The sequence below is a fragment of the Heptranchias perlo genome, chromosome 16, assembly GCF_035084215.1.
Source record: "Heptranchias perlo isolate sHepPer1 chromosome 16, sHepPer1.hap1, whole genome shotgun sequence".
Taxonomy (NCBI): Eukaryota; Metazoa; Chordata; class Chondrichthyes; order Hexanchiformes; family Hexanchidae; genus Heptranchias; species Heptranchias perlo.
In genome coordinates, this window is record NC_090340.1 from 12,695,942 (window position 1) to 12,768,030 (window position 72,089).

The following is a 72,089-nucleotide window of genomic DNA, read 5'->3' on the forward strand; positions in this document are numbered from 1 at the left end:
CATACAAAGGTGGTATTATGATTAACTGTTTGTTGACCAAAATCGTGCGGTAATAAAAACATTGCTAAAGTTTACCAAGAGAATTGGCTTGTGTCTATGACCGATAGTCACTCCATGTCTGACCCTAAAAAGATCAAAGAGAAAAATTGTACAGAAGCTGGATAAAGACACAGAGTCAGGGCTAAGGTGGGCGTAGGGGAGAGGTCAGGCTTGGTAGCCAGGAGAAGGGGGTTGGGAGGGTGGTGGGGAGGGAGTAGCAGAGGCAGTTAAACAGGTGGTCTCAAACTTAATGACAAGGAAGTCCTTGAGCTCCTTGCACTTGTTGAAGGTGAGAGTGGAAAGGATAGGGGAGGGGTTTTAAGGTGACAATTGGTAATGGAGAAAAGAAGCCGGGGTAATATTTGCTCTCCAGGATGATACTGGACTAGTGTGTGGTTTTGGCAGAGGAGAGTGCTTGATGTGGTCAAGCCAGTCTGGTGATGGATGGCTAAACCAGTTATGAGAAAGAAGAGAAACTGAGTGTCATCAAAAACCTGCAGTTGTTCCATGCCCAATCACTTCCTTGCCTCTGACACCCTCCTCCCCAGGATTTGGAACACAGCCTCATAGGACAAGAGATGTTGGATATTTGGGGCCGACACATTTTCCAGATGTCATGGGCTGCTTTGTTCTTGAATAAAAGAGCAAAATCATCCGAATGAGCTTTTTTTACAATGATATGCAGTTATCCCTGATTGTCAGCATGCAGTCCATAATACAACAGTTACATACTATGTGAGGCTTTTTGTAGGGTGGAAACATGTAAAAATGTGAATCTCACGTGCACTGATGGTAAGCAGTTCAAGCACTGTAGGAGAGGGAGTCATGGTAAGCAGCAGATGTGCATTCTTGGAGTGTACATCAAGCTCCTCTACCTACACCAAAACCAATTCTGAAGATGCCTGCCCTTATAAGCTGCTACAGGCCTTTAAATCCTGCAATAGAATGCTTTTTCCTTTTCCCCTCCAATAGGTGAGCTCTCAATCAGAGACATTTTTATGCCTGGAACTCACCCAAAATATTAAAATGAAGCTGACCCCAGAAATCACCGTGGGATCAGCGCTCATGATGTTGGGTGAGCATGATTCATGTTCCATCCTCCTTCTGCTTAGAATCACACGAGTGGAAAATCTAGGTTGCTTAGTCTGTGGATTCATTTTGTAAAAGAGGAATTTCCTTTTGAAATAAATGCATGATAGTTTAGGTGTAGTCCTGGGACGGTTCTCCCTCGCTCTCTTCCTTGCTTCACGGGCCTGCTCTGTTGGCAGTTTTGAGCAATTAAGAGTTTGTGAAGATGAACAATCTTCATGAATTATTGCTCATGATTTCTCAGGCTGCTCTGTTGCTGTTGGCAGTCCCATCCTGCCCTCTCATTGAAATATTGGCAGCAGATCAATCTTATTCCATAAGAGTGTGATTTGTGAGACATATATCAGAAATGCAGACCCCAAAGTTCCTCGAGAGGTCTACCGTACTCGCGCTATAACTCAAGCTTTATCCAGCGGATCTAATGGGAAACTGACAGGAATCTAGAAGTTCCTGGTTGGTTTTGTAAGGGCGATACCTCTATCTGCATCTTACAAGGCCAATGATGTTACAGAGCGGTCTGGGATGGGGACCTCCTATATTCAAATTTCCCACTTCCCCAGCTCAGCCAATACCTGGTGTAGGACCTGAATGCTAAGTGAAATGAGGAACACCAGCCTCCAGAGATAACAATTGGCACCATCTACGGCAGGGGGGGTGGGAGGGATGCCCAGGCCGGGGGAGTGGCATGGACTCCGAAAATAAGGGTGCACAGTCTTTTCATATGAGGCAGGCGGATAGCGGATATGCACCTTTAGTGGCATAGTGCCATCCTGCTGACCCCACAATATCCAGTGGCATCAGCACTGCAGGGCATCAGGAAGCACAATCCCAGTGGTTACACCTGCGGACCTTGGGGGCCATGATATATGAATATATCACGGCCCCCAAGTCTTGTGTTTTTTTTCTGATCATTCATCAACAACAGTCACTGCACTATATTAAAAAAACCCTATTGCTTGACAATACTTTAAGATGTTTTGACATGATAACGTGCCACGTAATATAATTAACATTATCTTTACTGCCATTCTGGCGGAGACCAGGAAATTCCACACAGACCAAGGATCAAACCGGTGCCACACTCCAGGTGATGCACTCACAAAATAGATTGTTGGGGAAGCTCAAGAATTTGTTTCTGTAATCTAGCACTCTCTCTTCTTTTGGTATATGGCATCATAATGTTAACTCTGGTTGTCCATATGTTTGATGTTGCTTATTTAAAATGTGTTTATATCGCAGTGCATTTATTGTCACCTGATATTTACTTGATTGTGAGTATTTGGAACAGTGCCCAGCAATAATGAATTCTGTATCAGTCAATATTTGGTTTACAGTTTAACCAGCATTGCAAGCATCTATCATCACATTTGTAGCTCCATGATAAGCTTCCTTTAACAAGCAGTGCGCTTCCTTATTTCACCTTCTACCGACATATTAAACATTATGGACCTGCTTCAGAAACCCAGAACTAAACAGTTCACAAACCTGGAACTATACTGCTTATAAACACCCCCATTATAAAAGTATATCTTCTGACTTATTGTGAGCAAGGCCACAGGAGATCTAGTAGTATTATAATAAAAACGGTACCTGTAACACATTTGTTGCACTTAATTATAGGCAACTTTATTTCTGCTGTGCAATATCTTGATTGTCCTCCCTCCTCCCAGAGCCATCTACACAAACTCTGAGCGATTTGACATTAGTGAACCAGTTGGAGTTTTACGACAATCCGAGGGGTTCATGGTCACTTTTACAGATGCCAGCTTTTTTTATTTCCAGATGTTTTTAAACTGAATTCAAATTCTCAAACTGTCATGGTGGGATTTAAGCACACATTTGCTGGATTGCCAGCCTATAACATGACCACTAAACTACTGTACCTGAGGTGGTGATTCATAGAATCATAGAAATTTACAGCACAGAAGGAGGCCATTCGGCCCATCGTGTCTGTGCCGGCCGTTAAAGAGCTATCCAGCTTAATCCCACTTTCCAGCTCTTGGTCCGTAGCCTTGTAGGTTACAGCACTTCGAGCGCATATCCAAGCACCTTTTAAATGCAATGAGGGTTTCTGCCTCTACTACCCTTTTAGGCAGTGAGTTCCAGACCCCCACCACCCTCTGGGTGAAAAAATGTTTTCTCAGCTCCCCTCTAATACTTCTACCAATTACTTTAAATCTATGCCCCTGGTTATTGACCTCTCTGCCAAGGAAAATAGGTCCTTCCTATCCACTCTATCTAGGCCCCTCATAATTTTATACACCTCAATTAAATCTCCCCTCAGCTTCCTCTGTTCCAAAGAAAACAACCCCAGCCTATCCAATCTTTCCTCATTGATAAAATTCACCAGTCCTGGCAACATCCTCGTAAATCTCCTCTGTACCCCCTCTGGTGCAATCACATCTTTCCTGTAATGTGGTGACCAGAACTGTTCACAGTAATCTAGCTGTGGCCTAACTAATGTTTTATACAGATCAAGCATAACTTCCCCGCTTTTATATTCTATACCTCATCTAATAAAGGCAAGTATCCCATATGCCTTCTTAACCACCTTATCTACCTGCCCTGCTACCTTCAGGGATCTGTGGACATGTACTCCAAGGCCCCTCTGTTCCTCTGCACCTCTCAGTATCCTCCCATTTATTGTGTATTCCCTTGCCTTGTTTGCCCTCCCCAAATGCATTACCTCACACTTCTCCGGATTGAATTCCATTTGTCACTTTTCTGCCCGACTGACCAGTCCATTGATATCTTCCTGCAGTCTACAGCTTTCCTCCTCACTATCAACCACGTGGCCAATTTTAGTATCATCTGCAAACTTCTTAATCATGCCCCCTACATTTAAGTCCAAATCATTGATATATACCACAAAAAGCAAAGGACCTCGTACTGAGCCCTGCGGGACCCAACCGGAAACAGCCTTCCAGTCACAAAAACACCTGTCGACCATTACCCTTTGCTTCCTGCCACTGAGCCAATTTGGATCCAACTTGCCACTTTCCTTTGGATCCCATGGGCTTTTACTTATCTGACCAGTCTGCCATGTGGGACCTTGTCAAAAGCCTTGTTAAAATCCATGTACATTACATATCAAACACAACCCTCCTCGTTACCTCCGCAAAGAATTTAACCAAATTAGTCAGGCATGACCTTCCCTTAACAAATCCAAGCTGACTGTTCTTGATTAATCCGTGCCTTTCTAAATGATGATTAATACTGTCCCTCAGAATTGTTCCCAATAATTTCCCACCACCGAGGTTAGACTGACTGGCCTGTAATTACTCGGTCTATCCCTTTCTCCCTTTTTAAACAACAGTACTACGTTAGCAGTCCTCCAGTTCTCCGGCACCACACCTGTAGCCAGAGAGGATTGGAAAATGATGGTCAGAGCCTCTGCTATTTCCTCCCTTGCTTCTCTTGAGGGATAAAAATTGGCTAGGACACCAGGAGAGCTCCTGTGCTGCTCTTCAAATAGTGTCATGGGATCTTTTTCATCCACCCGAGAGCAGAAACAGCACCTCGGTTTAACGTCTCATCCGAAAGACGGCATCGCTGACAGTGCAGCACTCCCTCAATACTGCACAGAAGTGTCAGCCTAGATTATGTGGTCACGTCTATAGACTGGTGTTTGAACCCAAGACTTTCTGGCTCGGAGGCAAGAATGCTACCCGTGAATCAAGGCATATCCTATTTATGTATATCCAAAAGACGCACATTATCTCTTCACTTTTTATTCCTTCTATCCTCAGGCATTTTAACACCCTTTCAATTGTACTCTGCATGGACCAGAGACTAAATCTATATTCAGCACTGCAAGGATAGAAGAGAAGGGTCTTCAAGCCGAAATCACTATCTACTCTGTATCCACCATCTGGCCTCAAAAGATAGCTAACCCTAAAAAGAAAGTGTAGATTTCCTTGCAAGAAAAATCAACTTACAAATGGTTTGTTATATAGTATAATACTATGTCCTTAAACAGTGCATCCTTTGAATTGTCATGAGTAGCACTGAGAGATGTCCAATTCTTGTAAACTGTCAATTTGGCTGATTTGGCAGTGCCCTTGTAAAATGTGAATGTACACCTAACAGTACAGCAGCTTGAAAATGTGTCAGTATACATTTGTAGAATGGCTTCATAAAACAATGAATCTTTTTGAGAATTCAATAGAAAAGTTGGAAAAAACCATTCAAAGAAGAGCAGGAAATTCTCCAAATACTTTGTTCAACCATCATCATCAAAATAGATTAACTGGACATGGACATGTCAGTGTTACTTTGCTGTTGGTGGATCTTGTGTATAAAATGGCTGCCACATTTGCTTGCATAATATTGACTTGAAAGTAATTCAAAGCATGTGAAGTGCATTTCTGAGCGACACAATAAGATGCTTCATAATTATAAGTTTGTTTTTAATTAATCCAATTTTCCTCAATTAGATGCAATTACTCTCTTGTATCTTTTGTGTATTTTTGTTCTTCTCTTGCCATCGTTACATTTACATTTCTTTGACTTGCATAATTTAAACTATGAAGCAGCTTTACTGGGGGACACCTCAAACAATAATGGTACCTTGTAAATGGTATCCATTATAGGGCATCATTGTACAAAGTACAAATCGAAACATATGAAAATATTAGTGATTTATGCTTCAGCAACAATGATTAATGTGTACAAGTTATACTTTGCCCCTGTACCATGCAGTGACATGAATACCAATACTATTCAAGTTACGTGATTTTATCTTGGGAGCCTCGGGAACCTGCTGACCATTACTGTCATCCATGATTACCTACTTCTCCACCAAAAAGATAATGTAAATGGGAAATCTGAAAGCAAAGGTGATGAAAAGTTTTGATTATTATACAGCACAACCCTGCGTGGTGTTCCATAGCAAAACAGAGGCCGAGTACACTGCAGGGTGCAAGATAAGGTAAACTATAAAATCAAAACTATTCCTAAGTTTAAAAACCTCTATAAAATTTCCGCTTAGCCTTCACTGCTGCAGTTGAAATAGTCCCAGTATCTCCATTTTCTACTCATAACCATAGTTTTCTATCCCTGGCATCATCCTGGTGATTCTACACTGTACGCTTTCTATGACTTTCATGGCCTTTCTATGATGGGGGCCCCGATATTATAGTGGAGGCTGGATGGCTGCGGGGGGTGAATGGGAGGCGGGTAACCCGCCCAATAAAAAATGTCCGCTCCCCACGCGATTGCAATTCAAATGGTGCCACTTAACGTGGCGTCCGGGTTTGCCGTCCGAAAGCTGTGCAGCGGGCGGACTGCGCACCCGCATCACAGCCTGTCACCTGGAGGAGCTCTATTCGAAGGGGCAGTCCTCCAATGGCTTTTCCTGGAGCAAACACCCACACACCACAATGGAGCAGCACAGGAGAAAGGCTGCTCCTAGATTTAATGATGCCTCACTCCAGGTGCTACTGGATGGGGTGAGGAGGAGGAGGGAAGTGTTCTACCCGGCGGACGGGAGGAAGTGCCTGTCTCTGCCACCAAGAAGGCCTGGCTCGAGGTGGCAGAGGTCACCAGCAGCAGCAACATCGCCCGCACCTGGATCCAGTGCAGAAAGCGCTTCAATGACCTAACTAGGTCAGCCAAAGTGAGTACACTTACTGATTCTCCTACACTCCGTCTTCCACATCACCGGCCCCACCCCCCAACTCATTTTGCACTGCCAACACTACTCTATCACATCACTCCTCACACCCACTTAAGGCTCATCCTCAACTTACCTGCACTTCCTCACCTCCCCATTAGTCGCCCCCACCACTACCACTCAACCCAATCCTCATACAATGTCATGGCTCTGTCTCATACTCACCCACTGATGCATCTCTTTCACGATCAGCCTCACCCAAACCAATCCATCCATCCATGGCTACTTCACCATCACTCACTCACACGTCTGTTCTTTCTCTCCTTCTAGAAGTGAGCGAAAAATGCAAGGGAGAGGGTGAGGACCAGAGGGCAGGCCGCAAAAAATCGTCATCCTTACAGACGCGGAGCAGGAGGCACTGGAGCTCAGCCGAACCCTCGAATACCTGCCCCTCGGGGACACCGAGACTGGCAACCCACAAATGTCTGGTGGCACAACTTTAACATTCATCACACACAATATGAATTGATGTTTACATACCTCGCCGTCTTCAGCACCTCAGTATGCTCATCGCAACATGACACATCTGTGATGATGCTTAATATTGCCTTCTGTTCTCTTACAGGGCCTTCAGCGACTGCTATGACAGCAGAGGGCGATTCCTCAGAGGACCTGCCGGCCTCTGAAGGTGCACCGTCACATCTTAGCGAGCCATCCACCAGCGCAGGTACTCACTCTTGGGTCCTAGTCCTTAGTTAGTTGGGTTGGCACCTGGTGAGTTACCACACACATGTGAGCACTGGTGGCAGGGGCAGCCGCGGAGAGTCCGTGTTGGTGGGAGCACTCCTCTCCAGGCTTTGCTCAGCTGGACGCAGATGTGGAACCCTAGGGGCCATCCTTTAAAAGGAGAATGATCGAGGGACAGCAGCACATTTGCAAGGTACTGGAACAGGTACCACACGCACTCTCCACAATAGCGCAGAGGATGGAGGAGTCCAACTCCTGCATGAGTGGAATACTGTCACAGGTACGGGAGGGAAACTCTGAGATACCGTCACAGGGATCATAAGACCATAAGACCATAAGAGATAGGAGCAGGAGTAGGCCATTCCGCCCCTCGAGCCTGCTCCGCCATTTAATGAGATCATGGTTGATCTGACTTTTACCTCAACTCCACTTTCCTGCCCTTTCCCCATATCCTTTGACTCCCTTGCTGATCAAAAATTTGTCTAACTCAGCCTTGAATGTATTCAATGACTCAGCCTCCACAGCTTTTTGGTGTAAAGACTTCCAAAGATTCACGACCCTCTGGGAGAAGAAATTCCTCCTCATTTCCGTCTTAAACGGGCGACCCGGAAGTGAGGGAATCTCTGAGATACTGTCACAGGTAAGTGCAGGTATGTCTGCGATGGAAAGAAGGCTAACCTCCATTGTGCTTCAAGCACGGCTCACAAATGAGTCCATTCAGTCCCTGACAATGGCCATTCGGACTCAGGTTGAGCAACATTCTGCCGCCATAAACAGGTAGGCAGATACAAGGCAACACACATGTCCCCCAAACTGTTGTCCAGCAGAGTGGTAGGAGTGGTGTGGCCCTGGCCCAGGGGAGGGATGATGGCAAAAGTGGACATGGAAGTGGAGACGACACTCAAAGTGCTCCCACGTCTCACCCATTGTCCCCCTCTCAACCAATACCCGCAATGCTGCCTCCTCTCCAGGTGGCTGAGTCTGCCCCTGCACAGGTGCAGGTGGAGCAGTCTTTGGAGGGGCCCTCACGGGCTCCAAAACCCAGAGGGCGTAGGCCCAAAGCATCTAATCGGTCAGGGCATGAACATGAGCAACCTGCCACTACCTCTGCTGCAGCCACAGGGGATGCACCACGTAGAAGTAGTCGTAAGAGAAAGGCGAAGGTTTTGTGAGCACGAAGGGTATGCACAAGAGCGTTTGACAGACTGTCATGTTTTTCATTTATATTTAGTTTTTATTAAAGTGACATTAAATTTTATGATTGTCACCACTGCTGCCACGTCTTGCCCATTCTTGACTGGCTTTTGTGATAGGGCCCTTTCATGAGGTTCACCATGAACGGCAACACTTGTTGCCACCCATTGGGTCACTTTACAGTGGGTGTATGTGTAGTTTCACAACTGTTTTGTGCAGGGAGGGGTGGGCGGCCTGGTGTGGGCGCTGCTGTATCCGGGTGGTTTGAGGACTGGAATGTTCACCCTTTCTGATGTTAGGAGAACTGTTCACATATCAGTGATTCCCTGGCCTCACGAGCAGCCAGGTGAGCCGCTGTTCTGCCTATGGGTTCCTCCTCCTCCTCCTCCTCCTCCTCCTCCATGTGGGTGGCAGATGAGGATGGGGCCTCCTCAAGCAGCATCCCTCTCTGTTGTTGCCCACTGTGCTCTTGTGCAGGTGCTTATGGCGCGGCACTGTGTTGTGGAGCTCCACGTGGCAGAGGTGGATGTCGTGCCTGGCGAGGCTGGTGATGTTGCTCGTCCTCGGATGTTGTGGTGAATGCAGCCACGGAGCCCCCCCCATTCTGACGGTGTGAGTTTGAGGGGGTCCGCAAAGTAGTTAAATATGCGTGAACAGAAGAATTTTGAGTGGAAAGTAAGAATTTGCAGTGAAAACACAAAGATCTCGCAGCCAAAACTTTGTCTAAAAGAACTGAATGCCCTGCTGCAATAAGTGACCTTTGCTCCCCATCTGTCCAATAAGCATTTGAATGTCCCACTGGCTGCTGGCTGAAACACGTCTGTTGCAACATGGAGTGTTTCCCACAGCACGGGAAACACGCTGAGGATGATTCAAAATCGCACCCCTGCCAAAATGTGGAGAAAATTAAGTAGTTCAACTACTTAAACTATCTAAACAACTGTGTCAAGTACCATCCTGCCGACTTTAATTGCCGGTGGGACTTCCACACTCGGGAGGTGGGCGCGCACCCAGTCGCACCAGTGGGGAACCCGGAAGTCTGCGGGTTGGAGCCGGGTTCCGAACCCGAACGGGATTTCTCCAATTCTCGGAGCCCCCCTGTCCCCAACGCAACAGGAATTTCCTGGCAAAATTGAGCCCGGGGTGTCTAAAACAGTGCACCTTACTCTACCTGTGGCCTAACCAATTTTTTGTATAAACCCCTCATTACTTCTTTACTCTTTTACTGTATGCCCATATTTATAAAGTCCTTTTGTCCTTTTATATGGCTTTTTGATTACATCTCTGTGAAGCGCTTCATTAATGTAGATTGTTGTTCTTTATCTACTGGACTTGCAGGGAAATTTGTATTGAACCCCTCAGCCACTATTATCTTCCATATCCTTCAGTGTTTTCCCATTAAATGTATACTCTCATGCTTTGTTTTTTTTTCTCCCAAAGTGTATTATAGTCCCCATCACTTATAGTAGGCATATTGGTGTTGGTGCGATTTGCCCGCTATACGTGATGGATGGTAAAACCAAAAAGGGAAGTAAACAACATATTTTAAAAATACAAAAAATCTCCATTTAGCAACTGCCTCTCCTAGCAATTAGCAGTTACACCCAGAATCTTATCACTAAGGTAACCGCACTTTAGCGAGCTGCAAACAGCTGATTGAAACTGCTTGGAGACCTGTCTTTTCCTGAAATCAACAGAACCTTTTAAATTAGTAAGTGCAGGGTAAGTACTTATTGAACTGCTGCTTAATATGTTAGAAGCTGCGCCTTTGTAATGGACCCCTATGGTAATGACAAATGGTTAACGCTATTTTCCCGATTCAGGTGGCTGTTCGTGATAAGTGTGGATGGTGTACGTGGTGGGGATTGTATCTCAAACTTATCCACATTAAATTGCATCTGCTACCTGCCTGCCCTTTCCATATCTTTCTGAAGTGTTTTTTCAGTCCTTACTATAAACAAACCTCATGATGTTATGCCATCACCAAATTTTGAGATTGTGTTCCCTACATCCAAGTCCAATATCTATTTTGTTCTCAGTGTATATATATATATATATATATAAATAAAAGTGGACCCAGCACTGACCGCAACCCTTCTCCAATCTGAACAGCAGAATGACAGGACAATCCAGTTTAATAGAGCACTGGCCTCCCTAAGATGCAAGAGGCTACCGATGGTACAAATGTGGCACCATTTATCAATCCCTTGAATTATTTCAACAGAAAATGCTTCCATTTGCTCAGTGTGTGGATGGTATGTGACTAACAGCACCACATCCTGCATGTTAATTACCGTTTGTTCATAGCTGCGATAATATTTTTGGTTTATGGCAGTCTACACTGCTAGTTCTAGTTCACCCAAATAGACAGGTGACTACTGGGTGATGAGGCTTGCTTCCGTCGTTCATGACATTTATGCAGGTGCCCGCCACACCTGCCGAGGAATAATGCCCATGCTATCACTCGTGTACTGACTGAGCACACAGTAGGAATACTGAAGAGTAGCTTCAGGTGCCTTGATCATTCCAGAGGGGCTTTCCAACATAGACCTAACATAGTTACATGTACAGTGGATGCATGCTGCATCGTCTGTAATTTTGCCTGATAGATGTTGTTCTCAAGGAGGAGGATGAGTCAGGTGTAGGCCAACAGCATGCAGAGCAGCAGCAACAAGAAGAGGAGCCAGACGAGTCATCCGCACCAAATCATCATGGAGACATTTTCTGCTGAGTAAGAAATGCTACATTCCTGACCAGTACCAATTAGTGCAAATCCTCTTACTTGGGTGCCCCATTACTCTGGATACTAGAAATAGATATTGCACAAAAACATTACAACTTCACTACCACCAAAATGTTTGTTATCAACACCTTCTGTCATTACAATGCCTACTCTGTCCTAATATTGAGCTTCTCCTTGGTGCCTGTGCATGCTGCTCTCAAGCCTAATCTGGGGCTCTTTCTACGTGGGACATGAGGGCCAGTGTCTCAAGAGGTGGTTGGCTGCAAACCATGACAATGAGTCTTTTGGAACTGAGGTGACTTTCCTCTCAGGGATGGACCTGCTGTAGGCTGCACCTCTGTTGCTGCTGCCCTGGTTGCCTGACCCTTGTTCCTTTCCATCACAAGTGCAGGCAGCTGAGGGGAAGGGCCGAAGCATTTACATATACTTCTTTCTTGAGAGACAGCATCACCTTGTGAGCTTAGCCCTGCCATACCATTGGCACTGAGCCCTGTTTCTGGCTACCCACTGATCAACAGGAGAGCTGATTGAATGGTTGTAATCAGACCCTGGAAGCCCTGAGGGTGCTTACCTGTATGCCTGCTTCATAGCTTGGAAACCAGAAGAGACTGCTCTCTCCAATCTGTCCTCCAAGCCTCAATGCCAGCAGTCTGTGCATCCACGGAGGACACACTGGGGTAGATCTTGACTTTGTGCCATCATGTAAAATGGGTGATTGTGAGTTGGCAGCCCGTTTACATCTCTCCCGATTTTTGTTTTCATTGAAGCCGAAAATAGGAAGACATGTAAAATGGGCTGCCGACTTGCCATCGCTTGTTTTACACTATTGTACAAAGTCAAGATCTGCCACTGACTGATCTTCGGGCTATTGATTTTTGGTCACCACATATAGATGTCCTGGAAGAAAAACAGAAAATGCTGGAGAACCTCAGCAGGTCAGGCAGCATCTATGGAGAAAGAAACAGAGTTAACGTTTCAGGTTGAAGACCTTTCGTCAGAATTGGAAGATGTTAAAAGAGGTTAAAGTTTTTGAGCAAGAACAGAGCCAGGGAAAGAGGGGAGGGAGGGGAGGGGAGTAAAGAGCAAAAAGGAAGGTCTGTGATAGGGTAGAGAGCACGAGTGATTAAATGACAAAAGGGTTGATGGTGCAAGGCAAGGAGGGTGATAATAGGACAGGTTAAGAAATAAAAGATTGATCAGGAGGAGCTGTAAATAGCAACAGCAGAACCATTACCAGCACCTGCTGTCCAAAAAAATGGGAGCAGTGGTCATGATCTGAAGTTATTGAAATCAATGTTGGGTCCAGAAAGTTGTAAAGTGCCTAATCGAAAGATGAGGTGCTGTTCCTTGAGCTTACATTGAGCTTCGCTGGAACAGTGTAAGAGGCCGAGGTCAGAAAGGTCAGAGTAGGAGTGGGAAGGGAATTAAAATGGCAAACGACCGGCAGGTCAGGGTCACGCTTGCGGACAGAGCGGAGGTGTTCAGCTAGAAGATGCTGCATGTTCCAGAAAACATGAAAAAGTCAGCAGGTTAGTGGATGAGGGTGATATTATCTACCTGGACATTCAGAAAGCTTTTGATAAGGTACAGCATAACAGGCTTCTCTACAAGATAGAACCTTGTAGAATTAGTGATAATCTGCTGCGGTGGATTGAGAATTGGCTGAATGCACATAGGCAGAAAGTGTTAGGGGGAATGATCCACAAGTTTGCAGACAATACCAAGATATGTGCAAGAGTTAGGACTGTAGAGAATGCTCGCCTACCACAAGCAGATCTAGATGTGCTGGGGGATTGGGCCGGTGTTTGGCAAATTGTGTTTAACTTAGAAAAGTGTAGAGTGACCCCTGATCCTCCCTGACCTATTCAGTTGAAATAATTGGTGTACATAAACACAACCTAATCCCATCATTATTTTATAAACCTCGATCAAAATCACATGGACAGGTCAAATGCTAAACATAATACACCCTACATGGAAAATAATTAAAGTCAGTGGTGAAAGAAAGAGATCTGGGTGTTTTAGATCATCAATTTCAAAAGGTCCATGCCCAATGCAATGAAGCTATAGAAGCTATAGTTAAAGCAAACAAGGACAATTCACAGGACAATTCACTGTAAAACAAAGCATATTGTCCTTGTACAAGACCTTGGTTAGTCCTCAGAATATTGTGTCCAGTTTTGGCCTCCTCACATGGTGGGGGATATTGAGGCTTTGGAAAGGGTGCAGATGAGGGCCACAGATCAATTCCCAGCTTAAAACACCTTAGTTACCCAGAAAGGCTCAACTTTAGAGAAGCTTAGACTGAGGGGGGATTTGATCGAGGTTTATAAAATAATGAAGGGATTAGATTTTGTTTATATGGACCAATTATTTTAACTGAATAGGTTAGGGAAGACCAGGGGTCATGCTTATAAGTTACATAAGGGCAGAACTAGGTTGGATGTTAAGTGTTTCTTCTTTTCCCAGTGAATAGTGGACTATCCATCTGGCTCCACCAAATGAAGTGCTATCGAGCCACACTCCCCTCTGCCAAAAGCACTCATGACTCCAGAGTCATTTTGGAGAGCAAAAGTAACCCCTGGCTTCTTTTTTCCACTACCAACCATCTCCTTAGACCATTCTCCCCTGCTTCCTCCATCTAACCTTCAACGAGTGCAAAGAGCTCATGGACTTCTTTGTCAATAACATTCAGATCAACCGTTCAGCTGCCTCAGCTGCTTCCTTCTTCCCCTTGCCCACCCATCCTCCCCTGACCCTAGCTTACAACCCACATCTTTCTCTAACTTCTCTCTGAGCTCATCTTGTCCATGAGACCCACCTTCTGCTCCCTTAATCCCATTCCCACTGAACAGCTGACCACTCAGATTCTCTTCCTGGCTCTCATGCTATCTGACATAGTAAATGGTTTCCTTTTCTCAGGTATTGTCCTCTCCCTTTCAACCCCATCACATCACCACCTGCTTAAATAATTAACCCCATTTCTAATCGCCCTTTCTTCTCCAAAATCCTTGGAAGTATTGTGGCCTTCCAAATAAAGAAAGAAAGACTTGCACTTATATAGCGCCATTCATGGTCTGAGGACTTCCCAAAATACTTTACAATCAATGAAGTACTTTTGTATTGTAGTCACTGTCGTAATGTAGGAAATGTGGTAGCCAATTTGCACACAGGAAGGTCCCACAAACAGCAATGAGATAATGTTCATATAATCTGTTTTTTGTGATGTTGGTTGAGGGATAAATATTGGCCAGGTCACCAGGGAAACCTCCCCTGCTCTTCTTCAAATTGTGTCATTGAATCTTTTATGCCCACCTGAGAGGGCGGATGGAGTCTCATCTGAAAGACGTCACCCTTTGGTAGTGCAGCACTCAGTACTGCAGTAGTGTCAGCCTTGAGTGGGGCTTGAACTGTACGGCAACTGTTTCCAAAACGCCATGTTTAAATCTATCCAATCAGGATTCCGCACCTGCCACAGCACTAAAATGGCACTAACCAAAGTCACAAATGCCATCTTCTGTGACTGTGATGTATTATCCCTCCTCGTCCTCCTTGTCCTCTCTGCAGCCTTTTACACCATCTTCATTCGACTGTTCTCCATTGTCTAGTTTAGTGGTTCCACTCTTAGCCATCTTACAGTAACCAGAGCATCTCCAAAACTAGCTTCTCTTCCCACCCCTGCACCATTACATGCTGCTCCTTGACATGAGATTCAGATCAACCGTTCAGCTGCCACAGACATGAGGTCAGCTACCACATGTATGCTGACGATACCTAGCACTACGTCTCCACTGCCTCTCTTGACCCCTCCACTGCCTCTGTGCTGTCAGATTGCTGTTCCAACCTGTTGGATGAACCACAATTTCCTCCAGTTAAAATTGGGACCACCAAGCCATAGTCTGCGGTCCCCACAACAAACTCTATACCCTTGCCATCGATTTATTCTTCCTCCACAGGCATTTTCTCAGACTGAACCAGACTGTTTGGTGTCCCATTTGACCTCAAGCTGAGCTTATAACCCTATATCCTCTCCATCACAAAGACTACCTACTTCCACCTCCGTATCACCACCCGCCTCCGCTCCCTACCTCAGCCAGTCTGCGTTGAAACCCTCATCCATGCCTATTTCGCTTTCTTGGCCAGCCTCCCATTCTCCAAGTTCTGTAAACTTCAGCTCATCCCATTCTCTGCTGCCCACATTCTATCCACACCCCGTCCCGCTCACCCATCACCCCTGTCCTCACTGATATACATTAGCTCCCGGTCTCCCAGCATCTCAAATGTAAAATGCTCATCCTTGTGTTTAAATCCTCTCATGGCCTCACCCCTCCCTGTCTCTGTAACCTCTACCACCCTACAACCACACCCCCCAACTAAAACCGTCTGTTCTTCCGACTCTGGCGTACTGTGCATCGTCACCTCCCTTTGCCCCACCATTGGCGGCCACACACCTAGGCCTCATGCACTGGAATTTCCCCCCAAACTTCTTCACCTCCCTCAGCACATTTAAGACCCTTTTTAAAACCCATCTCTTTGACCAAGCTTTTGGTTACCCATCCTAATATCTCCTTCTGTGCTTGGCCTACCTTTTTTTGTTATTAGGCTTCTGAGAAACGCCTTGGGGCCTTTGTTAAAGGTGCAATATAAATGCAGGTTGTTGTTTGTCACAGAAGATCAATCTAGTTAGTATCATTATTCAGTCAGATTGAGAGAGATAGGATGCCATCGTAAATACATAACATAAATACATACATAAATGTATGTATGTATGTAGTAACCTGTCTATCGGATGGTGACAGATTTGCAGTATTCTTTCAGCATCTAGTTTTTTTTTCAAATATCTAGCATTTGTGGTTGTTTTCTTTTCCTGTATCATTGGTTTGATTTGGCAGTTATTGCTCAAAATGGTCAATGCGTCTGCACACGGGTTCCATGGCTTTGGCCTCGTTTATAATTCTGTCAGCAGTGCTCGAGCGAACCTACAGGAATCCTCCATCTCTTGAATTCTAGTCACATGTGGCATGTGATTCTTGTGTGGCAAAGTTCCACTAAGGCAGACTGCCATTGGAGAAAAGCAGGTGTCAACGTACAAAACAGGAAAAAGAAAATTGAATCAAATTCTGACTAGAAACATGGTCTGGTTGCTTAGTGAGCTGGTGTGCCAACATGTTGCATCATGGAGTGATAGATGGCCATGTCTTGCCAGATGTTTACTGGCTGGTTCCCTTTTAGAACCTCTCCTGGACATTTTGATGCAAAATAGGATGTTCTAAAAGGGAATTTATTTTTTCTTCCTGGTGACTTTTTAGGTTTTTTATTAAAAAAAATAATTTCTATCTCCCCAGTGACTCAGATGGAAAAGGCAGCATGGAACAGAACCATACAAACTAAAAGCTCTGAGATTCGATTTCCGATCTGTCTGAGTGAGCTGATCTCAGCCAGGATGGCAACAGAGGCTTCACAATAGGCTTGATTGTCTTTGGGCAAGTGAATGGAAAACCATCTAGGGATCCATCCCCTGTTCATTTTCCACCTCAGCTGAGAAGTGTGCATGTGTGGACATCAGGTGAGGACAGATTCAGACTTGGCTGTGATGCCCCCATAATTTGATGATACTCACTGTCTAGAAGAAATATCAATGGGAAACTACCACCCCAGGAACCATAACACAGCAAGAGTCAGCGCCTTCAGTGGACGAGGGGACAAAATTGGAAGGGGCCAGAACCACTCCGCTCCAGACCTCATCACAGCCTTCGTCAGATATGGACACAAGAGCTGAATGCCAGAGGAGACATGAGAGTAGCTGCTTATGACACCAAGGCAGCATTCGACTGACTACGGCACCAAGGAGCACGAGCAAAACCGAGGTGAATGGTGGTCAAAGGGAAAACCCACCAATTGATAAAGAGGAAAATGCTTGTGGTTATCAGAGGCCAATCACCACAGCTCCCGGACATCGCTCGAGGAGTTCTTCAGAGTAACATCCTCAGTCCAGACATCTTCAGCTGCTTCATCAGTGACCTGCCCTCCGTCCTAAGGATCAGGAATGGGTTTTGTGATTTATTGGAGAGAAAGGTGAAGATGGTTGGATGAGTGGAAGTGGAAAGGGTTCTTGGTGTATTTATGAGACAGTGTCCTGAATTAAGGTCTGGCGAGTGGCTCCTGCAGCTGCCACAGGGGTTGGTGATGGGTGCTACCTCCTCTGCTTGTCCTACCTCCTGAACCACTTGTTCTAGCTGTTCTTATTGCTGCAGGTCCTTCAGGTGGATACCTCTTTCAATAGCAATGTTGTGGAGAATACAGCAGAGCATGATGATCCTGGAAGCTTTGCCTGGGTTGTGCTACAAGGCGTTCCTTGACCTGTCAAGCCTCTGGATGTGCTACTTCATCATATGAATGATATGCTTTATAATGGAAACGGTGGGGGCATATGCCAGACTCTGTACCCCACTGCTGTGCCGGCATGCCACAGAAGGGCCATGAGCCAAGGGAGCAGCAAGTATCCTTGGTCAGTCAGAAACCAACTCTTCATGTTGGCTATCAACAAATAATGGTGACAAGATAGACTGCTGCAAAATAAAGGCCATTTGAATGCTGTCTCTGAATCTGGCATTGACCTGCTCAATCCAACACAGATGGTCACACACAAGTTGTGCATTTATAGAGTAGAAGCCTTTACTTTTCATGTAGGGGGCATTCCTGTTGGCAGGAATTTACCCCCTGGACTTTTAAGAATTCTGTTATTCAAAAGAACTGTCGAGCTCTGGATTGTTGGTCCCTGGTATCCATACAGAAGGAGATGTAGTTGTTTGATCTCTCAATAACTCATCAGTCACCTTAATACACTAATACGCTGCTGAATGACCGGTGTAAATTATGCCCCCAGTAGCTCCCTGAGGCAAAAGAATTCAAGGCAGTGGTAACTTTTGACCTCCTCCCTGGTCATTGCTCCTCTGTGGGGTCTGGTATACATCCTCCACTGCTGATAGATTCATGCAGCAGGGTAATGGTTGGTAGGCACCCATCTCAGATGATGCTGGACTTCCCCAGCATCCAAAGGTGCAACGACTTCATCCTCCTCCTCCTCCTCTTCCAAGTAGCATATATATAAGGGTAAGTCAAATGGGACTCCATTCTGCTAAAGGGCATGATGTGATCCAAGGATTCCCCAGCTCGCCTAAATAACTTCTGCCCACAATGCACCCCGATGGCAACAGGTGACTTTACAATTTTTATCAGCAAGATGGCCAAAAGTCATTAATTCATCTCTTATGATTTTGCTGCCTATCTCTTTAAATTTGTTAGTATTTGAAATGCAACATAGTGAAACTGAACGACCATGTTAAATGGAGCAGTCTGCACCAGTGGAAATGGATCAAACCTGGTCAGAGGCCACAGTGTCATCACGTGATCTCATTTTAAATCGCATTTAAATAAGAATCCTATTTTAAGCCCAACGGAGCAGCCCCCACTTGACCCACGACAGGAAATGCTAGCGGGAGACATCCAGTGTTACAGGTCTCTGCCCATTCTTCCTCTGCTTTACACCCCTAAAATAGATGTGTCTGAGATACAAAGCAAAGATCAATTGACCCCATTAGTCACCGGCATGGAGCAGGACAGGCAAAGACTTACGTTCTGCTCCACTCAGTTCTCCATCGAAGCTGCGTTGACTAAGGAAGTACTGAGTGGAAGCTGCAACTCCCAGCAGGGAATAGCAGAGGAGAGTCGTGATGCATCCTGGTGTCCGGTCACAGGGGACAATGGTATTGGCCTGGAAGCAGGTAATGCACCAGAATTCTCGGCATTTACCCAGAAAGTCAGAGGATTGTTAAGGTATGTCAAGGTATCCAGAAATTATTGCCCAGGAATTGTTGTACCTCAATGTTTTCCATTATTATCACAATATATACTTTGATGAAGACAATCAATATATAACTAAGCCAAGTAACTCACCTGATTAAAGGGTGTACTTTGAACAGAGCTTAGTGTAAAATAATTGCAGAGTCTAAATACATACCAAAACCAAACCTTTCTTACGTGGAGTGAAATGATCACCACCAGCAGAACCCATTTAAGTCCTTTTTGATGATCCTAGCTTTGCAAACTTATGTAGTGCTTGTGTCAGCTCACCATGCTTCTGTCAAGGCTATTACCAGAACAAGTAAGACTGGATTGTAGAAGCAATGAGTATTTAAATAGGAAAATAATCAATAGATGAAACCATTTAAATTTTCCATTACCCCTTCTCTTAAAAAGAAATTGTCCCATTGATTGGGATTTGTGGTAAAAGCTGCGGGTCTTAAAGGGACAGTTTGCTTGTTATTTGTACCTGGCCTCCACCAAGAATCTATTTCTAATATATAAAAGCAAAATACTGCAGATGCTGGAAATCTGAAATAAAAACAGAAAATCCTGGAAATACTCAGCAGATCAGGCAGCATGTGTGGAGCGAGAAACAGAGTTAAGGTGACCTTTCGTCAGAACTGGAAGAAGTAAAGATTTAACTGTTTTTAAGCAAGTACAGAGGCAGGGAAAGCTAGGGGGGGAGAAAAGGGGAAGGGAGGAAAGAACAAAAGGGAAGGTCTGTGATTAAATGACAAAAGGGATGATGGTGCAAGGTAAAGGAGGGTGGTAATGGGACAGGTAAAGAACCAAAAGATGGGTCTCGAGCACCTGCTGTCTGAAAAGATGGGAGCAGTGGTTATGATCTGAAGTTATTGAAATCAATATTGAGTCCGGAAGGTTGTAAAGTGCTGAATTGAAAGATGAGGTGCTGTTCCTCAAGCTTCTGTTGAGCTTCAATGAAACAGTGTAAAAGGCCACGGACAGAGAGATCAGAGTGGGAGAGAGTCGGGGAATTAAAATGGCAAACGACCGGCAGGTCAGGGTCACGCTTGCAGACAGAGCAGAGGTGTTCAGAAAAGCGATTACCCAATCTAAGTTTGGTCTCCCCAATGTAGAGAAGAACGCATCATGAGCGGCAAATAAAGTATCCATTTAGTTTGTTCTACAAAATCTTCTTTCTTGCCCGCCTATGTCTTTGGTACTTAGATAATTGGTTAATTGCCAATGTTTGCTGAAAGTGTACAGATTAGAATTGATGACAGCATGTTAGTAAACTATAAAGCTGTCTGTGCTACTTTGTCACTCTGGCTCCAAACAATCTTGCTAAAAAAAGTCATAATAAGAATAAAACCAGACGGACCACCCGGCATCGGACCACTGGGCACCGGACACGACAAAGGCAAACCAAGCCCAGTCCACCCTGCAAAGTCCTCCTCACTAACATCTGGGGACTTGTGCCAAAATTGGAAGAGCTGTCGCACAGACTAGTCAAGCAACAGCCTGACACAGCCATACTCACAGAATCATATCTTTCAGCCAATGTCCCAGACTCTTCCATCACCATCGCTGGCTATGTCCTGTCCCACCGGCAGGACAGACCGACCAGAGGTGGTGGTACATTGATATACAGTCAGGAGGGAGTGGCCCTGGGAGTCCTCAACAGTGACTCCGAACCCCATGAAATCTTATGGCATCAGGTCAAACACAGGCAAGGAAACCTCCTGCTGATTACCACGTACCGCCCTCCCTCAGCTGATGAATCAGTCCTCCTCCATGTTGAGCACCACTTGGAGGAAGGACTGAGGGTAGCAAGGGCACAGAATGTACTCTGGGTGGTGGACTTCAATGTCCATCACCAAGAGTGGCTCGGTAGCACCACTACTGACCAAGTTGGCTGAGTCCTGAAGGACATAGTTGCCAGACTGGGCCTGCGGCAGGTGGTGAGCAAACCAACACAAGGGAAAAACTTACTTGACCTTGTCCTCATCAATCTACCTGTTGCAAATGCATCTGTCCATAACAGTATTGGTAGGAGTGACCACCGAGAAAGTCCTCGTGGGGACGAAGACCCATCTTCGCACTGAGGACACCATCCGATGTGTTGTGTGGCACTATCACTGTGCTCAATGGGATGGAATCAGAACAAATCTAGAAGCTCAAAACTGGGCATCCATGTGGTGCTGTGGGCCATCAGCAGCAGCAGAATTGTATTCCAGCACAATCTATAAACTCATGGCCCGGCATATTCCTCACTCTACCATTACCAACAAGCCAGGGGATCAACCCTGGTTCAATGAGGAGTGTAGAAGAGCATGCCAGGAGCAGCACCAGGCGTACCTAAAAATGAGGTGCTAACTTGGTGAAGCTACAACTCAGGACGACATGCATGCTAAACAGCGGAAGCAACATGCTATAGACAGAGCTAAGTGATTCCACAACCAACGGATCAGATCAAAGTTCTGCAGTCCTGCCACATCCAGTCATGAATGGTGGTGGACAACTAACAGGAGGAGGAGGCTCTGTAAGCATCCCCATCCTCAATGATTGCGGAGTCTAGCACGTGAGTGCAAAAGACAAGGCTGAAGCGTTTGCAACCATCTTCAGCCAGAAGTGCCGAGTGGATGATCCATCTCGGCCTCCTCCCGATATCCCCAGCATCACAGAAGCCAGTCTTCGGCCAATTCGATTCACTCCACGTGATATCAAGAAACGGCTGAGTGCACTGGATACAGCAAAGGCTATGGGCCCCGACAACATCCAGGCTGTAGTGCTGAAGACTTGTGCTCCAGAACTAGCCGCGCCTCTAGCCAAGCTGTTCCAGTACAGCCACAACACTGGCATCTACTTGACAATGTGGAAAATTGCCCAGGTATGTCCTGTCCACAAAAAGCAGGACAAATCCAATCTGGCCAATTACTGCCCCATCAGTCTACTCTCAATCATCAGCAAAGTGATGGAAGGTGTCGTCGACAGTGCTATCAAGCGGCACTTACTCACCAATAACCTGCTCATTGATGCTCAGTTTGGGTTCCGCCAGGACCACTCGGCTCCAGACCTCATTACAGCCTTGGTCCAAACATGGACAAAAGAACTGAATTCCAGAGGTGAGGTGAGAGTGACTGCCCTTGACATCAAGACAGCATTTGACCAAGTGTGGCACCAAGGAGCCTTCGTAAAATTGAAGTCAATGGGAATCAGGGGCAAAACTCTCCATTGGCTGGAGTCGTACCTAGCACAAAGGAAGATGGTCGTGGTTGTTGGAGGCCAATCATTTCAGCCCCAGGACATTGCTGCAGGAGTTCCTTCAGTTGCTTCATCAATGACCTTCCGTTCAACATAAGATCAGAAATGGGGATGTTCGCTGATGATTGCAAAGTGTTCAGTTCCATTCGCAACCCCTCAGATAATGAAGCAGTCTGTGCCCCCATGCAGCAAGACCTGGACAACATCCAGGCTTGGGCTGATAAGTGACAAGTAACATTTACGCCAGACAATTGCCAGGCAATGACCATCTCCAACAAGAGAGGGTCTAATCACCTCCCCTTGACATTCAAAGGCATTACCATTGCCGAATCCCCCACCATCAACATCCTGGGGGTCACCATTGACCAGAAACTTAACTGGACCAGCCACATAAATACTGTGGCTACAAGAGCAGGTCAGAGGCTGGGTATTCTGCAGCGAGTGTCTCATCTCCTGACTCTCCAAAGCCTTTCCACCATTTACAAGGCACAAGTCAGGAGTGTGATGGAATACTCCCACTTGCCTGGATGAGTGCAGCTCCAACAACACTCAAGAAACTCGACACCATCCAGGACAAAGCAGCCCGCTTGATTAGGACCCCATCCACCACCGTAAACATTCACTCACTTCACCACTGGCACACTGTGGCTGCAGTGTGCACCATCCACAGGATGCACTGCAGCAACTCGCTAAGGCTTCTTCGACAGTACCTCTCAAACCCACGACCTCTACCACCTAGAAAGACAAGAGCAGCAGGCACATGGGAACAACACCACCTGCACGTTCCCCTCCAAGTCACACACCATCCCGACTTGGAAATATATCGCCGTTCCTCCATCGTCGCTGGGTCAAAATCCTGGAACTCCCTTCCTAACAGCACTGTGGGAGAACCTTCACCACACGGACTGCAGCGGTTCAAGAAGGCGGATCACCACCACCTTCTCAAGGGCAATTAGGGATGGGCAATAAATGCCGGCCTCGCCAGCGACGCCCACATACCATGAACGAATAAAAGAAAATTGCTCAATCTATTTTGGTGCAGTCCTGCCGTATCTCCGGTGGGAATCCGCTGGAATGGCAGCAAGCTCCGCTAGGATCTGCATATGGTGGATCCCGGACTTGTGAGGGAGATTCTGTGATCTTTTTTGGGGTCATAGCCTCTGCTCACCCCAAAGAACGTCACTGATGCAGAGGGCAGAGTTGACTGGTGTTGAGGGCAGTGGGTCCCCAGTGAGTTTCTGTGACCTCATCCTCTTAAAGATCCAATACATCTTCAGAGGCTGTTATGTGAGTAGGAAGAGGAGTACCAGCCTAAGGATGTGTGGGGGTGGGGGTGGGGGGGTGTAATGGGGCTCACCTTGGGGGCCCACGTCTGGACCTCCGACAAAAGGTAAGTACGTTTTTAATATGTTAGTTTCAACCCATTTACAAATGGGGGTGAAGGGCCACATTTATTCTTCTCTCTGCAGGGACATGGTCCTCACTGCCCCCTCCCCGGGGACAGTGTTAGGCACTGGACTTTATGGCCTGTGTAGAGTGGTTGGCACTCACACTGCTCCCCTCATGGTGTGGGAACCCACCACGGGTATTTAAATTACGGGACCTCCCACTGACCTGATGTACTCCGGTGGGGTCAGCGCTGGTGGACTCGGCCAGGATCTCTCTGTTTGTTCACTGGAATTTCTTTGTATTGATTCTTTTTGCCTGGTCTCTGTTCCTTTTCGTTCTTCTCACAGTTCCTTTCAAAAGCTTACTTAAAATTACTAAACCTTTTGCCATCCCTTCTTTTCAATGGTTAAATGCGCTGTGTGCCATTCAGAGCCAGAGGTATCAAATTCAATTCCCTGTCTGCATCGAGTTAGTTCATCACCTCCGAAAGAATAATAAGGACAGTACAGTGGATGTAGCTGGGTTAGGGTGGGAAAAATCAATTGCGGTTTCCAGTGACCCCCTACTCGAAATTACGTGTGTGTCTGTAGATGTCGGATAAGGACGAGGTGAGGTTTTACTCTGATGTCCTCTGTTGTTGACTCACCTCTCAACACTCACTGTCTGGACACAGCCACAGAGTCTGGCCCCTTGGATTAGATGCCAGACGGCTGCCACTTCCTGTAGAAATATACAGAAGCACCAGTTTCCGAAGAAGAATGAAAAGATGGAGAAAAGTCATGGACGTTTTTTGGTGTTTTTACACCCAGACCAATATGTATTTCATTCCTGGAATTTTGCAAGGGTCAGCATTCCATTGGGGGCTCATCGGCCCTTCAATCCTCATCAGAATCACAGGGGCTGATTTTCCTGAAACTTCCCTCCCAGCTGCTGCCTCATCCAGGCCAAGCTGCAGCTGAATTTGTTGTACACTGTCCAGTTGCACTCCAGTTTGGGCCTACCCTGGCAGGGCCTTGCACTCAAAGATGGGAAAGGAAAATTAAGCACAGCTGCAGGCCTGGCATCATCCAGAAGGCTCCAAATCCAAAGTGGGTGAAGAGCAGAAAATTAGCTGCTCACTATTTGGGTTCTCCTGCTTGTTGCTGGACCCCTCCCTGAGCCCCCGATCTGAGTGGAATCATCAAGTCTCAAGCCCACAGCCAGTTTCTAGGGGCACCCTTGCACCTGGACTGTATAGACAGAAAATAGGAGCAGGAAGCCAGGAATGCCCCCACCCACTTCATTTACATCTGAATGCTTGGTCTGCACTCTTTATGGCACACCCCATAAACCTCAGCACAACATAAAGGAAATGAAGACCTGCGATGATGGATGTCTGCCTCTTTCTTCCTGACCTTTGCGCACAGAGATAAACTTCCCTGGGGCAAACAGTCAGGAAAATCGTCCTCAATTTCATCTATCTGACCCCTGTGTGACCACGTTCCTGATCACTCAACTGCCTAATGCGAAACCATGCTCTGTTGTCCAGCATTTCCACCCTCCCCCTCCACCTTCAAAACTGCTGTTATTACTCCTTAAAAACTTATCTTGGACCCATCTGTCCTTTCTAACTTTCACTCTATCTTCAATGCCCCCTTCGTCTCTGAGGTTTGTCTCAAACCAATTCCACACCCATTTCTCCTATCACACGCTGCTTGAATCTCTTTAGTCAGTTCCCATCCTGCCCTTAGCCTCAAGATTCCCCTGGCCAAAGTCACCAATGATATTCTGTGTGACAGCAACCGTGGTGCTTTATCTCCCATCATTCTCCTCAATTTCTCTGCGACCTTTGACAGACTGGACCACTCCATCCTTCACCACTGCCTCCTCTTCTGTGGCACCGGCCTATCATGATTCCATTCCTACCGAGACTAGCTTCTCTTCCTGGGCCTGCATGGTTTGCCCCAAGGTTCCATCTCCCTTCCTCCTCTGTGGGAAGACATCACAGAGGAGGTCAATGCCAGGACCTTAGCTTCCAGGACATGGCTGCAATGCCAGAAAAAGTTTAATGACCTCACTAGAGTTGTCAAGGTAAGAATACTGCTGTCTTACTCTCTGCTCACATCCCCACCACCTCCAGCCTCACTACTCACAATATTCCCCTCCCCTGCTTCCCTTCACTCTCCTACAATCACTGCACCACACTTCACTCCACCTCCTTCTCTTCACACTCACACATTCACTACTCACAATACTCCTTTCTCATCCTATTATACCCCACATTAACTGTTAGGGAAACATTCAAGGAAACTTTCATGTCACTTCTACTGAAAGTGATGTGAGCTCCGCTCCTCTGCAACCCATTCTAACCTCTCTTCCTCCTCTAGGTGTGTCGGAGGAAGAGGACACAGGCTACACTACATCCAGCACAGCAAACATCTTCTATCTCTCCCAAGCACCAGCTCAGAGATATCCAGCAGAAGGGAGTGAGAAACTAAACCAAAGAGGAGTGCACTAGGTGACGCACAGTTCGAGTGATCAGGAGTAACAGTTGGTGGCTCACGAAGAGGCTGACTCTTAAATGAAGAGTCTCAAGGTCTGGATCTTATGTTGTGCTTTTAAAAGAACCATGCCAACAGAGCGTCAAATGCTTGATCAGGCATTGAGAGCATTATTGAACTGTGTACAGCAGCTGAGGAGTTCACTTACAGCAAGTGCAGGAAGATAACACCATCGCCCACCATAGGGTGTTTGGTAACTCCAGGAAGGACTGCAGCAGAGACCCCCATAACAGAAACCCTAAAGGCAGAAGTAACCTTCATACTGATCAGGGTATGGTAGCATAGTGGTTATGTTACTGGACTAGTAATCCGCATTGTTGTAAAAACTCAGTTGTACAATCGTGCAACAAAAAGCCATGATACGAATAAAACCGGCATCAGACCACTAAGCACCGGACACGATAAAGGCAAACCCAGTCGACCTTGCAAAGTCCTCCTCACTAACACCTGGTGACTTGTGCCAAAATTGGGAGAGCTGTCCCACAGACTGGTCAAGCAACAGCCTGACATAGCCATACTCACAGAATAACCTTTCAGCCAATGCCCCAGACTCCTCCATCACCATCCCTGGATATATGTCCTGTCCCACCAGCAGGACAGACCCACTAGAGGTGGCGGCACTGTGGTATACAGTCAGGTGGGACTGGCCCTGGGAATCCTCAACATTGACTCCAGACCTCATGAAGACTCATGACATCAGGTCAAACATGGTCAAGGAAACCTCCTGCTGATGACCACCTACCGTCCTCCCTCAGCTGATGAATCAGTCCTCCTCCATTGTTGAGCACCACTTCGGGGAACCACTGAGGGTAGCAAGGGCACAGAATGTACTCTGGGTGGGGGTCTTCAATGTCCATCACCAAGAGTGGCTCGGTAGCACCACAGCTGGCCGGGTCCTGAAGGGTATAGCTCCTAGATTGGGCCTGCGGCAGGTGGTGAAAGAACCAACAAGAGGGAAAAACCTACTTGACCTCGTCCACACCAATCTACCTGTCGCAGATACATCTGTCCATGACAGAATTAGTAGGAGTGACCACCGCAGAGTCCTTGTGGTGATGAAGTACCATCTTCACACTGAGGACACCGCCCATCGTGTTGTGTGGCACTACCACCGTGCTAAATGGAATAGATTCAGAACAGATCTAGCAGCTCAAAACTGGGCATCCATGAGGTGCTGTGGGCCATCAGCAGCAGCAGAATTGTATTCCATCACAATCTGTAACCTCATGGCCTGGCATATTTACTATTACCAACAAGCCAGGGGATCAACCCTGGTTCAATGAGGAGTGTAGAAGAGCACGCCAGGAGCAGCACCAAGGCATACCTAAAAATGAGGTGCCAACCTGGTGAAGCTACAACACAGGACTACATGAATGCTAAACAGCAGAAACAGCATGCTACAGACAGAGCTAAGCGATTCCACAATCAACGGATCAGGTCAGCTCTGCAGTCCTGCCACATCCAGTCGTGACTGGTGGTGGACAATTAAACAACTAACGGGAGGAGGAGACTCAGTGAACATCCCCATCCTCAAAGATGGCAGAGCAAAAGACAAGGCTGAAGCGTTTGCAACCATCTTCAGCCAGTAGTGCCGAGTGGATGATCCATCTCGGCCTCCTCCTGAGAGCCCCCATCACAGAAGCCAGTCTTCAGCCAATTCGATTCACTCCATGTGATATCAAGAAACAGCTGAGTGCACTGGATACAGCAAAGGCTATGGGCCCCGACAACATCCTGGCTGTAGTGCTGAAGACTTGTGCTCTAGAACTAGCCATGCCTCTAGCCAAGCTGTTCCAGTATAGCTACAACACTGGCATCTATCTGACAAAGTGGAAAATTGCCCAGGTATGTCCTGTCCACAAAGTACAGGACAAATCCAATCTGGCCAATCACCACCCCATCAGTCTACTCTCAATCATCAGCAACATGATGGAAGATGTCATCGACAGTGCTATCAAGTGACACTTACTCACTAATAACCTGCTTACCAATGCTCAGTTTGGGTTCCGCCAGGACCACTCGGCTCCAGACCTCATTACAGCCTTGGTCCAAACATGGACAAAAGAGCTGAATTCCAGAGGTGAGGTGAGAGTGACTGCCCTTGACATCAAGGCAGCATTTGACCGAGTGTGGCACCAAGGAGCCCTAGTGAAATTGAAGTCAATGGGAATCAGGGGGAGAACTCTCCAGTGGCTGGAGTCATACCGAGCACAAAGGAAGATGGTAGTGGTTGTTGGAGGCCAATCATCTCAGCCCAGGACATTGCTGCAGGAGTTCCTCAGGGCAGTGTCCTAGGCCCAACCATCTTCAGCTGCTTCATCAATGACCTTCCCTCCATCATAAGGTCAGAAATGGGGATGTTCGCTGATGATTGCACAGTGTTCAGTTCCATTCGCAGCACCTCAGATAATGAAGCAGTCCGTGCCCGCATGCAGCAAGACCTGGACAACATCCAGGCTTGGGCTGATAAGTGGCAAGTGACATTCATGCCAGACAAGTGCCAGGCAGTGACCATCTCCAACAAGAGAGAGTCTAACCACCTCCCTTTTACATTCAACGGCATTACCATCGCCGAATCCCCCACCATCAACATACTGGGGGTTACCAATGACCAGAAAGTTTACTGGACTAGCCACATAAATACTGTGGGTACAAGAGCAGGTCAGAGGCTGGGTATTCTGTGGTGAGTGACTCCCCAAAGCCTTTCCACCATCTACAAGACACGAGTCAGGAGTGTGATGGAATACTCTCCACTTGCCTGGATGAGTGCAGTTCCAACAACACTCAAGAAACTCGACACCATCCAGGATAAAGCAGCCCGTTTGATTGGCACCCCATCCACCACCCTAAATATTCACTCCCTTCACCACTGGCGCACTGTGGCTGCAGTGTGTACCATCCACAGGATGCACTGCAGCAACTCACCAAGGCTTCTTCGACAGCACCTCCCAAACCCGCGACCTCTACCACGTAGAAGGACAAGGGCAGCAGGCACATGGGAACAACATCACCTGCACGTTCCCCTCCAAGTCACACACCATATATTGGAAATATTGGAAATATATCGCCATTCCTTCATCGTCGCTGGGTCAAACTCCTGGAACTTCCTACCTAACGGCACTGTGGGAGAACCTTCACCACACGGACTGCAGCGGTTCAAGAAGGCAGCTCACCACCAACTTCTCAAGGGCAATTAGAGATGGGCAATAAATGCTGGCCTTGCCAGCAACGCCCACATCCCATGAATGAATAAAAAAAATATATAATGCGGCTGAGTTAATTGTCAAAGTTCGATGAATGTGTACAGTTTTGAATCGATGATAGCCAGCAAATAAGTAAAGCTGTGTATGCGCTATGGTACCAAGACCTAGAAGAACCAAAACTTGTTCCAGCTCACGTTGGCAAAATTGAAGCCATCCTTTGTGGCCAACATTTAATGTCCCTGGCCTCAATTCCATCAATCCTCTCGACTTCAATCAAAAGGTGCAGAATCTTGGCACCTTGCTCGACCCTGAGCTCAGCCTCCTTCCCCATATCCGCTCTGTTACCAAAACTGCTTTCTTTATCTGCCGCGACATTGCTCACCCATGCCTTCAATTTTCCCCTTCTACTGCCAAAAGCCTAGTCCATATCTTCATCACGTCCAGCCTTGTCTTCATCACTTCAAGACTTGACTTCTCTAGCTGGCTTCCCTGCTGAACCTTCCACAAGCTTCAACACATCCAAATTGATTCAGCCCACATCCTGATCCCTACTCCCAACACCACCATCCTCCCCATGATCCACTGGTTCCCCATGCACCAACATGGTGGTAATTTTCACCTTCACCACCTAGGCAGTGATCTGGTGAAGCATCCACCCATTGTAGAACTCCACCTGATTTTCATACCATTAAAATCGATTATATGAGTATGAAAATAAATACATTTTGATCCAATTAATGACCGAAACCTTGGTTTTTCCCAAAGTTAGTCTCTGTGCCCTGGAGGTACCAGCATGCTCTCATTTATATTACTGCTGGAATCGGAGCTGCCTTCTTCAGTACTACTGTGATATAATTATGGCATCAGGTACTGAAAAAGACAAAAAACAAGGGCTGCATTCTGTGAGATTGAAAGCACATCCTGTTTTTTTCACATGTCAAAAGTTAATTTTTTGCCTCTCTGGAAATTGCTCCCTTTTGGGTTCCATTCAAAGTGCTCAACTGCCTAACACTTCTTTTATAAGATAATGGGAGTGAATTTTGTTACTAAATTGCCTGGTAATTTGGCTAGCATCTTTCACCTGGAACCTTTTCATTGGTGCGTAAGTACAACAATTAGGGAGGAAAGCTTTCACTGTAATGTTAATCCATTTATCAGAGAGAAGGTAAATCAGAGGCAAGAACAAAATGACCCAGGAGCAGACAAAGAAAGATGACAATCGGTGATCGGGGCAGTTAGCCTGTCCAAGAAAGAGAAATTAAGCAAAGAGAGAACTTAGCACAACATGCTATAGTACAGCATGCATGTAAATTATTGAAATTTGCTATCTTTTAATGGTGCATTGCCTTCAAGAAAGAAAGTATTTGAGACATATTTTAGGATTTGGGAAGGAAGAAGAATCAGAAGAGAAGTATATATTCTTTAGGATAATGCCAGGTGGAACTGAAAATTAAGATTGCCACTTTTTGGCAAATTCAAAACCTGCCAGGAATCAGGATCGGGATGGGTCGGAAGCTTGAGTTCTAAAGATTGCTTTGTTAGTGCTGAAAATTTTCATCGGTACACTGGAACCTGGAATGCTGGATTCAGCCCACAGTGTCAGCCTGGCTCAGTTATAGCACTCTTGCCTTCGAGATATAAGGTTTTGGGTTCAAGCCCCACTCCAGGAATTGAGTACTTAAATTAACATTTCAGTGCAATACTGTGGCAGAACTGTGGGCGAATACCATCCTTTGATTAAAACAGTGAGAACGAGGGCCCTTCAGCTAGCTCTGGTGGTATTATTTGAAGAAGAGCAGGGAGCTTTCTGGTGTTTTGTCCAATACTCTTCCACTTGTGCAAAATTAAAGCACATGGGATTGTGGGTAATATACTGGCATGGATTGAAAATTGCTTAACAGACAGGAAACAGTGACTAGTGGGGTACCGCAGGGATCAGTGCTTGGGCCCCAGCTATTCACAATATATATCAATGATTTGGATGAGGGAACCAAATGTCATATTTCCAAGTTTGCTGACGACACAAAACTAGGTGGGATCGTGAGTTGTGAGGAGGATGCAAAGAGTCTTCAAGGCGATTTAGACAAGTTGGGTGAGTGGGCAAATACATGGCAAATGCAGTATAATGTGGATAAATGTGAAGTTATCCACTTCGGAAGGAAAAACAGAAAGGCAAAGTATTATTTAAATGGTGATAGATTGGGAAATGTTGATGTACAAAGTGATCTGGGTGTCCTTGTACACCAGTCACTGAAAGCAAACACGCAGGTGCAGCAAGCAGTTAGGAAGCAAATGGTATGTTGGCCTTCATTGCAAGAGGATTTGAGTACAGGAACAAGGATGTCTTACTGCAGTTATACAGGGCCTTGGTGAGACCACACCTGGAGTATTGTGTGCTGTTTTGGTCTCCTTACCTAAGAGAGGATATACTCGCCATAGAGGGAGTGCAGCGAAGGTTCACCAGACTGATTCCTGGGATGGCAGGACAATCGTATGAGGAGAGATTGGGTCGACTCAGTCTGAATTCACTCGCGTTTAGAAGAATGAGAGGGGATCTCATTGAAACATATCAAATTCTGACAGGGCTAGACAGACTGGATGCAGGGAGGATGTTTCCCCTGGCTGGCGGGTTCAGAACGATGGGTCGCGGTCTCATGATACGGGGTAGGACATTTAGGACTGAGATGAGGAGAAATTTCTTCACTCAGAGGGTGGTGAACCTGTGGAATTCTCTACCACAGAAGGCAGTGGAGGCCAAGACACTGAATATATTTGAGAAGGAGCTAGATATATTTCTGGACACAAAAGGCATCAAGGGATAGGGGAGAAAGCGGGAATATGGTTTTGCGATAGAAGATCAGCCATGACCATATTGAATGGTGGAGCAGGCTCGAAGGGCCAAATGGCCTACTCCTGCTCCTATTTTCTATGTTTCTATGTTTCAAGCAACATAGCCAAAAATGGATTAACTAGCCATTCATCTGATTGCTGATTGTGGGACCTTACTATGTGCATGTGACTGACCCGATCGCTTACATAGCAACACTGACTTCGAAATAATTCCCTGTATATGAAGCACTTTGAGTAGTCCTGAGGGATGTGATACAACGCTATATGAATGCAAGTTCTGTTTTTCTATGTGTGGTACCTGCAAATCTTATCTTATGTCTTATGTTAACCCATTGTTGCAATGCAGCAAATTCATGGAAGCAGAATATCACATGACTGACACAAGATAAAAATATTACACACCTTGGTCCCAAATTTCTTCAGGGGTCCTGTCAGACTCTCACTGTAACTCTGGCAGGAGTACAACAGAACCCACTGGTAAACAGCAAGGACCTGGTTGTGTCAGAGTCCACCATTTCCAGCATTTTCTGGTCAATCTCCGCCTGCCCCTTACATGGCCAGTGATGTGCAGTGGTGGTCCCTGAGGCAGAGCCAGGGGCGGGTGCTCCCAGTGTTGAGTGTTCTTGTTTCTCCAGCTCAGTCTCCAAAGTAGGGCACTCAGAGGGATAAAGCCTCCAGATGGACATAAGTGGGGAGGGCGGGGGGAGGTTCCAGGCCAGGGAAGTGGCCCAACCCCGAAAGATTGCAATTTTTTTTAAAGGATCGGTCTCCTTACACAGGGGCCAAGTTGCTGCTGAATGGGCTTTGGGGAGCCCTAGACAACCCATCCCCAGGCCATTGTAGACCAGTACAAACAGATAAGTAGAGAACTCGCTTACCTAGGCAATCTGCTTGAGGATGCGAAATTTGTTCCTCATCTAAGATACGGTTGTTTTGACTGAAATGCAATGCATTTCCCTGCTGTGCAATCTCTTCTCGTGGAGCTCTGACTGAACGTTGTGCAGAAGGGTGCCCCTCAGAGCCAATGCTGGCATGCCTGCTTGCCTACACCTCCTCAATGTGACTTCCAGTGCTCTTTCAGAGAAGAGAGCAATGCCAATGATGACATAACTCTGCCTGCGCACTGGTATTCATTTGAAACAATTCGCTAAGCTGTTAAGACTGCTAAGGTAGGTAAGATCATCATGTAGCTCCTTAACAAATGTAGACCCTGCTGTGAGGAATTCGATGGAGTGAGTGTACGAACAATCATAACAAATGGAGGATACTTGCTGACACTATGCCTCCATATTCAGTGTGCCAATGGTCTCTACAGATTCGTCCAAAATAGGTGAGGGCCATCTCCTGAAAGCCTCGACAGCTGCTTCAACATTGACTGGCTCACGGTACCCGTTCTCTCCCACTGTGGTGAGCAGCCTTGGCCTACAAGCAGAGCACATTCATGAAAAGTTAGCATGTGCCTGACCATCTGAAACAACACTTGTGTCCTGAGCAGCTCCCTCCTGTGCCAGCCCTTCTCACATTAGGTTGCGTGGTGCTTTTTCTGACATAACTTATGCTGGTCATGTGTGAAGTGCCTTTCTGCCCCCACTACAAATGTGTCATGCAGCTTCTGTTAAACGAAGGCACGTTGCAAAGAAATGTCATTGCTCATCTCTCTGAGCGTGTATTTATATTGGGTTTATGCCTTGTCTGAAGGAAAGAATGCAGGTGTACAGAGGTGCATACACTTATCTTAGCATTTCTCCTGATGCCACTGAACTGCTTTTTCATTTGTTCTCTGGTATGATGGACCTGGGAGCCTGCATTCACTCACTCAGTGACCTCCATTCATGTAGTTTGCACCTGGACATTTACAGGTGGATTTTTTTTGGCATCAAACAGGACCAAACTCCTTTGCTACAACAATATTTCCCAAGGAGTTGTTGCTGAAGGCATCATGTGGCACTGCCCTCAGTGCTCTCATTGCTAAATCTATTGCTTCTTTCCAGCAACTCCACTTAAAGACCTTTAAGAATTGCTGGTTGCCCAGTTTTCTAATTGGCAGTCAATCAACTTGTAAGTCTAACTCCTTGCATACATTTTCCATACATAGGGAGCTCATTGATATGAAGGAGACGGACTTAAAATCAGAAAATTGGGCAACTGAAGCCCCCACCCTTGGCCTTAATTTTCCCAGACAGAGAAAACCGGGGCTTTGACGCCTGGGTATTTTAAAAATTGGATTGGAAACAACCTATTAAAAACAGATGGTTGACAACCTTAAGAGGACATGATCCAGGTCTTTCAATGCTGAACGGTCGACATGAAATTCTGAACTGAATAAAAGTAAATGCTACACCTGACCAAAGATTGCTCACGATGATCATTATGTGCAGAAGGAAAAATGTTTACTTCTCTAACATTGTATGTCCTCTGACCCTGATCAGTACAAAATAAATGCACACAGAAATAGTTCAGAAGCTTTCGCCTGAGTCCAGCTTTGGTGTGAATCATCAGGAATTTTTCATCTCTGTGGCTTGACCTTGTCCCACTGATACCACACTTGTTGCTGAAGCTGACCTCTGAGAGCCTCGTTCTTATTTTCCTCAAAGCTGCTATGGAAGTGGGGATGAACTATTTGAATCTGGATTTTTCTGTTTGATAGTCACAGAAATTAGGCGTGTATTTATTCAACTTTTTCCCTCAAATTTCCTCCACCTGAAGGTGTTGAACGGAATTGGTTCCACAGGCCACACTTTACTACCTCGCCCAATCGGTCATTTTCAATGCGAGCAGAGATGGTACAGGTTGACAGACTATTTGACTATGGGGATGGTCATCCCACTCCAGCCCAATCCTTTCTTTGCCCAACATCTGCACATATACACTTTCCAGCAGGGATCAATGGGTAACGCCCAGGAGAGGGAATCGTAGCTGACTTTCTCTCTCTCCTTATTCCAGGAGCGGGGAACCCAACTGTAGCGCACTTCTGCTGCCTCTGCTGATCATCTCTCAGATCAAATCTGGGGCATTTCTGGTACCAAGAAGCACATTTTAACACTACATGTTGTAAAGGCAAAGTGAAAACTTATTATCTCTCATTCCTGCTGCCCCCTTATACCAACTGGTCTTCATTTTAAGAAGTAATTGTGTTGCCAATTAACACAAAAACTTTTGGATTATTTGCAATTTTCTGGAATAGCCACTAGAGGGTGAGAAAGAGAACTAGAGAGAGGTATACTATAGAGCGTAAACACCAAGACTGTTCCCTCAAAATGAAAAATAAACATTGTGAACAGCGACACTTGCCATACCCGCATATTTTCTTCCCCTTTTTTTCAGGTGTGTAAACTATACGTATAATGCAAAATACCACAAAGTACGGTTTGAGGTGTTGTATGACATTGTTGCAAGGGTCCCGGGTGAGAGGTGCAGCTATGTATAGGGAGTTAGGGAGGGAGGCTTTAGGGGAAATTCTGGGAATTGGAGCTGGAGGACAACATAACCCATATAAAATGATTTGGGAGGGACTCGCCCACCTCAGCCACCCTCTCCTCCCCTTCCGGCCAGTGGTTGCGCCTATGTCTGGTGTGATACAGGTAGTTAAAAAATAAGAATCAAGTGCAAAGTTAGTGGGTGACTGTAGCTAGAAAGTTTAACAGCTGCTTGAAGTAACTCACTGCACTTGTGGGCAAATGTTTCTTTGAATGGTTTACCTGCTGAATGAAAGTTTCCGGATGCTTTGCATTGGTGGTACATTTCTGTTGAATAAAGTGAGTTTAACCAACCTGTAGAGATACAACTGTCTTCAGAATCTTTAAGTGCAAGGCAACAGTTGATTTGAGGTGGGGATTGTTGCACATTTGAAGACCTATATCTTGGTATTGGATATCAGGATACATCACAATAAGGAAAACCTTTGGTGAAGTGTGAAAGAATACTCGAGGAAAAGATTCTGAAAGGGTTTGATACCAAAGTTTTCTCAGCGATACTCAACCCCATATCAAAATTGGCATTTTTTAAAAGCATATTGAATTTTTCCCCATTGTGCTTGCTGATTACATGGATCACCATACAGAAAGATGAAACTTGCATTTATATAACACCTTTCACATCCCCATAACGTCCCAAGGGACTTCACAGCTAATTAAGTACTTTTTTGAAGTACAGTCACTGTTGTAATGTTGGGAAATGTGGAAGCCAATTTGCACAAAGCAAGGTTGCACAAACAGAAATGAGATAAATGACCAGATAATCTCTTTTAATGGTTTGATTGAGGGACAAATGTTGGCTAGAACAGCAAGAGAACTTCCCCGTGCTTCTTTAAATTGTGCCATGGGATTTGTTACGTCCATCTGAGAGGGCAGGCAGGGTTGGATTAACAAGGGCGTAAGGATAAACCCGGCAACTAAAGGCTAGTCAGTTTAACCTCGGTGGTGGGGAAGTTTTTAGAAATGATAATCTGGGACAAAATTAATAGTCACTTGGACAATTGTGGATTAATAAAGGAAAGCCAGCACGGATTTGTTAAAGGCAAATCATGCTTAACTAACTTGATTGAATTTTTTGATGAAGTAACAGAGAGGGTAGATGAGGGCAATACGGTTGATATTGTGTATATGGATTTTCAAAAGGCATTTGATAAAGTGCCACATAATAGGCTTGTCAGCAAAATTGAAGCCCAAGGAATAAAAGGGGCAGTGGCAGCATGGATATGAAATTGGCTCAGTGACAGGAAACAGAGAGTAGTGGTGAATGGTTGTTTTTCGGACGGGAGGAAGGGGTCGGTACTAGAACCACTGCTTTTTTTGATATATATTAATGACTTGGACTTGGGTGTACAGGGCACAATTTCAAAATTTGCAGATGACACAAAACTTGGATGTGTAGTAAACAGTGAGGAGAATAGTAATCGACTTCAAGAGGGTATAGACAGGCTGGTGGAATGGGCGGACACATGGCAGATGAAATTTATCGCAGTGAAGTGTAAAGTGATACATTTTGGCAGGAAGAATGAGGAGAGGCAATATAATCTAAAGGGTACAATTCTAAAGCGGGTGCAGGAACAGAGAGATCTGAGGGTATATGTGCACAACTCACTGAAGGTGGCAGGACAGGTTGAGAAAGCGGTTAAAAAAGCATACGGGATCCTGGGCTTTATAAATAGAGGCATAGAGTACAAAAGCAAGAAGGTTATGATGGACTTTTATAAAACACTGGTCCGGCCACAACTGGAGTATTGTGTCCAATTCTGGGCACCGCACTTCAGTTACATGGATAGACTGGAGAAGCTGGGGTTGTTCTCCTTAGAGTAGAGAAGGTTGAGAGGAGATTTGATCGAGGTGTTCAAAATCATGAGGGGTTTAGATAAAGTAAATAAAGAGAAACTGTTCCCATTGGCGGAAGGGTGGAGAACCAAAGGACACGGATTTAAGCTGATTGGCAAAAGAACCAAAGGCAACATGAGGAAAAACTTTTTTACGCAGCGAGTAGTTATGGTCTGGAATGTGATGCCTGAAAGGGTGATGGAGGCAGAATCAATTGTGGCTTTCAAAAAACAATTGGATAAATACTTGAAGGGAAAAAATTTGCAGGTCTACAGGGAAAGAGACTAGCTGAATTGCTCTTACAAAGAGCTGGCACAAGCTCGATGGGCACAATGGCTTCCTTCTGTGCTGTAACCATTCTATGATTCCATGATCTCATCTGAAAGACAGCATTTCTGACAGTGCAGCTTTTAAGTGTCAGTTTTCATTGTGTGCTCAAGTCTTGGTGTGGGGCTTGAATCCCTGACCTTCTGACCTCAGAGGCAAGAGTGCTACCATTGAGCCAAAGATGACCATTATACAGATCAGGAAAGTCCTGTGTTTAATTCCTGGTCTGTGCTGAGTTAGCTGATTTTAGCTGGGACAGAGGTGGAGCTGCTGCAGTTGGACTCAGTACTTTAGGCTATGGAGGAGATAATTCTTCCCGTATTCCTGACCCTGATCACCATTCAATGACTTCTGCTGGAAAGTTCATCTGCGTGTACAGAATCTGGCTGAGTTGGGATGGTCCCATGGATAACAAGTTTGTTAATGCTTATTGTTTTGGCTCACAAATGAAGAATGGGCACCTGGGCAAGTTAGTGTAAAGTGCCAGCATTTGTGAAACTGCAGCCCAGTATATGTTCTTAAGGAGAGGAGAAAATTGGGAATGAGTGGAGGAGAAAGAAGAATTTTCCCCTGTTGTATGGTAAGTCTCTCAGTCAGGGCATTCATTTTGTTGTATGACTTAAACTATTCCACCTACAAAATGTACAAATTTACCACTCTGAACCTCTATGTCCACAACCTAGAAAACTGCCACAGATACATCTCCATTCTATAAATCATGGTGACAGCAAAGATGCATCTTGTACTATAATAATGAAGCACATCCAGTCCCACAATAAACAGGTGAATAAAGTACCAGTGGAGTTTATGGTACTTTGAATGAGCAATGTACAGCCTCCATCTGCGATTGGGAAAATACCAGGCAACTTGTGCCCTGTTCCTCGAGATTTACTCAAAACAATCACCCTCCCCAATAACCTTCCAAAGCCCCATAAAAGAGCCAACCAGAGCAATCAGCAGAAGAGAACATCTTGCTTCTAAACTCCACAACTGAGGGTGACCCAGCCCAGGATGCCCCCCAGCCCTTCCTGCAGAACAACAAACGATGATTCACTTTGATCTGCTCACATGTAATGCCATCCTGGCCAACACACTGAATGCACATCTGTAAGGTATTGGTGCATGAAATAGCATGTAAACGAACAAAGCATGGTATGTAAATGTGTGTTAATTTCAAAAAGTAATACAAAACTTGAATATGTGATTGCTGCCTCTGCACCTTGCTCTGCATAGAGTAGCCATTGAAACATAGAATTTCTGGCAAATGAATGGGGTTATTAACTCAAGACTAATGATATTAAATTTCTTGAATTCTAATGTTGTTAATCTGATATGTTTATGCATGATAGATTGAACAATGTTCAGTGTTTATCAAAGTGAAAGAAAGCTGGATATCATGTAGCACATATAAGCCACTCTAATAAAAAAAGAGAGATGATGGATGCTTTTGTCAAGAACGATGTAAGAAAACTGAAAGTCTGAGAAGGGATCTCAATTTATTAGACATGATGAAGTGTGAATTGCCACATCCTTCTTGTAAAGGTAAAGGTTCATTGTATGCCGAATGAAGGGAATTATTCCAACACAGCCAAATTGAAGGGTTGATTTTAACCCTGCCTGCCTGACAGAAACCGGGCGGGTGGGCAGGGTTAAAATGGCCCGTGGGACTTATCGGCATCGGTCCCACTGCCTTCCCGCAGGACGATCTTAACCTGCTCTTCTGAGCAGGCGGGGGGACCTCCGCCAAAAGCCAGTGGGGTCCTTCTTTAAATATGCGCATCATCGGAGCCCGGCTGCCATTTTAACCAGAGGCCTGCACAGGGAAGTCAAACTGGTGGCAAGAGGAGCCAGGGCCAGAAGAGGCCCAAGAAGGTAAATGGTTTTATTTTTCTTTTACTTTTCTTGTGGGCCGGGAGAAGAAGGAGTGCTCCTTTGGGTCCCACAAGGAAACCTTAGGTCTCCCCTGCCCTGGGCTTCCTCCCCCTCCCTCGACCATGTGACCCTCCCGAACTCCATTCCAACCACTTTCCAGCGGATGTCCTGTTCCCGCCCACCAGCCAGCTGCCGTTTTCCGTCGGGTTTGGGCAGGAGAGAGTTGTGGATCTATGCAAATGAGGCCTGGGAGTTAAAATCTCCTGGGTCTCACTCTGTGGAGGTCCCGATGGTTTGCCGTCTGTCTCGGCCCTTGTCTGCACGACTCCCGCCTCCAGTTAAAATCATCCCAGTGCAAGACCACCTTGGTTTAAGTAGAATTAGGCCTCGTAGACAGTCTACAAATTGGATGAGTTCTTCCATGATTGTGTTTGATCAATCTGGCAAAAGAAAGACATTTTTCAGCCAGCCCTTAGGTCAATATCTTTAAAGGTAGCCCATTAAAGGGGGAGTATAGTGTACTAAACTAAAATCCTCATTCTCATCTTCCAATCCTTCCCTGCTTGCCGCATTCTATCTCTGCAGCCTCTTGCAGGCTTATAACTGTTCCTGCCCCCTTTGGTCTTCTGACTCTGGTATTCCCCTCTTCACTCCACCATGGTGGCAAAGCCTTCAACCATCTTGGCCCTATTCTGAAATCCTCTCTCTAAATCCTTCCACTCTCCACCTCTCTTTCCATCTCTAAAAACCTCAAAATCCATCTTTTTGACAGGCTTTCAGTCACCTCTCCGAACTCTCCCACCATGGCTTGGCGTCAATTCCTTCATCTATTTTTTCACCACCACCGCACCCCCACCCCCCCGCCACCCAATTCTGTAAAACTCCTTGGCATGCTTTATACATTATAAATGCAAATTGTCTTTGCTACTGAATTTCCCTATAATCTTTAAATGTCATTAATGGGTAATGTTATAAAGGTAGATATGTGTACACTTAATGTCACCATTTGTTACCCAACATTAGAGTCGAGAAACACTGACTGGTTAGAAGCAGCCTAGGAGCAAATATTTTGTGCAGGATTGTTGCAGTGAGTCTAAATGCAGCACTATCTTTTCGTGAGGTTGGAGAGCATTCTAAGGATTAGTATGACTTCTAACGCAGAATATCCAGTATTGCAGAACCTTGAGGAGCTGGCTATTGAGCTTTGTATGACAGGCAGGTGACCTGTAAGGAGGAGATTAACCTCATTACATTTAGGTTATGTTAGATCATGTGTACAGCGGAAGTTGCAGTAGTGAGAACTTAAGAGAAAGTGGTTATTGAAGAAACACCTGTGGCTTTCCCTAAGCCACTGCCAACAAAGGCTCTGGATAAGATCAGATCAGAGTCCTGATAGGTAGATGTTGCAGTTAACGCCATCTCCCTGAATGGAAAATTTTAAAGTCACTATTTATTTCAATAGCATCAATAAAACACTGGAAAAAAAGGCTAAAACAAAAATCTCAGCTACATATTTGCCTGTATGCCTCTGTTTCTATCTGACCTCTTAATTTACAACCTTAGATTTCCTGAGAGTGGCGCATTCCTTTGGCAGATCCAGAGCCTTTGTTCGTGGTGGCTTAAGGAAAAGTCACAGGTATTTTTATATCTTTTATGTTTTAGACAAAATATTTTATTCACCTCAACAGCAATACAGAGGAAGTGTTCATTCTGTTTGTCAAATAACAGAGAACCAGATTAGACACATCAATATGTGACTTGACCAATGGTATAGAAGGGAAGGTTTCAGATTTCTGGGGCACTGGGACAAGTTATGTAAGCAGAGGCAAGTTCAACAATTGGGATTGCATCACTTATACTGAACTGATCCTCGCAGAGAGGATAACGAGAGCATTGGGGAGGATTTAAAATAGTCAGGCAGTTGGGGGGGGTGGGGTTTGCTAAGAGTAAATATAGTGAAGGGCAAAGCAGTTTACAAATAGTAAGCAGAAGGGGAGAGTATGGAGAGATGATCACTTAGGTACAAGAGCGAGGTTAAGGAAAAAGATAGTGGTGAATGAAAGGATAAGAAAAAATAGATGGGAAAGGCGTATAGCTGAGTCAGAAGATGTCAAGGTTGCAATGTTTATAAGCAGATGTGCAGAGTTAGAAATAAAATCTGGGACCTAGAGGCACTAAATAGAATGGAGGGACATGATGTAACCTTGACAGAAACTTGGCTTCAGCTGGGAACTAAATATTCCTGATTATAAACCTTTCAGAAGATAGGGGAAAAAAGGATGATTAAAGATATGATTGTAGCCATAGAAAGAAAAGTTTTTGTTAATGGTGCTGTCTGGATAGAATTAAGAAGGATCTATGACCATATTGGGAGGACATTATATACCACTAAATAGTGGAAAAGAAATTGAGGGTAATTCAGAGATAGAAGAATGAGGGGTGATCTCATTGAAACGTACAAAATTCTTAGAGGGCTTGACAGGGTAGATACTGAGAGGCTGTTTCCCCTGGCTGGGGAGTCCAGAATTATGGGTCATAGTCTCAAGATAAGAGATCAGCCATTTAGAACCAAGATGAGGAAAAATTTCTTCCATCAGATGGTTGTGAATCTTTGGAATTCTCTACCCCAGACAGCTGTGGATGCTCAGTCTTTCAGCATAGTCAAGACTGAGATCGATAGATTTTTGGACACTAAGGGCATCAAGGGATGCGGGGATAGAGCAGGAAAGTGGTGTTGAGGTTGAAGATCAGCCATGATCTTATTGAATGGTGGAGCAGGCTTGAGGGGCCGTATGGCCTACTCCTGCTCCTATTTCTTATGTTCTTCTGCTCTTATAAGCAGTAGTAGCAGAGTTTTAATAATGAGGACGTTTAAAATCCTTAAGTATGCTAAGATAAGACAGAAGCTTGTAGTCAAAATATGGAGGGGTTCTCAGTGATTCGTCCAACAAGATCTACAGAACTAGATATGATTTTGGGTAACAAAACAGGACAATTAAGTAAGATGAAAATGGACAACACTTAGAGCAAATAGTGAACAGAAGTGAATTAGATCCACATCGAAATTTGATAAAGCAAAAGAAGAATCAAAGATAAAGCTGTTGGACTAGAAATGAGGTAATTTCAGTAGGATAAAGAGGGATCTGGACTAATTGACTGGAAAAGTGGCAAGTCAAACATTGGACCAGCAATGGGACATGGAATATATTTAAATACAAAATGGATAAACTGGTCAGAAAGGTAAAAGCCCATGGGATACAGGGAAATGTGGCGAATTGGATCCAAAATTGGCTCAGTAACAGGAAACAGGTAAAAGTCGATGGATGTCTTTGCGAATGGAAATCCATTTCCAGTGGTGTGCCACAAGGCTCAGCGTTGGGTCCCTTGCTGTTTGTGGTATATATTAATGATTTGGACATGAATGTAGGGGGCATGATTGGCAAATTTGGAGACGACACAAAAATTGGCCGTGTAGTTGATAGTGAAGAGGATAGCTGTAGACTCCCAGAAGATATCAATGGGTTGGTGGAGTGGGCAGAAAAGTGGCAAATGGAGTTCAACCCGGAGAAGTGTGAGGTAATGCACTTGGGGAGCGCAAACAATAAAAGGGAATACGCAGTAAACGGGAATATATTAAGAGGGGTAGAGGAAGTGAGAGACCTTGGAGTGCATGTGCACAGGTCCCTGAAGGTGGCAATACAAGTACATAAGATTGTGAAGAAGGCATACAGAATGCTGTCCATTATTAGCCGAGGTATAGAATACAAAAGCAGGGATTTAATGATGGAACTGTATAAAACGCTGGTAAGGCCACAGCTGGAGTATTGTGTTCAGTTCTGGCCACCACATTACAGGAAGGACATAATTGCTCTGGACAGAGTGCAGAGAAGGTTTACAAAAATGTTGCCAGGGCCTGAAAATTGCAGCTACGAGGAGAGATTGGATAGGCTGGGGTTGTTTTCCTTGGAGCAGAGGAGGCTGAGGGGAGACTTGATTGAGGTGTACAAAATTAGATAGAGTAGACAGGAAATACCTGTTTCCCCTAGCAGAGAGTTCCAAAACTAGAGGACATAGATTTAAGCTGATTGGCAGAAGGATTAGAGGGGACATGAGGAAAAACTTTTTTACCCAGAGGGTGGTGGGTGTATGGAATTCGCTGCCCGAATTGGTGGTAGAGGCAGGGACCCTCAACTCTTTTAAAAAGTACCTGGACCTGCACCTAAAGTGCTATAAGCCGCAGGGCTATGGACCGGGTGCTGGAAGGTGGGATTAGAATGGGCACCTGGTTGTTCTTCGAGCCGGCGCAGACATGATGGGCCGAATGGCCCCCTTCTGTGCTGTATCTTTTCTATGGTTCTATAGTTCTATAATGTGCAGGTTAAATATATTCAGACTGGGAATAGAGTAGGTATGTCAAAGGCAGGGATAATTAGGTTGGGGTAAAACTAAGGCTGAAAACAGAGGCACATGGTAAATGCAAAAGATAACTATAGTAATTATAAAACGTATAGGAAGAAACCAAAAAGAGAGATTGGGAAGGCTAAGAAGGAATACGAAAGAAGAATGGCGCTCAGCATTAAGGGTATAGTGAGGCATTTTAGAAGCACATTGAAAGAAGCACAGAAGTAAAATGATAGTCATGGAAGGGGTGGGCTATTTAGAGATGAAGGGGGAAATCGTCTACTGCAGAGTGAGAGAATGGCAGAGATATTTAATAAGTATTTAGCAGAGAAAGGTGGAAGTAGGACTGTAGGAGGATGTGGAAGAGCCACTCCTGGAGATGTGTTCAGAAGAAAACAGTAATAACAAAAATTAATGGTAGAAAAACAGCTGGTACATATTGCAGGATATTGAAGGAGGTTAGTGAAGAGATATGAGGAGGCACAAATTCTAATTTTCCAAAAATCTTTGGAAATGGGAATTGTGCTAAAGGACTGGAGAATGGATCAGAGGTAGGGCTACAAAATTGTAGCGCTTATTCTCTGAACCTATGCTTCTTGTGAGCACTGCTCCCCACTGGGAGTGCAGGATTGAGGAATTAGCCCCCTGGAGAACATAATACGGGATGAAATTAGTGAATGCTTAAAAAGGCATAGGCTAATTAAGGAGAGTCAACAAGGATTTGTAAAGGGCGACTAATTTTATTGAAAGTTTTGAGAAAATCATGGTGTATAGATAAAGGTAATGTGATGGATATGGTATATATGGACTTTCAGAAGATGATTGATAAGGTGTTGCATTAGAGTTTTGTAAGGCACATGGTATTAAAGAGAATGTAGCTTCATGGATAGAGGGCAATAGGGGATGGAAAGCAAAGAGTAGGGATAAATGGATGTTCTTTGGCTTGGTGAAATGTGGGTAGCTGTGTGCCCCAAGGATCTGTGCTGGGTCTTCTTTCTTCCCCATTTATATAAATGGTTTGGACATAGACACAAATTATAATGAAAGTTTTTGCTGGTGATACGAAACGAGGGCACATGGCAAAATTGCAACAGATTGCAGGAGAATATTGAGGGGTCAGGGGAGTGGGCAGATAGGTGGCAGATCAGTTCAATGCAGAGAAATGTGAAGTGGTAAAGTGAAAGTTTACTGTAAATGGCAAGATTTTTAACATAATGGAGAAACAGACAGATCAAGGGGTGCAAATAGACAGGTCTTTAAAGTTGGAAGTGTAGGTAGGAAATATCATAAAAAGACAAATGGAATTGTGTGTTTTATATATAAGGTCATTAAATATAAAAACAAGAAGTGAAGTTGAATTTGGACAAGACATCAGTTAGACCACAGTTTGAGTATTGTGTGCAGCCCTGGGCACCCCATTACGGGAAGGATATTAGAGATTGTTTTTGTATCTTTCCCTTGGAGAATAGTGTGAAGTAGTGGAAGGATTTGCAGGCTGATTGACAGTCTGACAGGTCACGACGTGAATGCTCCTTCCATGGTCATAACCATCTTCATACCAGCCGATAGGATCAGATCTGAACAATAAAGGGAAATTACTTACCAGAGTAATTCCTGTTTTTCAATTGATGATCCATCGTACATGCAGGAATCACCCTTGCAGCTTTTCTTGTGAACCAGCTGCAAGTTCAGAAAGAACTGTTTTATAGTTAACAGGTTGTGATTTTCACTTTCCCTTCAGTTCCCCAGTTCTGCCACCTCTTCCTACCTGACGTGCTGACTCATACTGGAATGTGGTTGCAAAGACATCGGCTGCCCTGTGATACATCTGCTAAATGACCAATCTTCACTTGTGAGCCTCAACAGAGAGTATCATGAGGTTATTTGACTGTAAAAAAGGCACAGCTGAGCCCAATACTATCCTCATACATGCACTTTCTAGAGGGGCCAATCAGCAATGAAAACTCTTACTGATTTCCTTCTAAAGCCCACAGTGCTGAAACCAACTGTTGTACCCAGACTATCATCCTGTCTGAGATCTGTCAACTCAGCACAGACAGGAGGTTGAACCTGAAACCTTTGTGTTCAAGATCATACAGTGCATTCACCACCTCAGTCAGCAAATTTCTACCAAAAGAAGAAATTTGAACTATCATTTATAGAGATGTAAACCATTCTGAGTCACCACCATAATCAACAACAAGCAGAATAATAGGAATTTGGTCAAATTTTTTCAGTTCAGGGTTGATTTAGATTTTCAGTTTGGTTTATAATTAATCCTATTAAATCATTTCACTGATTTGAGCCATGGCAGTTGTGGGGACGCTTGGGGGTTGAATTTGGACTTGGTGGGGAGCCCAAACAGGCGGAATGGCATTGGCCGACCGTTATACAACATGCCTAATGTTCAGTTCTGTTGACATCAATGGAACTGAAAGCCAGGCGGAGCGAATAATAGGCCTATTTTACATCCCTGCCCATGTCTGATTTCACCTCCACAACTGACCATAGAGTGCAAAAAGTCAGCTAAATTTTCGCTCCAGGTTGTTACTGAATGACCTCTGCTGGAAAGTACAGGTTGTGGGCACATTGGGAACTTTCAACTTAGGAACACTCGTTTTTTTCCTCCAAAAAATAGGTGCTGAGGTACTGAAAGTCGGTTCCCGATCTCCCATGCCCTTTTTGCGCACAGAATTTGCCGATTGCCATTTTGAATCGGGGCTTCTTTTAGGCACCCAGCATGTCCAATTCGTATCAGCAGACACCTATTTACACGTGCAAATTCGGGTCTAGCACTCGTTTTAAGTCCTTTAAGAGCCCTTTTCAACAGCCCTGGTGTTCTATTTGCTAATCAAAAATCATGGGCGGGAACAGCCTCGAGAGTGCCATTTCCAGTGATATTTAAAGGAATCATCGGCTGCTCTGAGGTAAATCAATAGTTTATTTGGATTGCTAGTGTGTGTGGCTTTTGAGCTCTTGGCTAATGGAACTGACAGTAATTGTCTGTGAAAGTAATTTAGTGAGCCAGAGGCTTTTGGCAAACTTCTGATCAGTTTCAGTGGATTTGCTGCTTACACTGCCATTGTGGGTGGAAGAGAAGGAGGAGCAGGGTAGAGTCCAGGGAGCTGCAGCTACAGAAGGAAGAGGAGGGCAGCTCGCAGGAGGTCTTTCATCACACGAGTGTACAAACCCAGAACCTCTTACCTTCAGCTCACTGAAGAGTAGAATGTGAGGAAGCTCTGCTTCACCAGGGAAGCTGTCACAGAGCTCTGACACTTACTACAGCACAAACCGCAGCCCAGCACAAGGTTACGTACATCTTTGTCTGTAGCTGTCAAAGTCACTGTGGCCCAGAACATTTATGCCTTGGGGTCATTCCAGTATGTAGTGGGTGACATCTGCAACATCAGCCAATCAGCAGTGGTGGTCTTGCCTTAGCAGCCTGGGTCAGGTCATTGAACTTCTTTCTGCACTGCTTCCAGGTCCAAAGGGCTAAGCCGATGGCATTTACATGTTCATGCTTCCCTGGCAGTGTGGTGTGGCACTCTTTTTCTATTTGATGGAAATAGTATATTCTTCCTCTTCCTTACTTCCCAAAGACAGCCTCTGGGGCATTATCGGAGCATCTTGGCACTCTCCCAATTGAAATTCTTTGCCTTCCAGTCCACAAGCAGCCTTCAGAAGAGCTCCACATTGAGTGCTACATCTCCCTTTTAAGAGGTGCAGGCCATCAGGCACTGAAGTCAGGCCTGCTCATAATCTCTCTCCCCCAACCCCCCTCCCCCCCCCCCCCATCATGGGTGAACCGTTCAATTATCAGCACAATTAGTGCTGACAACTCGTCCATCAAATTTAAATGAGGCATGAACCTATAAAGGGTTTATGCCTCGAGCCGGCAGCATCGGGCGAAGGATGCCTACTTTACATCCATTTTGGGCGCAAGTTGAAATTTCCCCCAATTGTATGAGGATAGGAATCCCCTCACAGTTAAACAGGCTTTTGACTCTCCCTGTTTTGGCTCTAGAAGAATGGTCATTTGGATGATTTACCGGGCGGTTACCAGCACCTATGGAACCATACACCAACATGAGTCAGCGCTTTCACAAGAGGGAAGAAAATTAGAAAAACAGATTAGAATTTTGCACTAAATTCCAGCAGATAAAGGGTTAAATAAATTCTGTTGTAAGTACTAGTGCATTCTGAATATTTCCAGCATCATCCAATGAGTTATAGAATATATCCCAAAGTACTAATCATCTGATGTGACATTAAAATAGATATTGTAATATTCAGGAATCCTAGCTTCCTGTGCAAAAATCAGATATTACTCAAATAAATCTGCAGTGTAAGATCAATAATATCAATCTAAGAGAGAAAAATTAATTACATCTTATGGTACATGTAGCAGAACAGTTTTCAGCTTGGTGTTAGATAAATGTTCACAATTTCTGTTATCTTGTTTATGTTAGAGCTGCCCTATTGATCTATTTAATTTATTTTACTCTGTGAGATAATGCTTTGGGTGGCTATTGAGTTCCCTACCAGATATATTTTATTTGAAGTGCCACCCCCCCACCTAGTTTGAAGGGGCAGGATCTCTTCACGAAAAAGCAGTTGGGAACATTTTCCCATTTGTTTAAAACACACCATGCAATTATGTAAATTGCTCTAAAATGCATAATTCCTTCCTTTGAGTGCAACATAATTTGGTAAAAGTGACACTGAGTTCATTTCCCTCCCTAAACAACAAGAGATTTATCAAATACTTTTATTTCATGATGACAGTTCCTCCCCACCTTAAAACTGCAATTCCTCCAACTATTTTACATTTCATTTAAGAAAACATTCAAAAATTGTTTCTAAGGGCAGTATGATGGCACAGTGGGTTGGAGTGCCAAGTCCATTTGCCAAAATTTGTAGAGACGACTTTTTAAAAATTTGCTCTCGGGATGTGGGCGACATTGGCAAAGCTACATTTATTGCCCACCCCTGAGAGGGACTTGATTCACATGTAGGCCAAACCAGATTCTCTTCCTTGAAGGACATTCATAAACCAGTTGGGTTTTTAGGGCAACTTGACAGCTTTGAAGGTCTGCAGTCCTTTCTGTCATGGACTTTTCATGGCACCAAACCACTGATTATCTACCTCAGCTTCTATCTTAATTTTTTCAATAATGGAGAGGATTGATGGAGGTAATGCAGTTGATGTTGTGAATATGGACCGTCAAACAGCATTTGTTAAAGTGCCACATAGTAGACTTGTTAGCAAAATTGAATCCCATGGGATTAAAGGGACAGTGACAACATGGATATGAAATTGGCTGCGAGTCAGTAGTGGTGAATGGTTGTTTTTCAGACTGGAGGGAAGTATACAACGGTGTTCCCCAGGGGTCGATGTTGGACCACTGCTCTTTTTGATATATTAATGACCTGGACTTGGGTATACAGGGCATAATTTCAAAGTTTGCAGATGACATGAAACTCAGAAATGTAGAAAACAATGTGGAGGATAGTAACAGGCTTCAGGAGGACACAGACAGACTGGTGAAATGGACAGACACATGGCAGATGCAATTTAACGCAGAGAAATGTGAAGTGATGCATTTTGGAAAGGTGAATGAGGAGAGGCAAGATAAACTAAATGGTACAATTTTAAAGGGGGTTCAGGAACCCGGGGGTTCACATACACAAATCTTTGAAGGTGGCAGGACAAGCAAAGGGACACAGATAGATTAAGTGAATGGGCAAAACTTTGGCAGATAGAGTTTAATGTGAGCAAGTGTGACGTCATCCACTTTGGACCTAATAAAGATAAATTGGAGTATTTTCTAAATGTGAGAAGCTAGGAACTGTAGACAACAAAGAGATTTGGGAGCCCTAGTACACAAATCATTTAAAGCTGGTAGACAGGTACAGTAAGCAATCAAAAAGGCTATTGGAATAGTGGCCTTTATCTCAAGGGGGCTAGATTACAAAGAGGAGGAAGTTATGATTCAGTTGTACAAAGTCTTGGTTACACCCCATCTGGAGTACTACGTTCAGTTTTGGGCACCGCACCTCAGGAAGGGTATTTTGGCCTCTTGCAGTGCAGATTCACCAGAATGACAGTTGGGCTCAGAGGGTAAAATTATGAGGACAGGTTGCATAAACTTGGCTTGCATTCCCTTGAATATAGAAGATTGAGGTGTTTAAAATGTTAAGAGGATTTGATAGGGTAGATGCGGAGAAACTATTTCCTCTGATGGAGGAATCAAGAATGAGGGGACATGATCTTAAAATTAGAGCTAGGCCATTCAGGATGGAAATCAGGAAGTACTTTTTCACACAAACGGTAGTAGAAATCTGGAATTCTCTCCCCGAAAAGGCTGGGACAATTGGAGCTTTCAAGACTGAGTTCGAGAGATTTTTGTTGGGTAAGGGTACCAAGGGATATGGAGCAAAGGAGGGTAAATGAAGTTGAGGTACAGAATAGCCATGATCTAATTGAATGGTGGAGCAGGCTCGAGGGGCTGAATGACCTATACTTGTTCCGAAGTTCCTATACTTTGTTCTTCACTATGTTCGTCCTTGATAAATGCAACAAGAGAGAGTCTAACCACCTCCTCTTGACATTCAACGGCATTACCATCGCCGAATCCCCCACCATCAACATCCTGGGGGTCACCATTGACCAGAAACTTAACTGGACCAGCCACATAAATACTGTGGCTACAAGAGCAGGTCAGAGGCTGGGTATTCTGCGGCGAGTGACTCACCTCCTGACTCCCCAAAGCCTTTCCACCATCTACAAGGCACAAGTCAGGAGTGTGATGGAATACTCTCCACTTGCCTGGATGAGTGCAGCTCCAACAACATTCAAGAAGCTCGACACCATCCAGGACAAAGCAGCCCGCTTGATTGGCACCCCATCCACCACCGTAAACATTCACTCCCTTCACCACCGGCGCACCGTGGCTGCAGTGTGTACCATCCACAGGATGCACTGCAGCAACTCGCCAAGGCTTCTTCGACAGCACCTCCCAAACCCGCGACCTCTACCACCTAGAAGGACAAGAGCAGCAGGCACGTGGGAACACCACCACCTGCACGTTCCCCTCCAAGTCACACACCATCCCGACTTGGAAATATATCGCCGTTCCTTCATCGTCACAGGGTCAAAATCCTGGAACTCCCTTCCTAACAGCACTGTGGGAGAACCTTCACCACACAGACTGCAGCGGTTCAAGAAGGCGGCTCACCACCACCTTCTCAAGGGCAACTAGCGATGCGCAATAAATGCTGGCCTCGCCAGCGACGCCCACATCCCATGAACGAATAAAAAAAAACTAATTCAGGAAGCCCAAAGTTGAATTTTTAGAAAACTACAAATGGATCGCATGGTTTCATACAACCACCTTTATAATTGTTTTGCTGTATTGGACCAGTATTTATTTATTGTGATGTTTAATTGCAAAATCTCTCCTACCCGGTGCACCAATTTCTATTTCAGCAAATCACATAAAGAAGAAGTAAGTGATTCTAAGAACTCTGCAGTTGTGCTTTAGTTATTTACAAAAGATAAGTGGTAGAATTAGACTTTGTGATCACAGTTCTTTAGAAATTATATCTGTGCACTAATACGGTTCAGTGGAAAATGCTCTGGATCTTGCAATTTATATAGTCAGGTTGAAAGTTGATTTAAATAAATTGATGGTGTACTAAAGGGGAATTTTAAAAAGTAGTTGCATCTCGAGGGCAGAAGCCATTTAACAGTTAAAACTATTTATAAGGAGGGAAATAAAAATGGCACTTTTGAACAAGGAAGCGTCAATGGTTATAAAAGTGTCTTTTTCCTCAAGAAAATTAAAGCATCCGACCTGAGAAACGCAGTTACTCCTTTGGTTACACTGATATCAGGTGTCTTCGGGATCTACTGCAGCCTAGATTTTTGGGGGTAAATCTACGCCAGCACATTACTGCTGTAAATGCAGAAAGTTCACATAGTTTTTTGCATGGGGGGGCGGGGGGGGGGGGGGGGGTGGGGGTGGAGGGGCTACGTAAGTGAGCGGCTGAGGGTTTCAGTGACTATGTCGTGGAAGCGGCGCAGATGATCAAGGAAATTTGCGGGTAGCAATGTTTCGCCGTGAAACAATTGTAAATCAGTTACGCGTGAATTTCCTCAGTAAAAACGCACCACTCCACTCTTACACTGAAAAGTTCCAGGAAATTCTGGGCAATAATATTAATAAGACCTGCTGACTGTTGCATTTCGGTGACACGTTTCCTACATCAGACTCTGGCACGAAACTTGGTTGCTTGGCTCAAAATAAAACAGCAGCAATCAGAGCTGAGGAGGTAGGGAACATATCAATCACAAGCAAGGAAAACAGTTAGAAAATTAAGGAAGAGAAATTACCAAGGGCTTATGAAAACAACCAATCCTGAATAATCAGTCAGGAAAACCTACCAAAAAAAAGAAAGGAGGAGGAAAATTAATCAAGTTACTCAAAATAGTTTTTGAAGAATGTTCTTGTGCTAAGCCTGCCAACTAGAGGCTTTAAAGAAGGTTTCCAACATAACACAAAACATTAAAAATGACATATTTTACAATAACAACCTGCATTTATATAGCGCGTTTATTGTAGTAAAATGTCCTAAGATGCTTAACAAGAGCGGTTTCAAACAAAATTTAACACCGAGCCACATAAGGAGGTATTATTACAGGTGCTTGGTCAAAGAGGTAGGTTTTAAGGAGTGTCTTAAAAGAGGAGAGAGAGATGGAGAAGTTTAGGGAAGGAATTCGAGAGCTGAAGGCACGGCTGCCAATGGTGGAGCGATTAAAATCAGGGATGTGCAAGAGGCAAGAATTGGAAGAGTACAGCGATCTCGGAGGGTTGTAGGGCTGGAAGAGATTACAGAGATAGGGAGGGGCGAGGCCATGGAGGGATTTGAAAACAAGGATGAGAATTTTAAAATTGAGGCGTTCCCAGACTGGGAGCCAATGTAGGTCAGCGAGCACAGGGGTGATGGGAGAATGTTGGGATAGGGGCAGCAGAGTTTTGGATGGGCTCAAGTTTCTGGAGGGTGGAAGATGGGAGGCCAGCCAGGAGAGCATTGGAATAGTCAAGTGTAGAGGTAACAAAGGGATGAATGAGAGTAATAATGAGATTAAACTGAACTATGAAATTGCCTTTTTTATCTGAGTACTTTCAGTAATGTCTTTACTTTAAGTCTTTATCCTCTCTCAAAAAACAAAACTTGGGACTTGACATTTCCTCCTCCCCTCACAAAAATTCAGGAGGAAATGTTATGATTGAGCACATGCATTGTGCACACTATTTCCCAACATACTCCAGGAGGATTCTCAATGTGATCAATGTCCACTTGTGTCTCTTTGTACTGGATATTCTCATACATCCCAACTACTCTCACACTTGTTCACCACCAGTGCCTGCTGTTTTTCCAAACCTTTTGTTTGCTTCTCAAGGTGTTTGTGATGAAAATTAAGCATTTGTCTCATGGTATTGATGTCTTTCTGTCTGTCCCAAGGTTAAAAGCCAAGCAACACTCACAGAAAATGGTTCACGTTGTCTTGATCTGATAGCTGCAGAATTAGACATTGGGCCGATTTTCAACTGCCGCCTGCCTCTTTCTTCCCTGAAAAATGGACAGCCATCAGAGGAAAATTGAGGGGGAATCATGACCACCCCTTAGATCTGCAAGGCCCGCCTTTCACAATTTTCAGGCGAGCCTGTAAATGGCGACACAGCACTCCTGCCTGTTTCGGGCAGGAGGCTGTTTAATATGCAAATCCGAGTCCTGCCCTATCGTGGGACCCCGATTCCATGTGGGAAATACAAATAGGTGGAGCCCATTTGTCCCAGGCAGTGAAGGAATGGCCTGACCCGTAGGTCTCAAAGTGACCGGTGGTGGCCGCTCCTTTTGTCTTTTATTTTTGTGGGGCCAAGAGGAGCAGAAGTTCTTCTACCGGTTCCACGGAAGTACAGCGGGCCGCTGTCGGACTGTGATTGACCCATCGACCAGGACCAGCTACCCCCTCCCCCCAGACCCAACCTGCTGGCCGGCTCAGCATAGGAGCCAACTGATTTCCTGCTTTCCTACAACCGGCGAGCTGCAGCAGAGCAGTCGTTTGGTGACTGGAGCTTGCTGGCTACATTTAAATGAGGCCCGTTCTGTCCGACGCTGGTTTCAGGTGGAATGGCCTGGCCGTTTCACGCCCCTTTTGGGGGTATGTTTAAAATCACCCCCATCACATCCGGTCAGGTGCCAAGTTGGGCGGCAGGGCGGGGGGGCAAGGGGAAAGAGTAATTTAATTCAAGTACGAGCATCCTATGGGTTTTATATGGGACACCTATTTATATTTATTTTGTCCATGTCATGTTTTTTGAAAATTATTTCTCAGTCTGCCTTGTAAAAGTTGAGTCATCCATCTGAAGCGATGAGAGAGATAGTTGGGCCAGAGAGAGACTCCATGGAGATCAGCAAAAAATTGTCATATTTAGATTAATATTCAGTGCACACGTAACTACTACAAATCTGCAGTGTGTAATTGCTTCTGTTCACTTATCCATTTACTGCTTCATAAATCTGTTTATCATTTTATAACCTAAAGCGTAGTCTAGTGAAATACTTCATCTATGTCCTTCCAAAATAGAGGAAGAACACATCTTGTGATATAAGCAGTGAGTCGAAATACAATAATGAAGGTTTTGTATTCAATCCTTGGGGTTATTTTTAATTACGCAGTTTTTGAAAGAAAGAAGGAACTTGCATTTAAATCATGCCTTTCACCACCTCAGGATGTCCCAAAGCGCTTTACAGCCAATGAAGTACTTTTGAAGTGTAGTGACTGTTGTAATGTAGGAAACGTGGCAGCCAATTTGCGCTCAGCAAGATCCCACAAACAGCAATGAGAAAATGACCAGATGATCTGTTTTTTAGTGAATGTTGGTTGAGGGATAAATATTGACAAAGACACCGGGGTAACTCCCCTGCTTTTCTTCAAAATAACGCCGTTGGATCTTTTACATCCACCTGAGAGGGTAGATAGGGCCTCGGTTTAACGCTCATTCGAAAGACGGCACCTCCGACAATGCAGCACTCCCTCAGTGCTGCACTGGAATGTCAGCCTAGATTTTGTGCTCAAGTCTCTGGAGTGCAGACCAGAGATTGAACCTGGCACCGTTCTAGTCTGCCTGGCTCAGTTCCACACTGTGCAGTGAATTTACCAAATCAGTGCATGGGGAGAACCACGAATTAAGCATTAATTGGCAGGCTATTGAGGGTTAACATCTGAGGTAAACCTTTTGTCTCAGCTACATTTATTGATGGATTTGGCTGAGACATGAGGTATTGATCCTAGGTTTTGCTTGTCTAACAGTTATATAACGGTCTTACTTAAGTGACTGGATTTAAAAGCTATGCTTGAAAGTGAAAAAAAAAATTGGCATTTCAAATTTCTCAGCACAGTGCTAATTTTGCAGGTACTACTTCGAGTATGATGAATTGTTTTTACTCCAGGTTAAACAGAGCAGTGATTTTCTGTGTATCGCACTGCACACACCATTTCCCTGTCAGCTTCTTCAGGAAATTAATTGCTTAAGTGTTTAAAAAGGTCTGTGACATAAAATGAAAATAATAATTATGGTATTATCCCCTTTGCTTCTTCTAATTGTAATTCCAGTTGTGGAACAAATCCCTTAAAGCTCATGACTACACATTTTTCTATTTCCAAGATGTGATGGTTAATATTTTAATGACTTCTGCACATTATTAACAAAGAAATGTCCCCTTATATTCATTTAGTGCCATTTTATCTTTGTAATGCTTGGATTAAAGGATTGTTGGGAAAGGAGAAACAAGGTGCTCAAAGGATTGGGAGAGACAGATAGCACGAGAGTAAGAAATAATACAGTATTAGGTGGGATCAGACTAAGAGAGAATACAAAAAGGTCTAAGATGTGTTTAGAGTGCATGGGCTATAAATTGGGTCCGAAGCGCCCATTTTTTAGGTGCTAGGTGGCCTCCTAAGGACCCAAAATGGCGTTCGGAAGGCGTGCGCACGTGCGCTGTATGCCATCTTGGTAAAGGCGTTTGCGCTCGCACAGATAACGGATGCCGGCAGCATGTAAAGAAAGGAGAATATGCGTTCGGTCAGTGTGCAACGCTGATTTGAAGGGACAGGTATGATTTTGGAACTCAACACTCCAGCCAACGCACAGCTGAACAGGTCGTAAACAGCATGGAGGACTCCCCACCAGCACTATTTAAAGGGATCATACAGGATTTACAGGTTAGTTGCTGGATTATTGCTTCTGGCTGCTGATTCATTTGTACCTGTTTTTGGAGGTCTCCTATACTTGAATATTAGGACTAGGGGACATAGCCTAAAAATTAGAGCTTGGACTTGCAGGAGTGAAGTTAGGAAACACTTTTACACGCAAAGGATGGTAGAAGTTTGGAACTCTCTTCCGCAAACGGCAGTTAATTTTAAATCTGAGATTGATAGATTTTTGTTAACCAAAGGTATTAAGGGATATGGGGCTAAAGCGGATATGTGGAGTTAGGTCACAGATCAACCATGATCTCAGTGAACTGCGGAACAGGCTCGAGGGGCTAAATGGCCTACTCCTGTTCCTATCTTTCTATGTTCCTATAATAAAATTTCAACACCATCCAGGGAGTGGGTTGGCTCGCTGACAGGCAACTGCAAGGGCACTGGCCGAGTGGCAGGGGTGGGACAGGAATGCTGTCATCCTGAGAGAGGACAGCAGGTTCATGATCCATGGAGCCACTGCCACTTGCTGCCTCCTGTTATGTGCCACCTTCTTCTGCAAGAAAACGGGACGTGTGTCGGTGACTGTCCTGCAGGATGTTTGGGTGATGTGCCTGTCATGGTTGAATAGCTGCCAGTGTTTGAGCCTTATGAGTTGTGGGTGTGCAGCTTGCAACAGTGAGGTGAGGTGAGAGTGACTGCCCTTGACATCAAGGCAGCATTTGACCGAGTGTGGCACCAAGGAGCCCTAGTAAAATTGAAGTCAATGGGGATCAGGGGGAAAACTCTCCAGTGACCGGAATCATACCTAACGCAAAGGAAGATGGTAGTGGTTGTTGGAGGCCAATCATCTCAGCCCCAGGGCATTGCTGTAGGGGTTCCGCAGGGCAGTGTCCTAGGCCCAACCATCTTCAGCTGCTTCATCAATTACCTTCCCTCCATCATAAGGTCAGAAATGGGATGTTCGCTGATGATTGCACAGTGTTCAGTTATATTTGCAACCCCTCAAATAATGAAGCAGTCCGTGCCCGCATGCAGCAAGACCTGGACAACATCCAGGCTTGGGCTAATAAATGGCAAGTAACATTCATGCCAGACAAGTGCCAGGCAATGACCATTTCCAACAAGAGAGAGTCTAACCACCTCCCCTTGACATTCAATTGTATTACCATCGCCGAATCCCCCACCATCAACATCCTGGGAGACAACATTGACCAGAAACTTAACTGGACCAGCCACATAAATACTGTGGCTTCAAAAGCAGGTCAGAGGCTGGGTATTCTGCGGCGAGTGACTCACCTCCTGACTCCCCAAAGCCTTTCCACCATCTACAAGGCACAAGTCAGGAGTGTGATGGAATACTCTCCACTTCCCTGGATGAGTGCAGCTCCAACAACACTCAAGAAGCTCGACACCATCCAGGACAAAGCAGCCCGCTTGATTGGCACCCCATCCACCACCCTAAACATTCACTTCCTTCACCACCGGCGCACCGTGGCTGCAGTGTGTACCATCCACAGGATGCAATGCAGCAACTCGCCAAGGCTTCTTCAACAGCACCTCCCAAACCTGCGACCTCTGCCATCTAGAAGGACAAGGGCAGCAGGCACATGGGAACAACACCACCTGCACGTTCCCCTCCAAGTCACACACCATCCCGAGTTGGAAATATTTCACCGTTCCTTCATCTTCACTGGGTCAAAATCCTGGAACTCCCTACCTAACAGCACTGTGGGAGAACCTTCACCACACGGACTGCAGCAGTTCAAGAAGGCGGCTCACCACCACCTTCTCAAGGGCAATTAGGGATGGGCCATAAATTCTGGCCTCGCCAACGACGCCCACATCCCATGACTGAATAAAAAAAAACAGTGGTAATGTGCGAGGGTGGGAGGAAGCTTCTGATTGCAAGAGTCGAATACTGATTAAAAGAGTTTGTTGTTATGTGGGTGATGGGGGGTGTATTGTGTGGAGCAGTGGATGCGGCTAGTGGTGCAGTTGGTAGGAGATGCCACTTAACAGTTAACCTCACTCATCTTGACTACTCGTGTCAAAGCATTGAACTTCTTCCTACACTGCATCCATGTTCGTGGCACTATGTGCCTGGCATTGACTTTGTCCCGTACTGCTTCCCACTGCCTTTTGAGCATATGTCTGGAGGGCCTCTTGTTCCCCTGTGGATATAGGATGCCCCTCCATCTGTCCTCTCCTTGCACCAAGGCCTCTAGTGCATCAGCAGAGAACCTTGGTGTACGCTCTCTCGCAGGCCTGGTACAAACTCAGATCGGCAGATTGGTGAGGTCTGGCGTGCAGATTGGAGGATGTGGGATTTAGTAGTGCGCAACCTTTATTCAATGTTTTAACATAATTCAACAGTTTGCAAAAATAGGGATGGGACCTGCATCTCTGTTTTAAGTATGCAATGTCTGATCTCCATTCAGACTCTGTGCGAACCTTTTATCTTATATTTTGCAAATAAGAGGTGCAGGCCGCCTTTAAGAGTTGCAGGCTGCCTTTAAGAGTTGCAGGCTGCCTTTACGAGGTGCTAGCCACTCACACAATATCAGCCCCCCTGCTGGTGAGCAGCCACTCAACTGCGCAGCTCGGCTTGGCTGCTCGCAGAAATCAGGGAAATAACCAAGCAGCACAAATCTCACGTGCTGCCTGCATCTCAATCACCTGGCGCGGGTTAACCGGGCACTGCGACCCCCACACCCAGATTCAGGGGTTATTGAATTTAACCCCCCATGTGTGTAAACGCACGGAGTGTGGTAAATAAGGTTGGTGAGCTGCAGGGACAAATGACCACATGGGAATATGATGCAGTGGCGATAACGGATCCCTGGCTCAAAAAGGGGCAGGATTGGGTACTGAATATTCCTGGATACAAGGTGTTCAGGAAAGATAGGGAAGGAAAGAAAGTAGGGGGGCGGCTGATTAGGAAGAATATCACAGTGCTGGAGAGAGAGGATGTCCTTGAAGGGTCAAGGACAGAATCTATTTGGTTAGTGTTAAGAAACAATAGAGGTGCCATTACACTACTGGGTGTATTCTATAGGCCACCAACTAGTGGGGAGGATATAGAGGAGCAAATTTTCAGGGAAATTACAGAGAGGTACAAGAACTATAAAGTAATGATAATGGGGGACTTCAACTATCCCAAAATAGACTGGGATAGTAATAGTGTAAAGGGGAAAGAGGAAGAGGAATTTCTGAAGTGTGTTCAGGAGAACTTTTGTCATTAGTATGTTTGTGGCCCAACGAGGAAGGAGGCATTGCTGGATCTGGTTCTGGGGAATGAGGTGGGTCAAGTGAAGCAGTGTCAGTAGGGGAGCATTTAGGGAATAGTGATCATAGTATCATAAGGTTTGGATTAGTTATGGGAAAGAACAAGGAGCAATCTAGAGTAAAAATACTTAATTGGAGAAGGGTCAAATTCAGTGGGTTGAGAACAGATCTGGCCCCGGGTAAATTGGAATCAAAGATTGACAGGCAAAACTGTAATCGAATAACGGGTGGCCTTTAAAGAGGAAATGGTTCGGGTACAGTCTGGGTACACTCTCACGAGGGGGAAAGGTAGGGCAATCAAAACCAGAGCTCCCTGGATGACGAAAGAGATAGAAAGATGAAACAGAAAAAGGGGGCGTATGACATGTCAGGTTGATAATACAAGTGAGAACCAGGCTGAAAATAGAAAGTACAATGAAAAAGGAAATAAGAGGGGCAAAGAAAGAGTATGAGAATAGACTGGCGGCTAACATAAAAGGTAATCCAAAAGTCTTCTATAGGATTATAAATAGTAAACGGGTAGTAAGAGGAGGGGTGGGGCTGATTAGGGACCAAAAAGGAGATCTATACATGGAGGCAGAGGGCATGGCTGAGGTACTAAATGAGTACTTTGCATCTAAGACCATAAGAAAGAGGAGCAGGAGTAGGCCATACAGCCCCTCGAGCCTGCTCCGCCGTTCAATAAGATCATGGCTGATCTTTGACCTCAACTCCACTTTCCTGCCCGATCCCCATATCCCTTGATTTCCTTAGGGTCGAAAAATCTATCGATCTCAGCCTTGAATATACTCAATGACTGAGCATCCACATGACTCTGAGAATTCCAAATAGTCACGACCCTTTGAGTGAAGAAATTCCTCCTCATCTCAGTCCTAAATTGCTGACCCTTTATCCTGAGATTTTCCATTTTTCCCATGGAGTTGAGAATTAAGATACATTTCTTCAAATGTTCGCCATTGCTTATCTACCCACATATCTTTTAATCATTTAATCTAATTTCCCAATCTACCTTAGCCAACTTGCCCCTCATACGTCACTCTCAAACTCAATATGAAATTCTATCATATTATGATCACTCTTCCCCAGAGGATCCCTTACTATGAGATTACTAATTAACCCTGCCTCAGTGCACAAGACAAGATCTAATATAACCTGTTCCTTGGTTGGTTCCAAGACCTATTGTTTCAGGAAACTGTCTCAAATGCATTCCATGAATTTGTCCTCTAAACTACTTTTGCCAATTTGATTTGTCCAGTCTATATGAAGATTAAAGTCCCCCACGATTATTGCATTATTTTTGTTACAAGTTCCTCTTATTTCTTGATTAATACTCTGTCCAACAGTATAACTACTGTTAGGGGGCCTATAAACTACTCCCACCAGTGTTTTCTGCCCCTTGTTATTTCTTATCTCCACACATACTGATTCTACTTCCTGATCTTCCGAGCAAAGATCCGTTCTCACTATTGTCTTTATGTGATCCTTTATTATCAGGGCGTCCCCCATCCACCTCCTTTTCCATTTTGTCTGTCTTTTCGAAAAGTCAATTACCCTGGAATATTTGGTTCCGAACCTTGGTCACAACCATGTCTCAGTAATAGCTACTAGATCAAACCCATTTATCTCTATTTGTGCCATTAATGCAACTATCTTGTTCCAAATGCTTCATGCATTCAGATAAAGAGCCTTTAATTTTAACTTTTTACAATGATTTGACCTAATTCACTGATGCAGAAAATTGGATAAGGGTCCGTTTTGAGCGGTGGAGGCGATGTGCTACCACCCCGCGCCGAACGGACCCTCCGCAGGCAGCACGTGAAATTCGTGCTGCCTGCTACTTACCCTGAAATCTCCGTGCAGCAAGTGCAGCCCTCGTTGCTGAGAGGCTGCACGGAGAATGAGGAAGTTGAAAATGGGGCGTGGCCAGCGCACGTCATCAGCTGCCTGCACTACTTAAAGGTGCAGGCACATTTCAAATGGCAGATACACAGCCAAGGAGAAGAAGGGAGAATGGCATCACGAGTAGCTGCACCGGCAAGAGAGCGGGCACCAAGATTCTCGGATGATGATCTGGGGTCCCTGGTGGAAGGGGTGGACCAGAGGAGGGCAGCATTAAACTTGCAGGGTGGCCGGAGACCATCTAGACTACAGCTGCATAGGTATTGGCAGGCCGTGGCACAGGAGGTAAATGTGAGGAGCATTGCAGCAGGAACGTGGGTGCAATGCCGGAAGAAATTTAATGACTTGACACGAGTGGTCAAGGTGAGTGAATGCAAGTGTCAAGTGGCACATCCTACCAACTGCACCAATACTCCATGCATGACACCTCCCGTCACCCACCCACCCACCAGCAAACACTGCCCATTCATATGCAATGCTGCATCTCACAAGCACATAATACCACACTTGCAGGCCACACAATCACCACTCAAGTCGCACAAACTGGCAGCTATTCGACCATGACAGGCACATCACCCACGCACGTTGCAGGACACTCACTGACACACTGTCTTCTGTCTTGCAGGAGAAGGTGGCGCATAACACCCGGCAGCAGGAGGGACCTGAGGCTGGACGGGCACGTCTGCAAGTCCTCACCCTCCCTCTGGAGACAGTGCTCCGGATCATTGGGTGGGCCATCACTGCAGCCGTTACAACGTGCCGCACTGGAGGTCCCGGTCTAGGGGGTCTCTGCATATCTAATGATCCTTCTCCTTTTCCACATCTCCCTCCTCCCATAATCTTTTCTGACTCATGTGCTGCAGATGCTGCCAGCACACACCTCTTACTTGCTCCTCTCCCCGCTCCACAACTCAATCTGTTTCCCTTTGTCATTGCAGATACCCAAGAACATGTGACGGCACCGTCCGAGGAGGAGGAGGAGGAGGAGGAGGAGGAGGACACTGAAGCCACACCGTCACTCGATCTGACACTTGTTTCTACCAGCTCAGAGACTGACACTGCGCGTCCTTTAGAGGTTAGTTTAGAGGAGGGATCTGTACGTGGTGAAACACCGAGCACGAGTGTGCAGGAGCCGGGGCGGAGGGAACGGATACCACAGGTGCCAGCTCACCGGAGGGCGAGGTCGCTCACTAGTTCTGCTGCAGAGGAGTCAGATGAGGATTTCGATGGGCCAGGCTAAAGAAGACGGCTGATGGGCGTACACCAACAAATGCTTGGGGCACTGGAAAGCCTGCCAGAAAGCCTGTGGACAATGAGAAGGGGCATGGAGGAGTCCAGCTCCAACTTGGTGCAGGGCTCTGCGCAGAGCTTGGAGCCCATCCTTTCCAACATGGAAACGGGTGGTCACCTCCATCAGCGCACCTGTGGAACCCACCATGATGCAGCGTCTGATGACTGATGTCACAGCATCCATTGCAGCACAAACATCCGCCATCAAAGGTCTGACTGCTGCATTTGCCGCTCAGACTGCTGCCTTGGAAGCTCAGATTGCTGCTATCATGGCACTGGGGACCACTGTGGAACGGGGCTTCCAGAGCGTCACAGCACTCCAGCAATCCATTCTCTAGCCGATCACCAGGATTGCTGAGGCCCCGCCCCAGGACAGTGGCAGTGGCAACATGGGGCGGGGCTGAGATGGTGCAGTCTGAAGCCGGGCCCTCCAGGCCCAAAGCTGCTTGAGGTCGTCCTCCAAGGCTATCTGGACGTTCCTCCATTGAAAGCCAGCAGCCTTCCACCACCCATGCTCCAGCCACTGGGGAAGCACCTCGTAGGAGCACTAGGATAGGTAAAGGCACACGGACAACAGGCACTAAGGCAATGCACAAGGCTGAATAGTTCTGTTATGTTTGCATAATTTCATTTATTCATCGATAAATGAGAGTTTGATTTTGCATTTGGTGGTGGTTTTTATTCATGCAATGAGCTGAGAGGGACACCAATGTGTAATGTGATGGAGGGCGATTTGATTGTCTTGTGGGAGGGGAAAGGTGGGGAATGTCAGACTGTTGGTGAGTTGGGGGATGTAGTTCCAATTATTGATAGCGGGCACGGATCAGGCGAGCACGCACAGCCCTTGCAGACAAGGTGTGTGGTTCCTACTGCCCCCTTGCATTCTCCTCTACCTCCTCTTCTGGCTCCACCCCCTCCCCTCCTCCTCCTCAGCCTCTTCCTCCTCCTGTTCCTGCTCCTCCGCCTCTTCCTCCTCAGCCTCCTCCTCCTCCACCTCTGGCTCAGGATCTTCTGCAGTCATTGGTGACAAAGGCTGGTCTCTCACGATGGTGAGGTTGTGCAGCATGCAGCAGACCACCACGAATCTGCCCACCCACTCAGGGGAGTACTGCAGGGCTCCTCCAGACCAGTCTAGGCAGCGGAAGCATTGTTTGAGGAGGCCTATGGTGTGCTCCACGATGTTGCGTGTGGCAGCATGGCTCTCATTATAGGCCTGCTGTGCACGTGTGCGTGGATTCCTGACCGGAGTCATGAGCCACGTCATGAGGGGATAGCCCTTGTCACCCAGTGGCCAGCCTTTGACTTGCTGAGTTGGATGAAAGATAGCTGGCACGTTGGACTGCCACATGCCCCGTGACTGCTCCCAGGATAGCGGGCATCGACCTCCATGATGTGATGCATGCGGTTGCTCACCAGCTGCACGTTGAGGGAGTGGAAGCCCTTTCAGTTGACGAAGACAGCCGAGTTGATGTGTGGGGCACGCAGGGCAATATGTGTGCAGTCAATGGCACTCTGCACCATGGGGAAGCCAGCAATGCGGGTGAAACCCCTGTGCTCGCTCGTTCTGATTGTCTCTGTCAAGAGGGAAGGTGATGAACCTGTTCCTCATCCGGTACAGTGCGTCTGTGACCTCCCTTATGTAGCAGTGCACTGCATACTGCGAGATGTTGCACATGTCGCCAGCAGAGGCCTGAAATGCTCCTGAGCTGTAGAAATTCAGCACCACAGTGACCTTCACAGCCACAGGCAATGCTGTCCTCGCCCTGCTCTGAGGCTGCAGTTGTGGCCGTACCAGTTGACAGATCTCGGTGACGGCTTCCTTGGTGAACCTCAGGCGTCGGATGCAATCCTCCTCGGTCATGTTGAGGTAAGAGAATTGGTCCCGGAAGGCCCTCATTGGATGGGGCCTCCTGCTCAGTGCCCTGCGCCTCCTCGTCCTCCGTCTCCTCGCAGCTTGACCTGATGGGCGTGGCCTCTCTCCATGCTCCCAGTCATGCTCAATGCCCAGCGGGAGCCCTAGCAGACCGCCCATGGTTGGCAGGAATGTTGTTCCACCAGGGTTGTAGCTTCCAGACCCGTAAGGCAATACCTGCCAAAGCACTCTCAAAAGTAATGTAGGAACTCTCAGTAAGAATCGGGAGCTTCAAAAAACACTTCCTACTCCTCCAGCAGCCAGAAGCAATAATCCAGCAACTAACCTGCAACGCCTGCATGGCCCTTTAAATAGCGCCGGTGGGGGGTCCTTCAGGCACTGTTAGAACCGTTTGGATGGTCGGGGATAAGGCTGCGTTGAGTTAAGCGTTAAGGTCGAAAATGGTGTGTATCACTTTAAATCAGTGTTGCACACTGATTGCAGCCATTTTCTCCCTACTTTACATGCTTCCAGCATTCAGGGTTAGCAAATGCGCTAACTCCTATACCAAGATGGCATCTGGCGCACGTCACGCAGGAAACGTGCGTGCGCATCCAAGACACCATCTTGGATGTCGGAGGGGCCGTGTAGTGCCGAAACAACGGGTGCTACACGGCCCAATTTAGCACCCACTGTCCTTTCCTGACACACTCCGCTTATCTTTACCCAAATCACTACACTGCTCTACGGCCTTGACTTTTCTTTTTAGATTTCTAAATTTAACCTTACCTGAACCCACCCCCCTCCTTTTTAGTTTAAAGCCCTATTTACCGTCCTAGATTCGCGATGACACTGGTCCCAGCCCGGTTTAAGTGGAGCCCTGTCTTTACAAAGGCAAAAGATGCTGCCAGTCACAGTAAAAGAGGAGGTGGTTGAGATACTGGATGGGCTAAAAATTGATAAAGACGAGGTACTAGAAAGGCTGGCTGTACTTAAAGTAGATAAGTCACCCGGTCCGGATGGGATGCATCCTAGGTTGCTGAGGAAAGTAAGGACGGAAATTGCAGAGGTGCTGGCCATAATCTTCCAAACATCCTTAGATATGAGGGCGGTGCCAGAGGATGAGAATTGTAAATGTTACACCCTTGCTCAAAAGAGGGTGTAAAAATAAACCCAGCAACTACAGGCCAGTCAGTTTAACCTCGGTGGTGGGGAAACTTTTAGAAACAATAATCTGGGACAAAATTAATAATCACTTGGACAAGTGTAGATTAATAAAGGAAAGCCAGCACGGATTTGTTAAAGGCAAATCATGTTTAACTAACTTGATTGAGTTTTTTGATGAGGTAACAGAGAGGGTAGATGAGGGCAATGCGGTTGATGTTGTGTACATGGATTTTCAAAAGGCGTTTGATAAAGTGCCTCACAATAGGCTTGTCATCAAAATTGAAGCCCCAGGAATAAAAGGGGCAGTGGCAGCATGGATATGAAATTGGCTAAGTGACAGGAAACAGAGAGTAGTGGTGAATGGTTGTTTTTCGGACTGGAGGGAGGTGTACAGTGGTGATCCCCAGGGGTCGGTGCTGGGACCACTGCTTTTTTTAATATATATTAATGACTTGGACTTGGGTGTACAGGGCACAATTTCAAAATTTGCAGATGACACAAAACTTGGAAGTGTAGTAAACAGTGAGGAGAATAGTAATAGACTTCAAGAGGACATAGACAGACTGGTGGAATGGGCGGACACATGGCAGATGAAATTTCACTCAGAGAGGTGCGAAATGATACATTTTGGCAGGAAGAATGAGGAGAGGCAATATAAACTAAAGGGTACAATTCTAAAGCGGATGCAGGAACAGAGAGATCTGAGGGTATATGTGCACAAATCTTTGAAGGTGGCAGGACAGGTTGAGAAAGCGGTTAAAAAAGCATACGCGATCCTGGGGTTTATAAATAGAGGCATGGAGTACAAAAGCAAGGAAGTCATGATGAACCTTTATAAAACACTGGTTTGGCCGCAGCTGGAGTATTGTGTCCAATTCTGGACACCGCACTTTAGGAAAGATGTGAAGACATTAGAGATGGTGCAGAAAAGATTTACTTGAATGGCTTCAGTGATGAGGGACTTCAGTTACTTGGATAGACTGGAGAAGCTTGAGTTTTTCTCCTGAGAGCAAAGAAGGTTAAGAGGAGATTTGATAGATGTTTTCAAAATCATGAGGGGTTTAGATAAAGTAAATAAAGAGAAACTGTTCCCTTCTGACGTAAGGGTCGAGAACCAGAGGACACAGATTTAAGGTGATTGGCAAAAGAACCAAAGGCAATGTGAGGAAAAACTTCTTTAAGCAGCAACTCGCCAAGGCTTCTTCGACAGCACCTTCCAAACCCGCAACCTCTACCACCTAGAAGGACAAGGGCAGTTGGCACATGGGAACAACACCACCTGCACGTTCCCCTCCAAGTCACACACCATCCCGTATTGGAAATATATCGCCGTTCCTTCATCGTCGCTGGGTCAAAATCCTGGAACTCCCTACCTAACAGCACTGTGGGAGAACCTTCACCACACGGACTGCAGCGGTTCAAGAAGGCGGCTCACCACCACCTTCTCAAGGGCAATTAGGGATGGGCAATAAATGCTGGCCTTGCCAGCGACGCCCACATCCCGTGAACAAATGAAAAAAAAAGAGTTGTTATGATCTGGAATGTGCTGCCTGAAAGGATGGTGGACCGGATTCAATCGTGGCTTTCAAAAAGGAATTGAATAAATACTTGAAGGAAAAAATTTGCAGGTCTACAGGGAAAGAGCGAGGGAATGGGACTAACTGGATTGCTCTTACAAAGAGCCAGCATGGGCTCGATGTGCCGAATGGCCTCCATCTGTGCTGTAACCATTCTATGATTCTATGATCTATTTCTCTGTGTCTTAAAGTTATACATTCCCCTGGTGGTTCAGTTGTTAAATATCTGCACAGAAGATTATCGATTTGATTCCTGTCTGTGCGTAGTTAGTTGACCTGATGGTGGTAGATTGGTATGATTGCTATAATGGCTTCAGTAGCCCTGGGCTGGGGGTTGAAAATATCACTCCTGCTTGCTGATCAGTGACCCCTGCTGGAAAGTAATGAGTTCAGATATTGGATCAGGACAGTATTGGGTTGTGATGCAATTCACTCCTTGCCAACACTGACCGTCCCTGCTCATGCATTAAAAACTGCTCCTTGTGCACTGTACTACAGTATTGCTGGCCCCAGCAAAAGTCAGCTTCTCCAGGAAAGGAGAGGAGGGGAGAAAAATTAGGGGAAGGAATATCTTAATCCCTTCTCTTATCTTCCTCCCCCTCCCAATAAGCTTTTACTTTCTCAAAAAATCCACTCCTTCATTCCAACACCTCAGTTACTGCAATAAAAGGGCAACTCACCCAGTGGCAAACAATTTGAACTTAATGCATATGATTGACTCCAAGAACCTGTACCATTAATCCTTGAGCCAAGGTGTACCTGCTTGGCTTTAAGCTCATAGTTTTCCCGCTTATCTCCACAACTATTGTGTTTTCTTGTGAAAAACTGGGATGTTTTCAATTAAATTGCATAGCAACTGTGTCATTTTAGGTTAATTGTTGAAGAAACAAAAACTTATGAGACCTTAAAATGTGCAATGCAGCATGTGACACATCTATGACAATATCCAATGCCATGGAATAAGAAAAGACCAATCAACATATCTGTTTCATTTCTTCCACAGAGCACATACAATCCATTATTTCATTGAGTCTATCCAACCCACTTAATCATCTGAGGAAAGATTCTGAGAAAATTGTGCTCGATCCCCCTTCTCAAAATACTCATCTAACTTTACATCCTGTATCTTTGACCATTTGCCATTTGTAGTGTGACATTTTTGCAATCCCTGCAGCTCAGGAATCCTAATGTTTCAAACATCACTTGATCATGTTTATCTATGGTTATTCTACTACCTTCAGTGTCATGCCCAACAACAATTTTATCCAGCTTTTTTTTCTTGGAAGAAACCTGCATTTATATAGCACCTTTTACAATGTTAGGACGTCCCAAAGTGCTTCACAGACAGTGAAGTACTTTTTGAAGTGTAGTCACTGTTGTAATCTAGGAAACTCAGCAGCCAATTTGTACACAGCAAGATCCCACAAACAGCAATGTGATAATGACCAAATAATCTGTTTGTGGCGGTAGTGGTTGAGGGGTAAATGTTGACCAGAAGAATTCCCCTGCTCTTTTTCAAAGAGTACCATGGGATCTTTTACATCTGATGGAGTAGATGGAGCCTCTGTTTATCATCTCATCCAAAAGATAGCGGGGGTTAAATAGGATAATCCCTGAAACCGGATGCGGGTGTTGCTGTGCGTGATTAACCCACACCTGGCCTTTGAGATGCAGACAGCACGTAACATTCATGCTGCCTGGTCATTTACCCGATATCTGCAAACAGCCAGGCCGAGCTGCACTGTTGAGTGGCTGCTCACCAGTAGGGGAGCCCCGATATCACACGAGTGGCGAGCACCTCTTAAAGGCAGCCTGCACCTCTTATTTGCAAAATATAAGATACGGGTCCACATGGAGTCTGAACGGAGATCAGACATTGCATATGTAAAACACAGATGGAGGTCCCATCCCTATGTTTATAAACCGTTGAGTTATGTTAAAACATTGAATAAAGGTTGCTCACTACTAAATCCCACATCCTCCAATCTGCACGCCAGACCTCACCAATCTGCCGATCTGAGTTGGTACCAGGCCTGCGAGAGAGTGTGCACCAAGGTTCACTGTGATACACTAGAGGCCTTGGTGCAAGAGGTGGACAGAGAAGGGGCATCCTATATCCACAATGGGGGCAAGAGGCCCGCCAGACATATGTTCAAGAGACAGTAGGGGACAAAGTCAATGCCAGGCGCATAGCACCACGAACATGGATGCAGTGCAGGAAGAAGTTCAATGCTTTGACACGAATGGTCAAGGTGAGTGAGGTCAACTGTCAAGTGGAATCTTTTTTTTATTCGTTCATGGGCTGTGGGTGTCGCTGGCGAGGCCAGCATTTATTGCCCATCACTAATTGCCCTTGAGAAGGTGGTGGTGAGCCGCCTTTTTGAACTGCTGCAGTCCATGTGGTGACTGTTCTCCCACAATGCTGTTAGGAAGGGAGTTCCAGGATTTTGACCCAGCGAAGATGAAGGAACGGCGATATATTTCCAAGTCGGGATGGTGTGTGGCTTGGAGGGGAACGTGCAGGTGGTGTTGTTCCCATGTACCTGCTGCTCTTGTCCTTCTAGGTGGTAGAGGTCGCTGGTTTGGGAGGTGCTGTTGAAGAAACCTTGGCGAGTTGCTGCAGTGCATCCTGTGGATGGTACACACTGCAGCCACGGTGCGCCAGTGGTGAAGTGAGTGAATGTTTACGGTGGTGGATGGGGTACCAATCAAGCGGGCTGCTTTGTCCTGGATGGTGTTGAGCTTCTTGAGTGTTGTTGGAGCTGCACTCATCCAGGGAAGTGGAGAGTATTCCATCACACTCCTGACTTGTGCCTTGTAGATGGTGGAAAGGCTTTGGGGAGTCAGGAGGTGAGTCACTTGCCGCAGAATACCCAGCCTCGGACCTGCTCTTGTAGCCACAGTATTTATGTGGCTGGTCCAGTTAAATTTCTGGTCAATGGTGACCCCCAGGATTTTGATGGTGGGGGATTCGGCGATGATAATGCCGTTGAATGTCAAGGGGAGATGGTTGGACTCTCTTGTTGGAGATGGTCATTGCCTGGCACTTGTCTGGCGCGAATGTTACTTGCCACTTATCAGCCCAAGCCTGGATGTTGTCCAAGTCTTGCTGCACGTGGGCACGGACTGCTTCATTATCTGAGGGGTTGCGAATGGAACTGAACACTGTGCAATCATCAGCGAACATCCCATTTCTGATCTTATGATGGAGGGAAGGTCATTGATGAAGCAGCTGAAGATGGTTGGGCCAAGGACACTGCCTTGAGGAACTCCTGCAGCAATGTCCTGGGGCTGAGATGATTGGCCTCCAACAACCACTACCATCTTCCTTTGTGCTAGGTATGACTCCAGCCACTGGAGAGTTTTCCCCCTGATTCCCATTGACTTCAATTTTACTAGGGCTCCTTGGTGCCACACTCGGTCAAATGCTGCCTTGATGTCAAGGCCAGTCACTCTCACCTCACCTCTGGAATTCAGCTCTTTTGTCCATGTTTGGACTAAGGTTGTAATGAGGTCTGGATCCGAGTGGTCCTGGTGGAACCCAAACTGAGCATCGGTGAGCAGGTTATTGGTGAGTAAGTGCCGCTTGATAGCACTGTTGACGACACCTTCCATCACTTTGCTGATGATTGAGAGTAGACTGATGGGGCGGTAATTGGCCGGATTGGATTTGTCCTGCTTTTTGTGGACAGGACATACCTGGGCAATTTTCCACATTGTTGGGTAGATGCCAGTGTTGTAGCTGTACTGGAACAGTTTGGCTAGAGGCCTAGCTAGTTCTGGAGCACAAGTCTTCAGCATTACAGCCAGGATGTTGTCGGGGCCCATAGCCTTTGCTATATCCAGTGCAATCAGCCGTTTCTTGATATCACGTGGAGTGAATCGAATTGGCTGAAGACTGGCTTCTGTAATGGTGGGGATATTGGGAGGAGGCTGAGTTGGATCATCCACTCGGCCCTTCTGGCTGAAGATGGTTGCAAACGCTTCAGCCTTGTCTTTTGCACTCACGTGCTGGACTCCGCCATCATTGAGGATGGGGATGTTTGCAGAGCCTCCTCTTCCCGTTAGTTGTTTAATTGTCCACCACCAATCACGACTGGAAGTGGCAGGACTGCAGAGCTTTGATCTGATCCGTTGGTTGTGGAATCACTTCGCTCTGTCTATAGCATGTTGCTTCCGCTGTTTAGCATGCATGTAGTCCTGAGTTATAGCTTCACCAGGTTGGCACCTCATTTTTAGGTATGCTTGGTGCTGCTCCTGGCATGCTCTTCTACACTCCTCATTGAACCAGGGTTGATCCCCTGGCTTGTTGGTAATGGTAGAGTGAGGAATAT